The following is a 72,089-nucleotide window of genomic DNA, read 5'->3' on the forward strand; positions in this document are numbered from 1 at the left end:
GTATATAAATCATATGCTTGGGGTTCTTTCTGATGAGGTTCTTCCTTTTTTTGCTGTTATATATATATATTTTTTTCTCTTGTCATAGACTTTTATCAGTCTTTTTCTTTGTCTGTTTTTGTTTGTATATTTTATAAATCTTATCTTGGGGACCATTTGGCCAGCGCCTTCTCTTTTATCTTCCCTTTTTTTCCTGTCTGTCTGTCTCTCTTTTTTCTTTTTTCTTTTCTTTTTTTTTTCTTCTCTATTTCTTTTTCTTTTCTTTTTTTCTCTCATTTGGGTGGGGAATCCTGATTGCACAGAAGCATTCCAGAGTGCACCTTGACTGCACCACAATCGATAAATCCAGCTGCATCTGTTCAGTCATCTCTTACCAAAATGACTAGAAGGAGGAATGCCCAACAGAAGAAAAATACAGAGGATGGACCTTCAGCAACAGAGCTAATGGCTATCAACATAGACAATATGTCAGAAAAGGAATTTAGGATAACAATTATCCAGGCAATAGCTAGGTTGGAGAAAGCCATGGATGGCCAAATGGAATTGATTAGGGCAGAATTGAAAGCCACCAAGGATGATGTTCACAATGTTAGGACAGAACTGAAAGCCACCAGGGATGATGTTCACAATGCTCTCAAATATTTCCAATCTAATCTAAATTCTCTAAAAGCTAGGGTAACTGAGACAGGAGATAGAATTAGTGATCTGGAGGACAAACAGACAGAGAGAAAGGATCAGGAGGAAGCCTGGAACAAACAGCTCAGAAGCCACAAAAACAGAATCAGGGAAATAAATGATGCCATAAAATGTTCCAATGTCAGAATTACTGGAATCCCTGAAGGGGAGGAAAAAGAAAGGAGTCTAGAAGATATAGTGGAACAAGTTGTCTATGAAAATTTTCCCAATCTCATGAATGGAAACAACGTTCATGTACTAGAGGCAGAGAGGATTCCCCCCAAGATTTTAGATTCTCAAAAGTCCTCGTGACACCTGATAGTTAAAATGAAGAATTATAATTCTAGACAGACCCTCTTAAAAGCAACTAGGACTAACAAGCTCCTTACATACAGAGGAAAGCCCATTAGAATAACGTAAGACCTGTCCACAGAGACCTGGCAAGCCAGGAAGGGCTGGCAAAATATATTCAGAGTACTAAATGAGAAGAACATGCAGCCAAGAATACTTTATCCAGCAAGACTGACATTCAAAATGGATGGAGAGATAAAGAGTTTCCAAGACCGGCAATGCTTAAAAGACTATGCAACCACCAAGCCAACACTGCAGGAAATATTAAGGGGGGTCCTATAAAAGAGAAAAAAATCCTAAGACTATCATTGAACAGAAATATAGAGACAATCTACAGACAGAAAGACTTCAAAAGTAACAAGATGTCAATCAAAACATATCTATCATTAATCACTCTCAATGTGAATGACATAAATGCGCCCATAAAATGACACAGGGTTGCAGATTGGATAAAACAACAGGACCCATCCATATGTTGTCTACAAGAGACCCATTCTGAACCTAAGGATACACCCAGACTGAAAATGAAGGGATGGAGAAGCATCGTTCATGCCAATGGGCCTCAAAAGAAGGCCGGGGTAGCGATTCTCATATCAGATAAATTAGATTTTAAACTAAAGACTGTAGTCAGAGATACAGAAGGACACTACATAATTCTTAAAGGGACTATCCACCAAGATGATCTAACAATTGTAAATATCTACACCCCCAATATGGGAGCAGCCAATTACATAAGAAAACTATTAATCAAGAAAAAGATTCATATTGATAGAATACATTAATAGTAGGAGATCTTAATACATCTCTCTCAGTAATAGACAGATCACAAAGCAGAAAATTAATAAAGAAATAAGAGCATTGAATGAAACATTGGACCAGATGGACCTCATACACATATACAGAACATTCCACCCTAAAACAACAGAATACTCATTCTTCTCAAGTCCACATGGAACCTTCTCCAGAATAGACCACATACTGGGTCACAAAGCAGGACTCAACCGATACCAAAAGACTGACATTATTCCCTGCATATTCTTAGATCACAATGCTTTGAAACTGGAGCTCAATCACAAGGAAAAGTTCGGAAGGAACTCAAATACCTGGAAGCTAAAGACCACCTTGCTTAAGAATGCTTGGATCAACCAGGAGATCAAAGATGAACTTAAACAATTCATGGAAACCAATGAGAATGAAGACACTTCAGTCCAAAACCTATGGGATACAGCAAAGGCGGTTCTAAGGAGGAAATACATAGCCATCCAAGCCTCCCTCAAAAAAACTGAAAAAATCCAGAATACACCAGCTGTCTCTACACCTTAAAGAACTGGAGAATCAACAACAAATCAAACCAACTCCACACGCAAGAAGGAAAATAATCAAGATTAGAGCAGAGATCAATGAGGTAGAAACCAGAGATACAATAGAACGTATCAATGAAACTAGAAGCTGGTTTTTTGAAAGAATCAAAAAGATCGATAAACCATTGGCCACACTAATCCAAAAGAAAGAGAGATAGCCCAAATTAATAAAATGATGAATGAAAAGGAGAGATCACAACTAACACCAAGGAAATAGAAACAATCATCAGAAATTATTACCAACAGTTATATGCCAATAAGCTAAGCAACCTAGATGAAATGGATGCATTCCTGGAAAACTATAAACTCCCAATGTTGAACCAGGAAGAAATTGACAACCTGAATAGACTGATATCTAGTAACAAGATTGAAGCAGTGATCAAAAACCTCCCAAAAAACAAGAGCCCAAGTCCTGATGTATTCCCTGGGGAATTCTACTAAACTTTCAAAGAAGAAATAATACCAATTCTCCTGAAGCTGTTCCAAAAAATTGAAGCAGAAGGAAAACTTCCAGACTCTTTTTATGAAGCCAGCATTACCCTGATCCCCAAACCAGGCAAAGACCCTACCAAAAAGGAGAATTTCAGACCAATATCACTGATGACTATGAATGCAAAGATTCTCAACAAGATCCTAGCAAACAGGATCCAGCAGCACATTAAAAAGATTATCCACCATGACCAGGTGGGATTCACCCCTGGGTTACAAGGATGGTTCAACATTCACAAATCAATCAATGTGATAGAACAAATCAATAAGAGAAGAGAGAAGAACCAGATGGTCCTCTCAATTAATGCAGAAAAAGCATTTGACAAAATCCAGCATCCGTTCCTGATTAAAACGCTTCAAAGTATAGGGATAGAGGGAATATTCCTGAACTTCAAAAAATCTATCTATGAAAGACCCACAGCAAATATTATCCTCAATGGGAAAAAGCTTGCAGCCTTCCTGTTGAGATCAGGAACACGACAAGGATGCCCACTCTCACCACTCTTGTTCAACATAGTATTAGAAGTCCTAGCAACGGCAATCAGACAACAAAGAGAAATAAAAGGTATTCAAATTGGCAAGGAAGAAGTCAAACTCTCTCTCTTCGCAGATGACATGATTCTTTATATGGAAAACCCCAAAGACTCCACCCCCAAACTACTAGAACTCATACAGCAATTCAGTAACATGGCAGGATACAAAGTCAATATACAGAAACCAGTGGCTTTCTTATACACTAACAATGAAAATACAGAAAGGGAAATTAGAGAATCGATTCCATTTACTATAGCACCAAGAACCATAAGATACCTGGGCATAAACCTAACCAAAGAGGTAAAGGACCTGTACTCGAGGAACTACAGAACACTCATGAAAAAAATTGAAGAAGACACAAAAAGATGGAAGACCTTTCCATGCTCTTAGATTGGAAGAATAAACATTGTTAACATATCTATACTGCCTAGAGCAATCTATACTTTTAATGCCATTCTGATCAAAATTCCACCAGTATTTTTCAAAGAACTGGAGCAAATAATCCTAAAATTTGTATGAAATCAGAAGAGAACCCAAATTGCTAAGGAAATGTTGAAAAACAAAAACAAAACTGGCGGCATCACGTTACCTGATTTCAAGCTTTACTACAAAGCTCTGATCACCAAGACAGCATGGTACTGGCATAAAAACAGACACATAGACCAGTGGAACAGAGTGGAGAGCCCAGATATGGACCCTCAACTCTATGGTCAAATAATCTTCAACAAAACAAGAAAAAATATACAATGGAAAAAAGACAGTGTCTTCAATAAATGGTGCTGGGAAAACTGGACAGCAATATGTAGAAGAATGAAACTCGACCATTCTCTTACACCGTACACAAAGATAAACTCAAAATGGATGAAAGACCTCAACATGAGACGCTGAAAATAAATAAAAGAAAAAAATATATATTAAAAAAACCTAGTAGAATGATTAAATAATTTTGGAATCAAGTCAGACTGAGCTATGTGGTTTGTTTCGTGCCTTATATTACATTCAAATGAGAATCATCAAACAATAAAAAGAAATACCTGGCAAAATTTGGGAGAAAATATGCCTCTTATAGATACAACCCAAAGCATTCCTACATTCTTTACCTGTTCCTAGTTTACAATTATTTAATCATTTGATCTTTATTATATTCCATTTTCTTTTGTTTCTGTTAAAAGTGTGGTCAGAATAAGATCAAATACTCAAAAATTCCACCCATTTGTTCTGCATTCAAAAATAAATGAGATCCATTACAAGTCCAATTGTAATCCCAAAGTCTTCTTTGTAGAAGACCCTAAATCATACAGAAATGCAAAGGACCTAGAATATGCAAAACAATCTTAAGAAGACTAAAGTTGGAGAACTTACACCACCTGACTTCAAGACATAACAAAAATCTGCAGTTTTCAAAACAGTATGATACACTCACAGGGATCATACAGAGAAGAAAAATAGACCCAACCTTATAGGTTTACTTGATTTTCAGCAATGAAGACAAAGAAATGAAATTGGGGAAAGACAATCCTTTCATCAAATGGTGCCAGAACAATTGGATATCCATGTGGGGGAAAGAAAAAAAAGGCTTGGATCCTACCTCATGCCAGAGACAAAAATTAACTTGAAATAGATCACATACTTAAATGTAAAAATTCAAGCCATATAACTTTCAGAAGGAAACGTAAAAGACTATTTTTGTGACTTTGAGGTAGGGTAAGGTTTCTTAGAAAAAACATATACAAAACAATAACATAATAGAAAAAATCATTAAAAACAAAAGAAAAAATAAAAGTGATAATTGAGAAATTGGACTTAATCATAATTTAAATTTTTTTATTAAAAGATACCCTTAAGAAAATGAATAAGCAAGCCACAAGCTTGGAGAAACAAAAACTGTCAGAAGACTAGCATTTAGGATAAGTAAAGACCGCCTATAATTTAATAATTAAAAACAACCAATCTGATGAAAAAATGAACAAAGGAGTGAAACAGATATTTTTTCAAGAAGATGTATCAACTGTCAATAATTTTATTAAAAACTACCTAGCATCCTTAGTTATTAGCAGTATGCAAATTACAGTCACAGTAAGATATCATTATATACCACAGTACCAAGCACTAGCAAGGAGTAGAGTAACTGGAGCTCATACATTATTGATGAAAGTATGAAATGGACAAACCATTTTGTAAAACAACTTTACAGTTTCTTTGAAAAGTAAACGTACAGCCACCCTAGCAATTCTATCTATTACACAAGAAAAATTAAAATGCATATTGACAAAATATGAGAATGTTCATAGCAGCTTCATTTATGATAACCAAAAACTGGAAGCAGCCAAGTATTCATTAATACAATAATAGATAACCAAGCTGTGGTATATTGAAAAATGGAACACTAATCGACAATAAACAAGGATCAAATTATTAACATATGCATCAAGTTGAAGCAATCTCAAAAGCATTATGTTGAGTAAAAGGCTAACACAAAAGTGTACATATTGTGTGATTCCATTTGTATGAAGTTCTGAAACAGGAAAAACTAAGCTGGCAGTAGAAATGAGCATAGTGATGGCCTCTGGATAAGTAGGGACAAAGACTGATGGAGCACAAGAGTGAAGGACCTTTCTTAGGAGAAAGAGATGTTCCTTATCTTTTTTTTTTTTTAAGATTTTGTTTATTTATTTGTCAAAGAGAGAGCACAAGCAGGAAGAGCAGCAAGCAGAGACAGAAGCAGCTCCCCGCTGAGGAAGGAGCCGGATGCAAGACTCAGTCCTAGGACTCTGGGATCATGACCTGAGCCGAAGGCAGATGCTCATTGCTCAACGGATTGAGACCCCTAGACATCCTGGAGATGTTCTATATCTTGATAGAAGTTTGGGATATATAGATATATGCATTTGTCAAAATTCATAGAAAAGTAAACTGAAAGATTGCCCATTTCATTGTGTATCAATTTTACCTTAAAAAATAACTATAAACAATATTGAGTTCAGGGGAATTATACTACTATCCGCACTTATTTTGAAATGCATTGAATAATAAAATGGGTTGGTGGATGACAGAGGGGTGAACAGACAGGCAATAAAGCAGTATAATTAGATGTTAAGGGGAAAGTCTAGGTTATGGGTATATAGGTTTATAACTTAAAGTTAAAATTTTCTGTATATTTCCATAACAAAATGATAAAAAATATGAACCTAAAAGATTTTTTATACTCATAAGTTTAGAATTAATGTAGCATTATATTATTGTTATTATTAACATTCATCTGGGATTGCCTACACCTTGCAAATCCTAGGCCATATTTGGAATTGTCAATCATGTTCTCAGCCAGGTACCCTCTCTATGTTTCCAGTTCATTTTTCCCCATGTGCTTTACACTCTATTCAAATATGTTAGGAAGCAGCATGATGATTATTGATCATCTCTCCATCTTTATGGTCACTTTGAAAGCATACACTTATCAATCCTCCACCAACCCACAACCAGAGCAGTGGTTTTTCCAGGGCTATTTATCATGTCTAAACTCTCTACAGGAAAAATAGCAGTCTCCTGAGTTGGTCAATAACCAGCTTGTTTGCCCAGATGCCTAATTTCAAAACAGCCATCATATTGAGATTATTTTTAGCTCCATAACTTTTTCAACCAGCAGGTACTTTACACACCAGATGGTTCCCTATTCCTGCTTTTCTCAACAGGGCCTTCTAATGAGACTATTATATGGCTTGCTTATGGTATCACAATTAGTCAGAGGAAAAAGGAAGAGAGAAATTCAGGCTTGATCTCACAAATGCCCTTCGAGTTAATCCCCATTGATCTCAGTTACTTTAATCTCATTTTTTTAAAAAAAGGGGGTTCAAATAAGGGGAAATTTTGCTCTGTAATTAATTCAGACAATATAGATGTTATTTAAATAGTTATTTGTGGAAATAATGTTTTATAAGAACACATTTGTTTCATCATCTTATAAAGGATAATAGAATTTCTGTGTAGTTAGAAGGCTGGGTGTCAGCCCATCCATGAAGGCAATCATTAGAAGGAACAAAATAGTCTGAATGCCAACAGCCAAGTGCTATCAGGATTCTTAAGTGAATAGATATGGATGGGGAAAGAGAGATAAGAAAGAGAAAGGGGATAGAATAATAAAAATGAAGATTAAACCTCTATTGTAATCTCTTCAATTCTTTAATGTCATTTTCTATAATTCTATAATGTTAAAATCTCATCTTATTAATGACCATGAACATGTCTCAAAAGATTCCAGAAATTCTCCCCAATCTGGTCTTTCAAATTTACTTTTTAATGTAAATTCAGAAACTGTGAGACTGTGGAGGAAGCCATCTCTGCAGGCAGGCCCACCATCATTACCAACACTCAGGGAGATTCCAATCAGGCTACAGCAACTAGAATAACAACACCTAGTATTCTGACCCACTTTGTATCTTCCCTTTAGAGCCCATGAACCACCTGCCAATCTTTTCTTTTCTTTTTTTTTTTTTTCCTATCATATCTACTTTCTAGAGTGAATGAACTTACCTCTCTATCTTTGGTCATTTTCTTCTTGACTTATCACCTAGTTAAACATGATTTTCCACAATCCTGTGCTGCTGGGCCATCCCTTATTTTGGGTAATTCTTTATATTACAGTTTACTGCCTTATATATCCCTGTCCATTTTTTACCTTAGGCAATTGTTTCTCTGTCATAGTCCCATGACTTTACCTATTGATATGCACATATCCATTTATATGTTCCTATCTCCATCCTCCTTTCTGTGATCCACCAAACTTGCAGACAGGAACAGATCTTGAGTATAGGGATTTAGTATAGAGATTAAAGACATAAGGAAAGAACACAGAGCCTGAAATCACAAGACTAGTTCATCCAAAGACGAGTTTAGCTTCTTACTACATGGGTGGTTTTGAAAATTGCATAACCTCTCTCTCCTTTTTTAAAAGGAAATGATATTCTTTTATCATCCTTTTAGGGCTATTTTAATGGACAAATGACAAAATGTTAGAGAACTTGGGTTGTCCCCCACCCCATGCAGACAAAGACTGAAACCTTTATTTGGAAAGTTCTGGAAGTCTACGGTCATACCACCTTGAACGCACCTAATCTCGTCTGATTCCAGAAGCTAATCAGGGTGGGGCCTGGTTAGTACTTGGATGGAAGGTTCTGGAAACACTATTAAGGAAAGGGAAAAGTAATATCAGGAAGGGAAGTAGTGACACTAGAAAGGGAAGGCAGCAAATAACCTTTGTGTATTTCCCTGGAGTTTGATCCTTCATTGTGAGGGAAAGTACAAAACCTATGTCTCAAAGTTATCGTACTGAAGATGCAAGGAAGCTAAGCTGGTTGAGGAATGTTTCCTGGTGCTTATTTCCCAGCAATTCTGGTATGCCCTACACCTGGGTAGAGCCCCTGTGTGTAGCTTCTCAATAGTGAAGTGGAAAGTGCTAAAGAATATAAGCAGGCCATTAAGAACATGCTCAGACACTTTTCAAAATAAATCATGATTGTTATTCCTTAATAACCTCAACATTTGAATTATGGGCACCTTCTCACCCAATATTCTGTCAGCCCCCCTTTCTGTTGATTCTTCAACATTCTCCTAGCACATTTCACAGCTGCCTCACTTCCAATCATTTTTATCTCAACTCCACTTCAGCAACAGCAAAACTTGTCACTTAGACTTCTTCCCCCTCCAAGATCTTTAACTCTGAAGTTTTCTTCTTTGTTTAAAGTCGTGCATTCTTTGGCCTTTTCTCCCTCATACCTCACACCTTATGTTTACCTTTTTTACCTTCTTCTTGACCACCAGTGTTTCAAACCTTCTTTCATATGCCCATTAGGATACACAATTCCATCTGTTTCCTCCTTACCAGATGATCAGTTGTTTAGTCTACAGTCCAGATGGCAACACAGAATTCCATAGTCTAGTGATCTAACAATTCACATCCACAGCTTCTTTTTGTGTGTTCTAAACATCTTGCAATATTGTGTTCAATATCTTGCACCAAGAACATTGCTCAAGGCCTCTCTCATGTCAGCATTAAGAGATCTGACATAAAAAAAAAAAGAGATCTGACATATACAGAGAGAGAGAGAGAGAGAAGCACTTCTATGTGTCATATGGAGCAGAACTAACAAAACTCTTCACAGGCGTCATGTGAAAGTAGCATGTCAAGATCAAATCATATTAGGAAATTATTGGTTAAATAAGATTGAGAGGCATATCATTCAATTTCTCAGATCCATTAAATATTTTCATATGCATTATGAATATTTAAGAAGACATAGCTGGCAAAGCTTTCCAAATTTACTTGATTCTGAGGGTTTTACAAAGCAAACTTTGGGACAGACTGATTTATTATGATAATAAATCATTACATATCACAACCTTCTAGGAACAGGTGCATGATGACAGGGCATTGCATGTGGCTTTGCAAGAGGAGCTTTGGAACACTGCCATACCCTCAAAAATATACTTTATTTTGACTGATCTTTTTTTCAGCTTTGTTTGTAGAGAATAGAAAATTTTCTCCTCTACTTAAAGTGTAAATCTTTTTCTTAAAAGTAATTTTCAAGTGAGGATGATTCAATGGCATTGGTACTTTTAGCTTCCAGGAAATTTTATGTCTGTTCCTTAAGGACATTACATCCTTAAGGCAGGTGTATTGTGATTATTGCTCAGGTCATGGTCTTTAACCAAAATGTCCCATGTAACCAAAATGTCCCAGCCTCACCTGTCTATGATTAGAGCTAAGATCACATGTCCTCCAATACTCAAAGGGCTTTTCTTTTCCTAAGAATCCTCCTTAGGATTCCTCCTACTACAAATATTACCAGTATTGGTCCATAAGTTGGTCCTCCAGGTAGCTTGCCTACTGTCCACAAGGAGAAGAGAACTCAGATGCTCTCCTAAAGGTAGAGTCTGCCATTACAATCATGATTGCACCCTGCTGAGGATCCTGCTTGTCCACAGTGCCACCACTTGGCTATCTGCTTTGTACATGCTAAAGCCCTGGGAGTCCTCCAAGATATGACAATCAGACTAACCATTCCTATTGACCTGCAGAGGCCTACTTACCACTGCTGCCTTGAAGCCACAGGCTACCTGTGGTTACCTTCCAAAAACCTGGCAGTTTACAGAACTGAGGTTCCATCTGAACTACCAGCTTTGCAAATGCAGTTTCTTGCCATTTCATCCATGTTGAGCTGTTCTGAAAAATACAGTGGAAGATACTAGATACTTCTAAACCCATATATCTACAGGAAGGGCTATACATTCACTTTACTCTGAAGAGTAGTTTGAGGCCCAAAAACAGTTTTCTGCTATGGAGAACCCCCTGACCTTCAAAGCAGATCTTATAACCTGTCCCATTTGAATCCCTGGATCCCAAAGTCAAAGGAGGAAGACAGGGCAATTCTATATTCAAGACTGTAATTGAGAAGAAAACAAAACAAAACAAAAATAATTCAGTAATACAATGAATCCAGGAATTAACTAATTTATGTGAATCACAGCACAGTGATGGCACATAACAAGTTCCCATTCATCTTCCTTATAATATTGATTATATTAACATATCATTGGAAATTAAAATCATTTCCTCAAAAGGGAGCAGAAAGATTTCCCTGAACAATGCTCAGGAAGAATTGCAGGATTCCCTCCCTACACAGGTTTGTGGAACTTTGAGGTTGGTACACAAAGCATATAGATTAAAGCTGTGGTTTCTGCTACAAACTACGTTCATGATAAAGGAGAGATAAAGACCACCATTTGACCAATAGAGCAAGCACTGATTTTTTTTTTTAAATGCACTTGCCTGGTAGAGGGAGATACATCAAGGAAGAAATCACTGAGTAGTTCCTTCAGGGGAAGAAGTCAGTGTGGAAGTGGAGGTGAGAACTGAGGGGAGTTAAATACCATACCACAATGGATAGGTCATTATATCTACACAAATTAAGGACCAAAGTCACTCCCTGGATCAATGAGTCCATGAGTCCGTGCACTGTTGGTTAAACCAAGTCCAGCTGTTCACTGATCAGGAGAGTCTTCATTTGGTGTGTGTTCAACGGAGGGGTGGCACAAGGTTCCCCCTTATTCCTCACCTGAAGCTGGTGCCGAGACCTGCTCTGTACCATGTGCCACTCTAGGCATTGGGTCCTACCAGTGGAGAGGGCATTAGCAAAATAGTGACCAACTCTTACAACTACATCTTTACAATAGCAAACATTGTGGGGCTTTTTCTTTTTTTCTTTTCTTTTAATGTCCCTGAAAGTATGTCAAGAGCATAAATCCAAATTCAGAAAAAGCAATTCCATGAGGGGCCCAAGCCTTGTAGTCCAGGCATGCAGCTTGTAGTGGTCTGTCTTTGCAAGAATTAGAGTAGAAGGAGAAAGAAATTCTACCAAGGCAAGCACAGATAATGGCAAGAAAAGAAAAATCTCCTTTAGGGATGAGGAACAGCATGGCCGCATGAACATGCATGATGCATCCATGGGACACCATGACACACCTGAAGACCTTGTCAAGTCCTCCACATCCTTAACACCATTAAAGACTAAAATTCCCTCAATATGAAACAGTGAAGTATTACTTAAAATGAGTGCTTCAGTCTCTACATGAATTTTTAAATATATTCCAGAGGAATATATAAGACTATTAAAATATATACCCCCCTTTATTAACATTTTCTCTCTCTTTAACTGAAACAGTTCTTGTACTGTCTGTAAACAGCTACAACTTTTGTGAAATATGTTTCCTTATTGCATAATGAAGAGCCTCTGGTAGGCTTATTGACTATTCTCTCAAACCCCCTTAATTGAATACTAGCCACTCAAGGAGCTTGTCAAAGTGCAGATTCTGAACCAGTTGCCTGTGGAGAAATGTGAGATACAGTATTTTTATAACAAGCTCTCAGATAATGCTCATGCATTTGATCCAAGGACCACACTTTGATTAACAAATCAGACTTAGACTTGGGCCACCTCTGAATCAGACATGACACTCTGATTTATTTAAAACCTTAATTATGAGGCAAGAATCATTACTTTCTTAGACTCGCCTTTCTCACTCTCTCAATTTGAAGTGACAATAATAACAGTAATAATAATAAAAGTAGCTATTTCTACCAGACCTATAGTTGACATTTTGTTCTAAAAAAAAAAAATTCACAACAGCCGTGTTTTTTATTTCAAAGGAGAAAAATACCTTATTGATAATATAAAAATCTAATAGAAATGGAAAGAAGAAAAGGGAAATCTATACTTAAATGAAGGGCAATAGTAAGCAGTAAATAAGACAGAGTTACATCAAATCAGGTACTTAAAACATCCAAGCTCATTAGCTGGGGAAGCCCAGGGAGACAGCTGGTCTAGTGTCCCAATTGAGAGGCCTAGCAGAAGTGTCCTCCCCTCAGGCGAAACTTCCAACTGACCATCCCCATGAGGGCCATATTTATAGTTAAATGATGGGGTATGAAGTCAAAAATTTGATTGCCTGCTTGCAGTTTGGAGCGAGCTGCATTTCTATGTCATCACATCTTTATATCTTCAAGGAGCCTTGGCCATATGTACTTGCTTCCCCTTCCAGATTTCATTCAGGGGGCAGCCCAGCCCAGAGCTAGATAGGATGCAAGACAAATTTTATAGCCCTTGGCATCTAGACTGGAAGAGCAAGTTCTGACCTGGAGGCCAGTTAATGTCAACTAACCAAGCTCCCAAGGTCACTTATACAGCATAAGTCTCACAAGCAACATTCTTTAATCTGCCTGCATCCGTGCAGGTCAAGATGGTTGGTTATATAAGACAATCACAGAAACTTCTATCCATACAATACACCTGTGTAGATAATCCTTTGTAGATGACCAATAAATAGAAACTAAAGCCAACTGAGAAGCAGATCTGGAGTTTTAGACCAACTGATGCTTATTCAATCTTAATGTGTATTAGAATCAACTGAAGAGCTTATTCAAATACAGATTCCTGGCCCTTGCCCCCAAAGATTTGGATTCAGCAGGTCTGGAGTAAAACCTGAGAATGTACATTTCTACTAAGCTTCCAGGTGATGCTAATGCCAACATCCAGGGTCTGTTCTCTGGGTATTAATGGGATAGACTCACTCATCAAAGGACAGCCTCAGAGTGAATTTCATTGCTTGACTCAACATTGAAAATGAGGTAACAGTGAATTGCCTCTAGTCAGAGGAAATGAGTAAAGGAAGTGATTTTTTTCACTTTGTTAGGAAAATTAACAAATAAAATTTTAAATCAAATAATTACCAGAAAAATAAATTCTTATATGACTTTGGAGTTTCAAAGATGCTGATAAAGACAAAATTCTGAAGATTGAAGCTTTCTGTGCTGGGCAACTACTCCAGGTGAGTTGCCTGGTGTAGAAAGAACTGGGAGTGGAGAAGGAGAGGAGGCTGAGGAAGGACAGGACAGACAGAACCTGAAGATGACTGTGTCATGCCAGGGAGTTTGGGTTTATTCTGTATTTCCTGGAGACCTGCTAAAGATGTCATAATCTGATGGATTTTAGGGAGATATTTTGAAGTTGAAGTAGGGAATGTTCAGAACAAATATGAAACTAAAAAATCAGACATATTTTGAATAAGATCAAAATCAGTTATTTTCTTTTTTCTTTTTTAAGTAGGCTCCACACCCAGCTTGGAGCCCAACACAGGCCTTGAACTCATAACCCTAAGATCAATACATGAGCTGAGATCAAGAGTGGGACACTTAGCTGACTGAGCCACCCATACATTCCTAAAATCAATTATTTTCAGTACCCATGAGGTGTGGGGGAAACAATGTTTTATGAAAAGTCTTCTGTACATATCTGAATATAAAAGCCTTTTCGTGGTTGCTTTGGAAAAGGAGAGTTCCCATAGGAGTCTATAGGCTCACAGATATCTCAAAGGTATCTTCCAGATTATGAAATCTTATTGCAGCTCAAAGGCACTGAAGTCAATCTACAACTAAATTAAGAAAACAGGTTTCATGGCAGTAATAATGTTCAGTGACCATGGGTGATATATAAACTTACACTGGGTGGTTCAGTCAGTTAAGTGTCTGCCTTTAGTTCAGTCAAATGTCTGCAGGTCTGGATCCCAGGGTCCTGGGATGGAGTCCTGCATTAGGCTCCTTGATCAGTAGGGAGTCTGCTTATCCCTCTATCACTCCCCTGCTTATGATCTTTCTCTCTCTCAAATAAGTAAATAAAATCTTTAAAAAGTAAATAAATAAACTTACAATATTAATACAAACTAAAAACATAACATTCCAGAATTTCTAACTAATTAAAAACCTCTTTACCTTAAGCGGAGATTTAGAGAACCTTTAGGGTAAATACTTTATAACATTTTCACAACATATATCACTGATCATGTGCTAAAAAGTTATGCTCAAGGATAAGAGAGGTGAGATAGGTAAATGTGCAACATGTAGATTTTTGTGCAAACTGACACACTTTTGAGATTGAGGGGGGCATATTAATAATATGCTTAGATATATGGTCACCTGAGTCTAGGTATAATGTGACTGGTGAATTTCAAAACATTTATAAATTTTGTGTGAACAAACATGGCCTTAGGATGGTGTTAATCCAATTTAAAAGTCTCATGCAAAAGCATTCTGTAATAATCTCATAGCAGACACCCTCTGAAATTTCCAGCTGGGAACTAAATCCCAGTAACCTCTTATCCTGTAGTTAGGGGGTTTCACAAATTCATATCAAAGATATGATTACTATCGGTTTGAGGTTCTTTGATGAAAAAACTTTCTAAAATAAAACACAAATACAAATTCTAGGTTTGACCTTTACCAACAACATTTAGTTTCTTTTATCTTTTGACAGTATCTTGGAAAGCATTAAAGGTCTGTGTAATTATGCTTTAATAATCTTTGCTATTGTGTTATTCAAAAATACTAATTTTACAGATCAAATTTATTTGTATTTCTGCTCCTTTTCCTTCTTTGACAATGTAGCTAAATTCTTCCTAATTTTAAAATAAAATATGGGTAAGCTCAGCTTTATAGTTTATACAAACACACACACAAACACACACACACATTTATGTGTGTATTTATTTTTTTATGCAAAATAAGGTCTATATGCTAGCATACCACAGCTTTCTCACATTCCTAGCTCAATTATACCCATGTGATTTTAAATTATGGAAATGACTGTCAATATGAAGAGGTCAATACCATTGAAAGAAGAATTTATTATCAACATTTCCTGAAAGAAGGGAGTCTGCCATGTCACACAGGGCCACAGGCACAGTACCAGATTCCGGTCAGGAGTTCTGGGCAGGAGCAAGAGGGAGGGGAAAGCCGAGGCCCGACATTTTACTGGGGTTTGTTCAGGAAAGGCAAGATAGAGCAGAGTGAACAGATTAGGATTGGCTCATTTGAATAATTCTGGCAGGCTTTGGGCTATGCGGTATTCTCCAATAGTCTGGTACTTTGGCCTGGGAGGATTTAGAGAAAATATTGGCTTTGGGAAATGGTTAGGAGCATAGACTGGGGATAGATTGGTTTGCGTATGAAAGGCTCTCTAGGGCGCCTTTTTGTTGTCTCAAAGAAATGGTTAGCCCCAGGAGGGGCAGTCTCTGCAATTCCTGAAAGATTTTTATGATGACATCATAACATATAAAAAATTTTTAAAACGTAATTATTACAATTTCATGTTAAACCTAATGGGCTTATAGGTTTAGTAAAATAAGAAAAAGAATTGTTGATATACAAATATTTGCCAAATATTGAAAAAGGTTATAAGAAGGACAAAGATTATAAAGATATTCTTTCTTTCTATCCCCACCATTTCTGAGATGAGTTCACGTGATTTAACTGTGATCGTCTTTCCCAACGGTGTTTATACAATCAATATGATCTGTGTTTTCAAGGTAATTCTATAACTGAACTCAAGGGGTTCACTTTTTGGAATGTATTGAATTGAACACACCCCAAGGATGTGTTGAAAGCAAAGAATTTTTCTTGCTTGTTAAGGAGACAGGGAGACAGCTCTCAAAGTGCTGTTTCCTGTAGTGTCCATACAAAAAGCTTTTACTTTTTGTAAAAACATGGGGACAGGGATGGGGACAGGGAACATGAATATACATTAAGGAACTTACACATATTCTATCACTTGAGCACTTGGATTCAACTGTGTATGCCTAGCTTATCAACATGCTAGTTCATACATCCTGTGTTCCAAAAATGGCAGAAAACTCCACCTACTAGGAGGAGATCCTAATATTATAATGAGTGAAAGGTAACTTTAGGACAATTTGGGCAGTTTTTGAGCAAGTCCTCAGCTGCAATCTGGGTAAACCTGGCTCATGTGATAGGATATCAGGTGAGACATACCTTGCAAGGGGCTCTCATGTGAAATGCTTAACAGGGCATATCCTTGGCTAGGACTGCTGGTTCTGCAAAACAAAACACATTCCTTCCCAGTTGTGTCCTTACCCCCCTCCCCCCCTTCTGATAGCTCTCAGCCCTCTGATTTAAGTAACTTCCCTTTGCATCCTAGTTAAAAATTCTGTCATGAAAGTCACTAAGTACTACTGTTGAGGCACAAACTTATAACTAGTTCTTCCTCATCATCAAAACACATGGTCTCAAAAGCTCAAGACTACAGAACAGAAAACTGCATTAATAATTTCCAACTCTGTAGATTACTAGAAATAAATTTCCAGAGAAAGCCCAAATCTGGAAAAGAAAACTCTAAAATAATGGCCAAATAGCCTTTAAAGCTGATTCACCAGAAGCATCTGACCACACCCATTTACATTTCTTTTTGTACCAGGAACTAAAAAATTAATAAGCCTGTGATGACTGATCTTTCATTAGATTTTATTCAGATTTCTTTTATTTTTAATTTTTTATTACATTATGTTAATCACTATACAGTGCACTGTTAGTTTTTGGTGTAGTATTTTATGATTTATTGTTTGGGAATAATACCCAGTGCTCCATGCAAGTATGTGCTCTTCTTAATACCCATCACTGGCTAATCCGTCTGCCACTCCCTTTCCCTCTTAATTATCCTTTCTCTAAAGCTTCCTGGGAATGTGAAATAAAGAGATTTTTTTCACCTTTTCTCTCCTATGTCCTCTAATGTTCTCAGCCTTTCAGAGCCAAGAGGATTTTCCTTTTCAATTAGATTGCCTTGCACTCATTCATTCATTCATTAATTCAGTCATTCACTTACTCAACATATAATTGGTAGCCACTAGGCCTTCGGTGCCATACTATAATTTAGGCCATTTTCAGTTTTCACACTGTGAATATTTCTAGAACATTTTGATAAAAGTTTAAAATTAGGCTGCAAGAATATAATAGTAGTTAAAGATACGTGCCTTAAATCCAAAGGAATCCCATGATCTAGTGGCTTTTTGACCTTGGGCAGATAAGTCATCTTCTACAAGTTTCAGTTTTACCATCTATAAAATGGAGAGAATAATAGTATATACATAAGATAAAGGTGGTTGTGAGAAATAGATGATTGGAAGAATGAAATATGCTCCCAGAACTGTCCCTGCCACTTTTTGTTCTGGATTTGCAGCATTGCCCACCCACATCCAACTCTAGAGCTTCTGTTCCCCAAGAGTGTTTGCAACACACCTTAAAGGGTAATATGCACATGCTATCCTCACACCCATGAGTAACAAAGTGATTTTTTACTCTTATAAAGTCTGGGTAATAAACAACTCCTAGAAAACGATGTATGAACCTCTGGTCTGACTAGGCATTACAGGCTGAGCTTCCAACTTGGACTCCATTCCCTCCATTACAGGAGTTTTTGTTAAAGCCAGACTATTTCATGTAGAAGTCTTCCTCTTGTGTTCAGTCTGTTTCCTTTTCAAGGATACCATTCTCCATCTTCTCTGTTTTTTAAAATTCTATCGAATTTTTCAGGGCCTGGTTTTAACATGACTTTTACATGAAGCCAGCTCTGTTTTCCTCACTTCTATCATGGCGCAGATCGACAAATTCTTATTAAGATTCCATATAACTTTGACCCTACAAGAATTCAGCATTTTTTATATCATGAATATCAAAATGTTAAATGGGGTTGTAAAAATTAACAAAAACATTTTTAAGATGGAGATGTTTGTACCTTTGTCAGATTATTTCTCTTAAAAGAGGGATGGAGAGGTGCCTGGGTGGCTCAGTCAGTTAACCATTTGATCTAAGGGTGCTGGGATCAAGCCTTGTGTCGGGCTCTACACTCAATGGGGAGTCGGCTTCTCCCTCTGCCCCTCCCCCCACTAATGCTTGCTTTCTCTCTCTCTCTCTCAAATAAATAAATAATAAAATAAAATAAAAAGAAAGATGGCAAAATATCTCAGATTCCTTAACAACAGGAAGCCAGCAACCCCCCCGAAAGTACTCAGCACTACCCATCTATAGGACTCCTGGAAGCAAAGACTTCTGCAAATTTTTTTGAAAGAAAAATAGGAGATTATCTTGGAAAAACTTAGCTCTTCAGAGTAAATTGGCCCCCATACGGCCTTTAAATCAAATACCATATCCTCCTTTGGAAGCACATCTGATATTTTCAATATTTTCCTTTCTTTTTTTTTTAAGATTGTATTTATTTATTTGACAGAGAGAAAGAGAGAAAAATACAAGCAAGGGGAGTGGCAGGCAGAGAGAGAGGGAGAAGCAGACTCCCTGCTGAGCAGGGAGCCTGAATGGGGCTCCCAGGACCCTGAGATCATGTCATGAGCCAAAGGCAGATGTTTAACCAACTAAGCAACCCAGACATCCCCAATAGTTTCAATATTTCCAACCTCATGATAAATCTATCTATTCAATATCACTTGAGCTCCCATTTCCTGAAAGGGGGCCTTGGTTACAATTGTGTTTTCTTTGAAGATTTATTTATTTGTTTGACAGACAGAGATCACAAGTAGGCAGAGAGGCAGGCAGAGAGAGGGGGGGAAGCAGGCTCCCCGCCAAGCAGAGATCCCGATGCGGGGCTCGATCCCAGGACCCTGGGACCATGACCTGAGCCGAAGGCAGAGGCTTTAACCCACTGAGCCACCCAGGTGCCCCGCAACTGTGTTTTCTAATCTACCTGCATTTTCTTTGTCTACATAATGTATAAAATGTTTATGTAATGTTGTATTTTGGAAAATATTTATTTCTACTATGAAAGATACAAAAATTGGATAGATAAATGAAACTCATGAGATGAGTTAAGCATAGATAGTAAATACATCAGTAATCCAAGGCATATGTCAAACAGGTAAGTTAAGTAGAGCATTTGTGTGTGAACATAGATAGGAAAGGATAGAAATACTCAATATTTAGGAGCTCTTAAGTCAGTCACCTAGTTGTAACACCTTTCAACCCATGTGTCCTCTACCAAAGAAACACAGGGAGGCCCTGTGACTATCCATCGGGCTAACAGGAGAGCCACAGCTGTACCGAGAAGTACTTGTCACTCTGTCTTTCTGCTAAAGTAAGTGTGTGTCATTGGCCTGAGTACCTTTTGTCCATAAGCTTCTTGCTTGAACCCCACCTGTGGTCCTCATGACTATACACCCAGTGGGGGAGGCTGATGAAGTACTGGGACAGACAAGACACATGAACACATGTGCGCTAGATTCAGGTGGTATGTCTTTCCACCCCACAGGCACACTCTCTTAAATGTGTTAAAGTTCTTCTTCCTCTTCTTCTCCTTGTTTCTCACTGTGTTTCAAATTCTTCAAATAAGCTTGTCCCTCTAGCATTTAAATTTTGCCTACAGGTTTTGTGCTCATGATCTTTAAGTAAGCTTGCCTGGTAGAGTTGATACAAGAGTCACCTTGAAAAAGCTCTTAGTGGCCAAAGCTAGAACAATTTGTACAAAAAATACGCAAAGTTGTGTTGTATCATAATCTAAGGTAAAAAAAAAATATCCATGTGTTCATATTGATATAAATAAATGACTGAATTTTTGAAAGGGAGAGAATAAATAAATCTCTTGTGCAGAATTCTAAATAATTTCTGTAGATATCAAGGTGTAAAGCATAACTCTCCATTCTTTAAGTGTGGATGTGGCTAGTGACTTAATCGGAGGGGGAGACAAACCATGAGAGACTGTGAACTCTGAGAAACAGAGTTTTTGAGGGGAGAGGGTGGGGGGTTGTGTGAGCCTGGTGGCAGGTATTATATAGGACAAGTATTACATGGAGCACGGGTGTGTTGCATAAACAATGTATTTTGGAACACTGAAAAAAATAAAATAAAATTTAAAAAAATTAAAAATAAAATAAAATAAAAACTATATTTATGAATCTTTCACAGATTCATAGGGGGTAGGGAGGAATAGAGTAACTTTATAGTGGAGAGACCTGCTAAGTACTATCTCAACCAATTGAGATATCATGATACCAGGGTAAAGTGCTATTTGTATCATATACAAATTGATGGTATATACCTTCGATGTATATCATACAAATGACACTTTACCCTGGTAGTCTTCTCCCCCAAACACAACTCCATTCTAACCAAGAGAAAAACATCAGACAAATCCAACTGAGGGATGCTCTACAAAATAACTGACCAGTACTCCTTAACATTGCCAATATCGGGGTGCCCTGGTGGCTCAGTAGGTTAAGTCTCTGCCTTCAGCTCAGGTCATGGTCTCAGAGTCCTGGGATCCAGCCCCGCATTGAGCTCTCTGCTCAGCAGGGAGCCTGCTTCCCCCTCTCTCTCTGCCTGCCTCTCTTCCTACTTGTGATCTCTCTCTCTCTCTCTCTCTCTCTGTCAAATAAATAAATAAAATCTTTTTTAAAATTTTAAAAATTGCCAATATCGTGAAAAACAAAGAAAGCCTGAGAAACTGTCACAACAAAGAACAGCCTGAGGAAACATGATGACTAAATGTAATGTGACATCCTGGAAAAGAAAAAGGCTATTAGGCAAAAACTAAGGAAATCTGATTAATATATGGAGTTTAGTTAAAATTCAGGTCTCAGTATTAGTTAATTTACCATAACAAGTGTACCATACCACACAACATAAAGTGTTAATAATAGGTGAAACTGGTTTGGGGGTATATCTCAGAGTTCTCCTTCACATTTTTTTAGAAATTTTCTATAAATATATTCTAAAATTAAAAGTTTACTAAAAAGCAAAACAAGACAAAGCCTGAGATTTTGAGAGACCAAGCTTTCTAGTAAGCAAAAGTTACTTTCAAATAATTTGTTTTTTACACTTCTTAATAAAAGTGGATTTAAAAAGGTTAATCATTTATATGCAAAGTGATATTTTCTGACTGGGTCAATTCACACATATCACTGACATAGAGAATGAATTAAGAAGTTAGGATAGAAGAAAGCATTTTCTCACTTGACAAATTATTTTCTGATGTCTGACGCCTTGTCGGCTCTCTCTACACAGCTGAGGAAGTGCAGAACTCTTGAATTCCAACAACCTTAATGCCAAGTCTATTCAGGGTAAGACATGGATGCAGAGAACAGACCCGAGGCTATGAAAGCTTTTCCCAGTTGCCAGCAGTAGAATGACACACTGGTCCTTTGGAGAACCGAATTTCAGCTCTGCAGACACAAAAGAAAATGATATTTTTAGAAGGATTATATATATGGTGTAAACAAGGTTAAAAGGTCAGAAAAATGACTGTACCTCTCTGCAGGAGTATATGTGTTTATTTGCACCTTGGTTTCTATGTAATCACTTACTGCTAATGGGGAGAATAGTGTTATTATTAGTCATATAGTTTTTGTCATTTTTCCATCAAGGTAAGAGTATGTAGTGGAAATAAAGTGTTGCTAAATCATGAATCATTTATGTACTACCTTGTGCTAAACAAGATTTGATGCAGTACACCAGATGCACTGGGTCACCTAAGCACATTCCTTATATTGCGCACATGTGGGCTTGAGCAACCCAGATCCATAACAAGTAGCCCCAGTAAAGCTAGCTAATGTAACAGGAATTTGTGTTGGCATTGCTATGAAATTGCTGCTAAGGTCCCACATTCTAAGTTCAGACCATTGTCTCGGCTAGTCTTTGTCTCACGGTGATTACCGAGACGGTCAAAGAACAGGTTGCACTGCCAGTCACCCTCTCAAATAATCTCTTCCTACCATCCTCGGTCTACAGGGAGATCCAAATTAGGGACCACATTGTTGCTGAAAAGGTGCTGTTCTTGTTCTTTTCCAAGGGTGCTTCCCTCCCTTTAGATAAGGGAAGAGGGCTTCAGGGAGTCAGTTGTAAAAACTGAAGGCTTGTACAAAAAGAGGACACCAGCATTTTGTTCTCTGGTTGGATGTCTACTTACCATAGACTTGGAAAATTTCCCCTAGGCTACTGTAGCAATGTAAAAGAAAATTGAGAGACAAGGTGGTGGAGAAATGCCAACCACCCACTTCTTAGTTCTGAAGAGACATGGAATGGATCCCCAAGTGTCTGGAGTTCTAAAAGGTAGACACAGAGAAGTAGATATTTTGCAACTATAGGCTTGTCAAGACCACCTGGTACATCAAAGAACTCAGCATGATGTCCCTAGGAGATCAGAACAAAGCTGTTCAAGGTCTGCAAAGCCCAGAAGAATTGCAGGGACTGGCCTATCATGATGGGGACACGTTGGTACATCACACAACCTAACTACATCCACAGATAATGAATTTCAACAGCAGTTCCCACCAACCAAATTGAGGACCATATCCTGCTCTCTTTAAACTTTTTCTCTCCCTTTTCCACTTCCCTAAGGGAACAAAAGGAAGTAAATCACCTATGGTTCTGGTCTGCCTGAAGGAGCGATGGAGGGCTTTGAAGTTAGGAGAAAGACAGAGACAGAGGGAGAGAGAGAAACCAGAGGATTTAATCTTAGTAGAATGAGTATTCCAATATCTGACACTGAATGTTAATATAACCAAGGTGGCATTAAAGAAGTCACTTTCCAAGTGGGAGTGGTGGGTTTATAGGTTTAATTTTACCCATTTGGGGTACAGGTTTTAGATAAAAAGCACTTTATGTTTATATCCCACCACATTGAGACTCCTTGATATGTAAGTAGCACCAACAAGAATATAATGCCCATCTACATGCATTGACAATTTTCAAAAGACCTTTTTGACAAAGATAAGAAATGGTAGCTATACCGATTTCCCTCTTCTCACACCACAGATAGAAAATATTACTATCTTTAAAATTGGTTAATCTTATCTAAGGTACTGCAAAGCTAATATCATTTCACTTACTAATGTGACCATAATACTTATGGGGAAAGATGCATTTATCTATTTTGATTTTCTTTACAAAGTATGACGGAGAATATTCTTTAAGCCTTTTTTTCTTTAAAAATACACAGCTCCTTGACATGACAGAACTATAAATTGAATTGTGTTAGTTATCATTGGCCTTGTGAGATATCTGGAAATCTTATATTACATCAGATCATTGTCACTTCCAGTTCACTGTAATTCCAGAATAGGGAAGAGACTGATATGTCTTATTAACTGCTGTTATAAGGTGACAAATATGTAGAATATAAAATTCTCAAAGGAGGTGTGACTTTTAGAGAAACTGAAGACTTGAGAATACATGACACCAAATATTCAGATAAAAACAGAGTAATCCCCTGAGATACCTGTTTGTTTACAGGCATCTGGATGTTTGATAGTATGTAGACAAAACATGTGAATGACTGCCTAAATTCAGTACCCTTTATCTAAACATTGTGTGTTGTTTGGAAACAGCAAAAAACCTACAGTATTAAGATACAAAATGAGAATATGACATCTGGCTTCTTGAACAGTCACTCAACAGTCAGCCACTTTTAACAGACATTTTTTTTTTTTTGGTTTCCTATACATTTATTTATTTATTTTTTCGGTGTAACAGTATTCATTGTTTTTGCACAACACCCAGTGCTCCATGCAATACGTGCCCTCCCTATTACCCACCACCTGGTTCCCCCAACCTCCCACTCCCACCCCTTCATAAGTTGGTTTTCAGAGTCCATAGTCTCTTATGGTTCACCTCCCCTTCCAATTTCCCTCAACTTCCTTCTCCTCTTCATCTCCCAATGTCCTCCATGTCATTTGTTATGCTCCACAAATAAGTGAAACCATATGATACTTGACTTTCTCTGCTTGACTTATTTCACTCAGCATAATCACTTCCAGTCCCGTCCATGTTGCTACAAAAGTTGGGTATTCATCCTTTCTTTTTGTTTTTTTAATAAACATATAATGTATTTTTATCCCCAGGGGTAGAGGTCTGTGAATCACCAGGTTTACACAATTCACAGAACTCACGATAGCACATACCCACCCCAATGTCCATAACCCCCTCCCCCACTCCCAATCCCATCTCCCCCCAGCAACCCCCAGTTTGTTTTGTGAGATTAAGAGTCATTTATGGTTTGTCTCCCTCCCAATCCCATCTTGTTTCATTTATTCTTCTCCTATCCCCCTAATCCCCCATGTTGCATCTCCACGTCCTCATATCAGGGAGATCATATGATAGTTGTCTTTCTCTATCTTTGACTTATTTCACTAAACATGATACCCTCTAGTTCCATCCACGTCGTCGCAAATGGCAAGATTTCATTTCTTTTGATTGCTGCATAGTATTCCATTGTGTATATATACCACTTTTTCTTTATCCATTCATCTGTTGATGGACATCTAGGTTCTTTCCATAGTTTGGCTATTGTGGACATTGCTGCTATAAACATTCAGGTACACGTGCCCCTTTGGATAACTATGTTTGTATTGTTAGTGTAAATACCAAGTAGTGCAATTGCTGGGTCATAGGGTAGTTCTATTTTCAACATTTTAAGGAACCTCCATGCTGTTTTCCAGAGTGGTTGCACCAGCTTGCGTTCCCAACAACAGTGTAGGAGGGTTCCCCTTTCTCCACATCTTCGCCAGCAACTCTCATTTCCTGACTTGTTAATTTTAGCCTTTCTGACTGGTATGAGGTGATATCCCATTGTGGTTTTGATTTGTATTTCCCTGATGCCGAGTGACGTGGAGCACTTTTTCATGTGTCTGTTGGCCATCTGGATGTCTTCTTTGCAGAAATGTCTGTTCATGTCCTCTGCCCATTTCTTGATTGGATTGTTTGTTCTTTGGGTGTTGAGTTTGCGAAGTTCCTTATAGATTTTAGACACTAGCCCTTTATCTGATATGTCGTTTGCAAATATCTTCTCCCATTCTGTCAGTTGTCTTTTGGTTTTGTTAACTGTTTGCTTTGCTGTGCAAAAGCTTTTGATCTTGATGAAATCCCAATAGTTCATTTTTGCCCTTGCTTCCCTTGCCTTTGCCGATGTTCCTAGGAAGATGTTGCTGTGGCTGAGGTCGAAGAGGGTGCTGCCTGTGTTCTCTTCAAGGATTTTGATGGATTCCTTTCTCACATTGAGGTCTTTCATCCATTTGGAGTCTATTTTCATGTGTGGTGTAAGGAAATGGTCCAATTTCATTTTTCTGCATGTGGCTGTCCAATTTTCCCAACACCATTTATTGAAGAGGCTGTCTTTTTTCCATTGGACATTCTTTCCTGCTTTGTCAAAGATTAGTTGACCATAAAGTTGAGGGTCTATTTCTGCGCTCTCTATTCTGTTCCATTGATCTATGTGTCTGTTTTTGTGCCAGTACCATGCGTCTTGATGATGACAGCTTTGTAATAGAGCTTGAATTCCGGAATTGTGATGCCACCAACTTTGGCTTTCTTTTTCAATATTCCTTTGGCTATTCAAGGTCTTTTCTGATTCCATATAAATTTTAGGATTATTTATGCCATTTCTTTGAAAAAAATGGATGGTATTTTGATAGGGATTGCAGTAAATGTGTAGATTGCTTTAGGTAGCATAGACATTTTCACAATATTTACTCTTCCAATCCAGGAGCATGGAACATTTTTCCATTTCTTTGTGTCTTCCTCAATTTCTTTCATGAGTACTTTATAGTTTTCTGCATACAGTTTCTTAGCCTCTTTGGTTAGGTTTATTCAGGATTGACTCCTTAATTTCTATTTCTTCTGTCTTGTTGTTGGTGTACAGAAATGCAATTGATTTCTGTGCATTGATTTTATATCCTGACACTTTTCTGAATTCCTGTACAAGTTCTAGCAGTTTTGGAGTGGAGTCTTTTGGGTTTTCCACATATAGTATCATATCATCTGCGAAGAGTGATAGTTTGACTTCTTCTTTGCTGATTTGGATGCCTTTAATTTCTTTTTGTTGTCTGATTGCTGAGGCTAGGACTTCTAGTACTATGTTGAATAGCAGTGGTGATAATGGACATCCCTGCAGTGTTCCTGACCTTAACGGAAAAGATTTCAGTTTTTCTCCATTGAGAATGATATTTGTGGAGGGTTTTTCATAGATGGCTTTGATAGTATTGAGGTATGTGCCCACTATCCCTACACTTTGAAGAGTTTTGATCAGGAAGGGATGCTGTACTTTGTCAAATGCTTTTTTACCATCTATTGAGAGTATCATATGGTTCTTGTTCTTTCTTTTATTAATGTGTTCTATCACATTGATTGATTTGCGGATGTTGAACCAACCCTGCAGCCCTGGAATAAATCCCACTCGATCATGGTGAATAATCCTTTTAAGGCACTGTTGAATCCCATTGCCTAGTATTTTGGTGAGAATTTTTGCATCTGTGTTCATCAAGGATATTGGTCTGTAGTTCTCTTTTTTGGTGGGATCCTTGTCTGGTTTGGGGATCAAGGTGATCCTGGCCTCCTAAAATGAGTCTGGACGTTCTCCTTCCCTTTGTATTTTTTGGAACAGTTTCAGGAGAATAGGAATTAGTTCTTCTTGAAATGTTTGGTAGAATTCCCCTGGGAAGCCGTCTGGCCCTAGGCTTTTGTTTGTTTGGAGATTTTTGATGACTGTTTCAATCTCCTTACTGGTTATGGGCCTGTTCAGGTTTTCTATTTCTTTCTGGTTCAGTTGTGGTAGTTTATATGTCTTTAGGAATGCATCCATTTCTTCCAGATTGTCAAATTTGTTGGCTTAGAGCTGCTCATAATATGTTCTTATAATTGTTTGTATTTCTTTGGTGTTAGTTGTGATCTCTCCTCTTTCATTCATGATTTTATTTATTTGGGTCCTTTCTCTTTTCTTTTTGATAAGTTTGGCCAGGGGTTTATCAATCTTATTGATTCTTTCAAAGAACCAGCTCCTAGTTTCATTGATTTTTTTTCTATTTTTTTTTGGTTTCTATTTCATTGATTTCTGCTCTGATCTTTATGATTTCTCTTCTCCTGCTAGGTTTAGGGTTTCTTTCTTGTTCTTTCTCCAGCTCTTTTACGTGTAGGGTAGGGTTGTGTACTTGAGACCTTTCTTCTTTCTTTTTTTTTTAAAGATTTTATTTTATTTATTTGACAGAGAGAGAGAGATCACAAGTAGGCAGAGAGGCAGGCAGAGAGAGAGGAGGAAGCAGGCTCCCTGCGGAGCAGAGAGCCCAATGTGGGGCTCGATCCCAGGACCCTGAGATCATGACCTGAGCTGAAGGCAGCAGCTTAATCCACTGAGCCACCCAGGCGCCCCATAGACCTTTCTTGTTTCTTGAGAAAGGCTTGTACCACTATATATTTTCCTCTCAGGACTGCCTTTGCTGTGTCCCACAGATTTTGAACCGTTGTGTTTCCATTATCATTTGTTTCCATGAATTTTTTCAATTCTTCTTTAATTTCCTGGCTGACCCATTCATTCTTTAGAAGGATGCTGTTTAGTCTCCATGTATTTGGGTTCTTTCCAGCTTTCCTCTTGTGATTGAGTTCTAGCTTCAGAGCATTGTGGTCTGAAAATATGCAGGGAATGATCCTAATCTTTTGATACTGTTTGAGACCTGATTTGTGACCCAGGATGTGATCTATTCTGGAGAAGGTTCCATGTGCACTAGAGAAGAATGTGTATTCTGTTGCTTTGGGATGAAATGTTCTGAATATATCTGTGATGTCCATCTGGTCCAGTGTGTCATTTAAGGCCTTTATTTCCTTGTTGATCTTTTGCTTGGATGATCTGTCCATTTCAGTGAGGGGAGTGTTCAAGTCCCCTACTATTATTGTATTATTATTGATGTGTTTCTTTGATTTTGTTATCAATTGGTTGATATAGTTGGCTGCTCCCACATTAGGGGCATAGATATTTAAAATTGTTAGATCTTCTTGTTGGACAGACCCTTTGAGTAGGATATAGTGTCCTTCCTCATCTCTTATTATAGTCTTTGGCTTAAAATCTAATTGATCTGATACAAGGATTGCCACTCCAGCTTTCTTCTGTTGCCCATTAGCATTGTAAATTGTTTTTCACCCCCTCACTTTAAATCTGGAGGTGTCTTCGTGTCTAAAATGAGTTTCTTGTGGACAACATATTGATGGGCTTTGTTTTTTTATCCATTCCGATACCCTGTGTCTTTTGATTGGGGCATTTAACCCATTAACATTAAGGGGAACTATTGAGAGATATGAATTTAGTGCCATTATTAGCCTGTAAGGTGACTGTTACTGTATATTGTCTCTGTACCTTTCTGATCTACTACTTTTAGGCTTTCTCTTTGCTTTGAGGACCCCTTTCAATATTTCCTGTAGAGCTGGTTTGGTGTTTGCAAATTCTTTCAGTTTTTGTTTGTCCTGGAAGCTTTTTATTTCTCCTTCTATTTTCAATGATAGCCTAGCTGGATAGAGTATTCTTGGTTGCATGTTTTTCTCATTTAGTGCTCTGAATATATCATGCCAGCTCTTTCTGGCCTGCCAGGTCTCTGTGGATAAGTCTGCTGCCAATCTAATATCTTTACCATTCTATGTTACAGACTTCTTTTCCCGGGCTGCTTTCAGGATTTTCTCTTTGTCACTAAGACTTGTAAATTTTACTATTAGGTGACGGGGTGTAGACCTATTCTTGTTGACTTTGAGGGGGGTTCTCTGCACCTCCTGGATTTTGATGCTTGTTCCCTTTGCCATATTAGGAAAATTCTCTCCAATAATTCTCTCCAATAGACCTTCTGCTCCCCTCTCTCTTTCTTCTTCTTCTGGAATCCCAATTATTCTAATGTTGTTTCGTCTTATGGTGTCACTTATCTCTCAAATTCTCCCGTCGTGGTCCAGTAGCTGTTTGTCCCTCTTTTGCTTGGCTTCTTTATTCTCTGTCATTTGGTCTTCTAGATCACTAATTCTTTCTTCTGCCTCATTGATCCTAGCAGTGAGAGCCTCCATTTTTGATTGCACCTCATTAATAGCTTTTTTTATTTCAACTTGGTTAGATTTTAGTTCTTTAATTTCTCCAGAAAGGGCTTTTATAGCTCCAGAGAGGGTTTCTCTAATATCTTCCATGCCTTTTTCGAGCCCGGCTAGAATGTTCAGAATCGTCATTCTGAACTCTTGATCTGACATATTACCAATGTCTGTGTTGATTAGGTCCCTAGCCTTCAGTACTGCCTCTTGTTCTTTTGTTTGTGGTGATTTTTTCTGCCTTGTCATTTTGTCCATATAAGAGGATATGAAGAATCAAATAAAATACTAAAAGGGTGGTAAAGACCCCAGAATAATGCGCTGTAACCAAATCAGAAGAGACCCCAAATTGGGGGTGGGGGGAGAATGGGGATAAAAAGAGGTTCAGAAAAAAAAAGAAAAAAATTTAAAGAATAAAACAAAAAAAGCAAAAATATAAAAAAGAAAGAAAAATATATATTTTAGATAAACTAGTCAAAAAACGTTAAAAAAGGGTAAAAGTTTTTAAAAATTTAGCAGAAGAAGAAAAAGGAAAGAAAGAAAAAAAATTGAAAAAAAAATTTAATTAACCACAAGACTAAAGAATCATGGGGAGAAAGCCATGAGTTCTGTGCTTTGCTTTCTCCTCCTCTGGAATTCCGATGCTGTCTTAAGTATTGAACCTGCTTTCCTTGATAGATGAACTTCGTCCTGACTGGATATTTTGTTGATCTTCTGGGGGAGGGGCCCGTTGTAGTGACTCTCAAGTGTCTTTGCCCGAGGCGGGATTGCACCGCCGTTACCGGGGGCCAGACTAAGTAATCCGCTCAGGTTCACTTTTGGGAGCTTCTGTTCCCTGAACGCTTTCCGTAGAATTCTGGAGGATGGGAATGAAAATGGCGGCCTCCTAGGCTCTGGCCCGGAGGAGCCGAGAGCCCGGGGCCCCATTCCTTAGTGCTCCCCCAGAGGACAGCACCCAATCACTCCCGTATCCCCAGCCTCCAGCCATGCTCCGAGCTCAAGGTAACCCCGAGTTTGCAACTGGTTCAAAGTAACCCCAAGCTGAGAGTTCAGTCCTCGGCTCTGCCTCTGTAGCCAGTTTCTCCATTCTAACACCTGCGAGCTCTGCGACACTCCGACACCCCCGATCCTTCTGTGTCCCTAACGGACCTGGGGCCACACTGACTCTGCTTGGGCTTCACCCTGGTTTAGCCTCTGGAGCAATGTCGCTTAGTGGAACAGACTTTTAAAAGTCCTGATTTTGTGCTCCGTTGCTCCACTGCTTGCCGGGAGCCGGCCCCTCCCCCTGCGGTCTATCTTTCCATTGTTTTAGATTCATTTCTCCCCCAGTCCTACCTTTCAGAAAGTGGTTGATTTTCTGTTTCTAGAATTGCTGTTCTTCTTCTCTTTTATCTCCCATTGGATTTGTAGGTGTTTGCAATATTTAGATAAGCTATCAAGCTGATCTCCTGCTACCTGATGTAGTCTCAGCCTGCTACTTCTCTGCCATCTTGACTCCTACTCCCAGACAAATTTTAAAATTGGTCTGAATAGCTTATGGCTTAGAATGGAGTTCCAGAAATGTGAAAAAAATACCTATTATATTTTCTATCTTGCAACTTTATAACATGACATTTATTTTGTATTGCTGCTTTTAAAACAACTTTCTGTATTAATCTAAGATCAATATATTTCCATAGAATTTCCACCAAAAATAACATTTTTGTGACTTCACTTAGCAAAACCTTATGAATAAATGAGATATGTTAGCATCAATAAAATGAAGTAATAACAGGAATGTATTTCATGAAGTTGGTGGAAAAAAATATATCAGTTGGTATATGAACTTTCAAAGTGGAGTAACACATTTAAAATTAATAAAATTGGTGACTGATTAAAGAATACTAATATTTCCAATCAGAGCAGTGATAAGGTGTCCAAAGATTTACCTAATGTGAGTTGTCAAAGAAAAAAAAGCAAAACTGAAAATGAAACTAATATTTTAAAATATAATTCAAGAAAGCTCCCTGAGAGAAAAAAAAAAACTTAAATATATATTCTGAAAGACAGGGGAAAATCATGTACCTGGGAAAATATGTCAATTAACTCTGAGATATTGCATAATACATCTATAAGACTTTTAAAATTTTAAAAAAGGTGGGTTCTCTGTTCTAGTCCAAAAGACTAACTAGCAAGAGGAAAAAAAATTACATTGACAACAGACTTCTAGACAGGAAAAACATAACAATAGTACAACAGTATTTTTAAGAAACTAAAATAGAAAATATGAACCAGAGATCTTATATCCAACCAAGCTCTCCATTAACTATCAAGGCAATAGAAAACCAGTATTTAGCATGTAAGAACTCAAGAATTCAGGGACTATTGTACACATGAACCCTTCCTGAGATATGTATAGAGTATCAAGTTTCTTCTATCCAAGATAATTAAAAACTTGAGGAAACATCAATCTAAGAGTTAACAAAGGCAGGGTAAAGAAACAAAAACTATGTAAATGTTAAATGCTGTAACAAAGCAGAAATAACAAAGCTTAAAAAAAAACATACAAGAAAAAAGGGGAAAGAGAATGTTTTTGATCGTTACCTAGGGAATAGGTGGAAGTCAAAGCATAGCTCTAAAACTCATCAAATTAAATAATTAAAAGAAAAGGGAGACAGAGAATGGAGTAAAAAAACTTATTAGCCAAAAGATAACCATTAGGATTAAAATATAAGTGTTCCTTAATAATAGGGAAAATAGTAAGTGAATTAATTTTCAAAAAAGAAAGGGATGCCTGGGTGTCTCAGTCATTAAGTGTCTGCTTTCAGCTTGGGTCATGATCCCAGGGTTCTGGGATCAAGCCCTGTATCAGGCTCCCTATTAGTGGGAGCCCTGCTTCTTCCTCTCCCACTCCACCTGCTTGTGTTCCCTCTCTCGCTGTGTCTCTCTCTGTCAAAATAAATAAAATCTTTAAAAGAAGATAAAAGAAAAAGAAAACAACTTCCAGGGCGGATAACCAAGTAAGAGGAGGATCCCAAATTCACCCTGTGCTATGGATATACCTAGATGACACTCACATCAGTGTAAGTAGCCCAGAAAATAACCAAAAGGCTCTCAGAACAGACTGTCCACAGTTAACCATAAGGAAGAAGCAACATCAAAAAGGGTAAGATGAAGATGCAGTTGGAACCAAACCAACCCAAAAGACTAACCATGGGAGGGAAGGACTCCACAAGCACAGAGAAAGAAGAGGATCAGACCCTACAAAAAGCACCGCAGGCATGGGGGATCTGCAGTGGGAAGAAAAATCCCTATAACGATCAGCTTTGAAACCAGAAGGGCTTAACTTTGAAAGTTTTTACAATCAGTGGGGCTTACCACCTGTAACTTCAAAATCAACAGCTCTACTCTGGGAGAGCTAGAGAGCAATAGAGTTCCTATGCTTAGAGAAACAGCATAACAACCAACCAAGCTGAGATACCTCATAGAGGCAGCAGTTTGAAAAATGTGTGGAGTATACATAAAGGAGATTCAATTACTAGTCTCAGAACAAGTGCAGGAAGACCCACCCTCAGAAATTCTCCAAAGTGGTTCCAGGTCACCTCCCACAGCAAATCCATGCACACTTTGCTAACATCTGCATACCTGTCCATTACATTCTGCTACAGGCCACATCCTCCAACCCATTCTTGTCAGGAGTCCATCCAAAGTGACACCACAAGCATGGTATTGTGCAAACTGCCTCAACAGGGGCCAGCACCACTCCAGAGTGACTCATGCCCTGTGAAGAAGGGAAGATAATCACACACACTAGGTCAACTGCAACCCCAGCAGTGGGTGGGGGATGGCGGAAAACATCTGGCTTGACCGATGTTCTAAGAGAACAACACAGTGAAAGTGTTCTGTAGTTTGATGCAACTGCAGCTCTAGTAAAGACCTGATCTGACCCAACTCAATTCCAACGTGGCCCTAGAATTGCCCATTAACAACACAGGGACAAAACCATGTTCACACAAACAGAGTTCTTGCAGATAACTGGATTGAAAAGAAATGTGGCTCAATCACAACTGTAGGGTACACACAAAACACAAAGGTAACACCTCTTTTCCATGTTCAGGTGAACAAGGGATATTACACTACAGGGCACCACAGGACCTCTTCATCATAAGGATCCTACTTTCAAGAGCAGGAGATGTAGCTGACTTTCTTAACACATAAAAACAGAGAGTTAGACAAAATGAAGAGACAGAAAAACATGACCCAAATAAAAGAACAGGACAAAATTATGTCAAAAGAGCTAAGCAAAACAGAGAAAAGTGATATTCCTGATAGAGAATTCAAGGTAATGGTCATAAAGATACTCCTTGGACTTGAGAAAAGAATGGCATGCTTCAGCAAGACCCTTAACAAAGAGCTAGAAAACATAAAAGAACCAACCAATAGTAATGACTAATAATGAAGAATAGATGAAGAACTTGATAATTGAAATAAAAAATACAATAGAAGGAATAAATAATAGACTAGAGGAAGCAGAACAGATCATTGAGCTAGAAGACAGAGTAATGGAAAGCCATCAAATTGAACAGGAGAGGGGCGCCTGGGTGGCTCAGTGGGTTAAAGCCTCTGTTTTCGGTTCAGGTCATTGTCCCAGGGTCCTGGGATCGAGCCCCGCATCAGGCTCTCTGCTCAGCAGGGAGCCTGCTTCCTCCTCCTCTCTGCCTGCCTCTCTGCCTACTTGTGATCTCTATCAAGTAAATAAATAAAATCTTTAAAAAAAATTGAACAGGAGAAATAAAAAAGAATTATAAAAAATGAGAATAAGTTGTTGCTGTTAAGGGAACTCAGCAACACCATCTAGCATAATATTCTCATTTAGGGATCCCGAGAAAAGAGAAGAAACAGACAGAAAATTTACTTGAAGAATAATAGCTGAAAACTTCCCTAATGTGGGGAAGGAAACAAATCCAGATCCAGGGATCACAGAGAGCTCGCAACAAAATCACCCAAAGGAGATCCATATCAAATACATAATCATTAAAATGACAAAAAGTAGTGATTAAGAGAAAACAATTACATGCAAGGGAAACCCCATAAGTTTAGCAGTTGATTTTTCAGAAAAATTGCAGTGCAGAAGAGAGTGGCATGACATAGTCCAAGTGCTGAAAAGAAAAAGCATGCAACCAAGAATACTCTATCCAGCAAAATCATCATTCAGAATAGAAAATGAGATAAAGATTTTCCCAGACAAACAAAAGTTAAAGGAATTCACCACCACTAAACTAGACTTATAAGCAATGTTAAAGGAGATTCTTGAAGTGAAAAGGAAAGATCATGAGTGGAGTAAGAAAAATAAAAGCACAAAAGCAGTAAAATTAAGTAAAAATCAGTCAAGGAATTCAAAAAACAAAAGTGTAATGTCATAAACATGAAACATGGTGGGTAGAAGAGTAAAAATTTGAGTGCTTCTATATGGCTTAAAAATAAGAGACCTTCACCTGATATATATAGACTGCTATATGCATAAGATATTACATACAAACCTAACAGTGACCAGAACTCAAAAACTGGTAACAGATATACAAAAAAATAGAGAGGTGGGACTCCAACTATATCACCAAAAAAGCCCTCAAACCATAAATGACTCTTAATCTCACAAAATAAACTGGGGGTTGCTGGGGGGAGGTGGGATTGGGAAAGGGGGAGGGGGCTATGGACATTGGGGAGGGGAGGCAAACCATAAGAGACTATGGACTCTGAAAAACAACCTGAGGGTTTTGAAGGGTCAGGGGTGGGAGGTTGGGGGAACAGGTGGTGGGTAATAGGGAGGGCACGTTTTGCATGGAGCACTGGGTGTTGTGCAAAAACAATGAATACTGTTACGCTGAAAAAAAAAATAAAATGGGGGGGAAAAAAAGCACATTAGGGACAAAAAAAAAAAAAAAAAAAGCCCTCAAACCACAACAGAAGAGAGCAAGAAAAGAAAGGAATAGAGAAGAGCTACAAAAGCAACCATGAAACAAGTAATAGAATGGCAGTAAGTACATACACTAATAATTACATTGAATGTAAATGGAATAAAAAATCCAATCAAAAGGCATAGGATGATGGAATGAATGAAAATGCAAGATCCATCTATATGCTGCCAACAGGAGTGATTTAAGACTGAAGACACATACATATTGAGAATGAAGGGATGCAGAAACATTTGTCATGCAAAGGACAGTGAAAAGAAAGACAGAGTAGCCATACTTACATTGGACAAAATGGACTTTTTTTTTCAATGTTCAAAGATTCATTGTATATGCACCATACCCAGTGCTCCATGTAATATGTGCCCTCCTTAACACCCACCACCAGACTCACCCAGCCCCACACTCCCCTTCCAAAACTCTGAGTTTATTCCTCAGAGTCCACAGTCTCTCATGATTCATCTCCCCCTCCAATTTCCCTGAACTCCCTTCTCTCCAGCTCCCCATGTCCTCCATGTTATTTGTTATGCTCCACAAATAAGCAACACCATATGATAACTAATTCTCTCTGCTTGACTTATTTCACTCAGCATAATCTCTACCAGTCCCATCCACGTTGATACAAAAGTTGAGTATTCATCCTTTCCAATGGAGGCATAGTACACCATAGTATATATGGACCACATCTTCCTTATCCATTCTCCCGTTGAAGGGCATCTTGGTTCTTTCCACAGTTTGGTGACTGGCCATTGCTGCTATGAATATTTGGGTACAGATGGCCCTTCTTTTCACTACATCAGTATCTTTGGGGTAAATACCCAGTAGTGCAATTGCAGGTCATAGGAAGCTCTATTTTTTAATTTCTTAAGGAATCCCCACACGGTTTTCCAAAGTGGCTGCACCAACTTGCATTCCCACCCACAGTGTAAGAGGGTTCCCCTTTCCCCACATCCTCTCCAACACACGTTGTTTCCTGTCTTATTAATGTTGGCCATTCTAACTGGTATCAGGTGGTATCCCAGTGTGGGTTTGATTTGAATCTCCCTGATGGCCAGTGATGATGAACATTTTTTCAGGTGTCTGTTGGCCATTTGTATGTCTTCATTGGAGAAGTGTCTGTTCATGTCTTCTGCCCATTTTTGGACATGATTATCTGTTTTGTGTGTGTTGAGTTTGAGGAGTTCTTTATAGATCCTGGATATTAGCCCTTTGTATTGTCATTTGCGAATATCTTCTCCCATTCTGTGGGTTTCCTCTTTGTTTTGTTGACTGTTTCCTTTGCTGTGCAGAAGCTTTTGATCTTGATGAAGTGCCAAAAATTCATTTTCCCTTTCATTTCCTTTGCCTTTGGAGACATGTCCTGAAAGAAGTTGCTGTGGCCGATGTCAAAGAGGTTACTGCGTATGTTCTCCTCTAGGATTCTGATGGATTCCTGCCTCACAATGAGGTCTTTTATCCAGTTTGAGTTGATCTTTGCATATTGTGTAAGAGAATGGTTGAGTTTTATTCTTCTACACATAGCTGTCCAATTTTCCCAGCACCATTTATGGAAGAGACTGTCTTTTTTCCACTGTATATTTTTTTCCTGCTTTGTTGAAGATTATTTGACCATAGAGTTGAGGGTCCACACCTGGGCTCTCTACTCCTATCAACTGGTCTATGTGTCTGTTTTTGTGCCAGTGCCATGCTGTCTTGGTGATCACTGCTTTGTACTAAAGCTTGAAGTCAGGCAACGTGATGCCCCAGTTTTGTTTTTCTTTTTCAACATTTCCTTAGCAATTCGGGGTCTCTTCTGATTCCATACAAATTTTAGGGTTGTTGGCTCCAGCTCTTTGAAAAATGCCGGTGGAATTTTGATCAGAATGGCATTGAAAGTATGGATTCCTCTAGGCAGTAGAGATGTTTTAGCAATGATTATTCTTCCGATCCATGAGCATGGAATGGTCTTCCATATTTTTGTGTCTTCTTCAATTTCTTTCATGAGTGTTCTGTAGTTCCTCGAGTACAGATCCTTTACCTTTTTGGTTAGGTTTATTTCCAGGTATCTTATGCTCCTTGGTGCTATCATAAATGGAATAGATTCTCTAATTTCCCTTCCTGTATTTTCACTGTTCATGTATAAGAAAGTAACCGATTTCTGTACATTGATTTTGTATCCTGCCACATTACTGAATTGCTGTATGAGTTCTAGTAGTTTGGGGGTGGAATCTTTTGGGTTTTCCATAAAAAGTATCACGTCATCTGCGAAGAGAGAGAGTGTGACTTCTTCTTTGCCAATTTGAATACATTTTATTTCTTTTGGTTTTCTGATTGCTATTGCTAGGACTTCTAGTACTACGTTGAAAGACTTGTGGAGAGAGTGGATATCCTTGTCGTGTTCCTGATCTCAGATGGAAGGCTGTCAGATTTTCCCCATTGAGGATGATATTCACTGTGTGTTTTTCATAGATAGATTTGATGAAGTTGAGGAATGTTCCCTCTATCCATATATTTTGAAGAGTTTTAATCAGGAACGGATGCTGTATCTTGTCAAATGCTTTTTCTGCATCAGTTGAGAGGACCGTGTAGTTCTTCTCTCTTCTCTTATTGATTTGTTCTATCACACTGATTGATTTGTGAATGTTGAACCACCCTTGGAACCCAGGGATGAATCCCACCTGGTCATGGTGGATACTCTTTTTAATGTACTGTTGGACCCTGTTAGCTAGGATCTTGTTGAGAATCTTGGCATCCATATTCGTCAGGTATATTGGTCTGAAATTCTCCTTGTTGGTGGGGTGTTTGCCTGGTTTAGGGGTCAGGGTAATGCTGGATTCATAAAAAGAGTCTGGAAGTTTTCCTTCTGCTTCAATTTTTTGAGACAGCTTTAGGAGAATAGGTGTTATTTCTTCTTTGAATGTTCGGTAGACTTCCCCAGGAAATCCATCCGGTCTTGGGCTCTTGTTTTTTGGGAGGTTTCTGATCATTGCTTCAATCTTATTACTAGTTATTGGTCTATTCAGGTTGTCAATTTCTTCCTGTTTCAGTCTTGGAAGTTTGTAGTTTTCCAGGAATGCATCCATTTCATCTACGTTGCTTAACTTATTGGCTTATAACTGTTGATAATAATTTCTGATGATTGCTTTTATTTCCTTGGTGTTAGTTGTGATCTCTCCCTTTTCATTCATAATTTTCTTAATTTGGGTCTTCTCTCTTTTCTATTGTATTAGTTGGCCAATGTTTTATCGATCTTATTAATTCTTTCAGAAAACCAGCTTCTAGTTTCATTAATGCATTCTACCTCTAGAATGTACCTCTAATTTCTAATTTCTAATGTACCTCTCATTTCTATCATTGATCTCTGCTCTAATCTTGATTATTGCCCTTCTTGTGTGAGGGGTTGGCTTAATTTGTTGTTGATTATCCATTTCTTTAAGGTCTAAAGAGAGCTGATGTTGTCAGGATTTTTTTTTTTTCCTTTTTTTGAGTGAGGCTTGGATGGCTATGTATTTCCCCCTTAAGACCGCCTTTGCTGTATCCCATATGTTTGGGGCCGAAGTGTCTTCACTCTCATTGGTTTCCATGACTTGTTTAGTTCTTCTTTGATTCCTGGTTGAAACAAGCATTCTTAAGCAAAGTGGTCTTTAGCTTCCAGGTGTCTGAATTCCTTTTGAACTTTTTTTTTTTAAATTTATTTTCAGTGTAACAGTATTCATTGTTTTTGCACCACACCCAGTGCTGCATGCAGTTTGTGCCCTCCTTATTACCCACCACCTGGTTCCCCAACCTCCCTCCCCCCACCCCTTCAAATCCCTCAGGTTGTTTTTCAGAGGCCATAGTCTCTCATTGTTCATCTCCCCTTCCAATTTCCCTCAACTCCCTCTCCTCTCCATCTCCCCATGTCCTCCATGTTCTTTGTTATGCTCCACAAATAAGTGAGACCATATGATACTTGACTCTCTCTGCTTGACTTATTTCCCTCAGCATAATCTCTTCCAGTCCCATCCATGTTACTACAAAAGTTGGGTATTCATCCTTTCTGATGGAGGCATAATACTCCCTTGTGTATATGTATCACATCTTCCTTATCCATTCGTCCATTGAAGGGCATCTTGGTTCTTTCCACAGTTTGGTGACCGTGGCCATTGCTGCAATAAACATTGGCTACAGATGGCTCTTCTTTTCACTACATCTGTATCCTTGGGGTAAATACCCAGCAGTGCAATTGCAGGGTCATAGGGAAGCTCTATTTTGAATTTCTTGAGGAATCTCCACACTGTTCTCCAAAGTGGCTGCACCAACTTGCATTCCCACCAGCAGTGTAAGAGGGTTCCCCTTTCTCCACAACTCTCCAACACACGTTGTTTCCTGTCTTGCTAATTTTGGCCATTCTAACTGGTGTCAGGTGATATCTCAATGTGGTTTTAATTTGAATCTCCCTGATGGCTAGTGATGATGAGCATTTTTTCATGTGTCTGATAGCCATTTGTATGTCTTCATTGGAGAAGTTTCTGTTGATATCTTCTGCCCATTTTTTGATATGATTATCTGTTTTGTGTGTGTTGAGTTTGAGGAGTTCTTTATAGATCCTGGATATTAACCTTTCATCTGTACTGTCATTTGCAAATATCTTCTCCCATTCCGTGGGTTGCCTTTTTGTTTTGTTGACTGTTTCCTTTGCTGTGCAGAAGCTTTTGATCTTGATGAAGTCCCAAAAGTTCATTTTTGCTTTTGTTTCCTTGGCTTTTGGAGACATATTTTGAAAGAAGTTGCTGTGGCTAATGTAGAAGAGGTTACTGCCTATGTTCTCTTCTAGGATTCTGATGGATTCCTGTCTCACGTTGAGGTCTTTTATCCATTTCGAGTTTATCTTTGTGTACAGTGTAACAGAATGGTCAAGTTTCATTCTTCTACATATCTCTGTCCAGTTTTCCCAGCACCATTTATTGAAGACACTGTCTTTTTTCCATTGTATATTTTTTCTTGTTTTGTCAAAGATTATTTGACCATAGAGTTGAGGGTCCATATTTGGGCTCTCTACTCTGTTCCACTGGTCTATGTGTCTGTTTTTATGCCAGTACCATGCTGTCTTGGTGATCAGAGCTTTGTAGTAAAGCTTGAAATCAGGTAATGTGATGCCACCAGTTTTGTTTTTGTTTTTCAACATTTCCTTAGCAATTCGGGGTCTCTTCTGATTCCATACAAATTTTAGGGTTGTTTGCTCCAGCTCTTTGAAAAATACTGGTGGAATTTTGATCAGAGTGGCATTAAAAGTATAGATTGCTCTAGGCAGTATAGACATGTTAACAATGTTTATTCTTCCAATCCAAGAGCATGGAATGGTCTTCCATCTTTTTGTGTCTTCTTCAATTTCTTTCATGAGTGTTCTGTAGTTCCTCAAGTACAGGTCCCTTACCTCTTTGGTTAGGTTTATTCTCAGGTATCTTATGGTTCTTGGTGCTATAGTAAATGGAATCGATTCTCTAATTTCCCTTTCTGTATTTTCATTCTTAGTGTATAAGAAAGCCACTGATTTCTGTACATTGACTTTGTATCCTGCCACGTTACTGAATTGCTGTATGAGTTCTAGTAGTTTGGGGGTGGAGTCTTTGGGTTTTCCATATAAAGAATCATGTCATCTGCGAAGAGAGAGAGTTTGACTTCTTCACTGCCAATTTGGATACCTTTTATTTCTCTTTGTTGTCTGATTGCCATTGCTAGGACTTCTAATACTATGTTGAACAAGAGTGGTGAGAGTGGGCATCCTTGTCGTGTTCCTGATCTCAACGGGAAGGCTGCAAGCTTTTTCCCATTGAGGATGATATTTGCTGTGGGTCTTTCATAGATAGATTTTATGAAGTTCCCTTCTGAACTTTTTCTTGTGGTTGATCTCCAGTTTCAAAGCATTGTGATCTGAGAATATGCAGGGGAAAATCTAGATCTTTCTGTATCAGATGAGCCCTGATTTGTGACCCAGTATGTGGTCTATTCTGGAAAAAGTTCCGTGTGCACTCGAGAAGAATGAGTATTCTGTTGTTTTAGGGTGGAATGTTCTGTATATGTCTATGAGGTCCATCTGGTCCAACGTGTCATTCAATGCTCTTGTGTCTTTATTGATTTTCTGCTTGGATGATCTGTCTATTACTGAGAGTTGCTTGTTAATATCCCCTACTATTAATGTATTCATATCAATATGACTCTTTATCTTGATTAATAGTTGTCTTATGTAGTTGGCTGCTCCTGTATTGGTGGCATAAATATTTACAATTGTTAGATCTTCTTGTTGGATAGACTGTTTAAGAATGATGTAGTGTCTTTCTGTGTCTGTGACTACAGTCTTTGGTTTAAAATCTAATTTATCTGATATAAGAATCACTACCCTAGCCTTCTTTTGAGGCCCATTGGCATGAAAGATGCTTCTCTATCCCTTCACTTTCAGTCTGGATGTATCCTTAGGTTCTAAATGGGTCTCTTGTAGGCCATATTGGTGGGTCCTGTTGTTTTATCCAATGTTCAACCCTGTGCTGTTTTATGGGAGCATTTAGGCCATTCACATTGAGATTGATTATTGAGAGATACGTTTTTATTGACATCGTATTACCTGTGAAGTCCTTGTTTCTATAAATTGTCTCCATAAATTTCTGTTCAATGATTGATTTTCTTGTTTTTTTTTTTCCTCTTGTATATAGCCCCCCTTAATATTTCTTGTAGTGCCGGCTTGGTGGTCCCATACTCTTTTAAACCTTGCTGGTCTTGGAAGCTATATCTCTCCATCCATTCTGAATATCAGTCTTGCTGGATAAAGTATTCTTGGCTGCATGTTCTTTTCATTTAGTGCCCCGAACACATCTTTCCAGCCCTTTCTGACTTGCCAGATTTCATGGACAGGTTGACATTATTCTGATGGGCCTTCCTCTGTATGTAAGGAATCTCTTCCCCCAGCTGCTCTCAAGATCTTCTGTCTAAAATTATGATTCATCATTTTCACAATCAGGAGTCTCAAGGTCTTTTTAGATTCTATGATCTTGGGGAGATACCTTTCTTTTTTTTTTTTTTTTTTTTTTTTTTTTTTTTTTTTTTTTAAAGATTTTATTTATTTATTTGACAGAGAGAGATACAAGCAGGCAGAGAGGCTGAGAGGGAAGCAGGCTCCCTGCCGAGCAGAGAGCCCGATGCGGGACTCGATCCCAGGACCCTGAGATCATGACCTGAGCCGAAGGCAGCGGCCTAAACCACTGAGCCACCCAGGCGCCCGGGAGATACCTTTCTGCCTCTAAAACATGAATGCTGGTTCCATTCCCCAGATTGGGAACATTTTCATTAAGAATTTGTTTGACTATATCCTCTTGTCTTCTTTCTTTCTCCTCCCCTTCAGGAGGATTCCAATAATTCTGACATTGGAATGTTTCATGGCATCATTTATTTTCCTAATTCTGTTTTTGTGGCTTCTAAGCTATTTTTTCCAGGCCTCCTCCTGATTGTTTTTCTCTATCAGTTTGTCCTCTAGATCACTAGTTCTATCTTCTGCCTTAGTTACCCTAGCTGTTAGAGAATTTAGATTAGATTGGAATTCATTGATAGCATTGTTAACATCTTCCCTGGTGGCTTTCCCTTCTGCCCTCATCAATCATTTTGTCATTAATGGCTTTCTCCAACCTAACCATTGCCTGGGTAACTGTTAGCCTGAATTCCTTTTCCAACATACTGTTTATGTCCATATCCAATAGCTCTGATGGAGAGGGCACAGTCTGAATTTTTCCTCTGTTGGTTATTCCTCCTCCTTGTCATTTTGGTGAAAGATGGCTGAGGGGATTTGTAGCTGAATGTATTAACTGTGGTCCAGGCAAGGTGCACCCTGGAATGCTTCTGACAATCAGGAGTCCCCACCAAAACGAATCAAAAAAAAAAAAGAAAAAAGAGGGAGGAAGGGAGGGAGAGAGAGAGAGAGAGAGAGACAGGGAAAAAAGAAAAAAAAAGAAAAAAGAAAAGAGAAGACCTAGCCTGAGTGGGCCCCAAAGATAAGATTTATAAAGTATTCAAACAAAAACAGACAAACAGAAAGACTGACAAAAGTAAATGACAAGAAAAAAAAAAAAGAACCCAGCCATGATGAACTCCAAATATAAGATGTATATACTACCAGAACAAAAACAAATACACCGAACACTGTAGAAAAAAAAGATGGGAGGGTGGTTATAAATTCTCAGTGTGAGTGAGGAAGGTTATTTTGATTCTTCTTGGGTGTATCTTGATATCTTTGTTAAAGGACTCAACTTTCCCGAGATAAAGGGGGATTAAAACTGGTTTATATATAGGGGTAGTGTTGACTGGGAAAAGATGATTACCTTGAAGCTTATTTTCATATTAATATAAAAAATAGGAAAGCAAAAGAAAAACATAGGTATATGTATCAAAAAAGTTCAAGTTAAAAGGTTATTATGGAATTTGTTGTACTGAACCTCTCATTGTGATGGTAAATAGGTTAAAAGTTATAAAAAATTTTTAAAAGAATGAGAATAGTGGGAATGAATTAAAAATAAAAGTTGTATCTTTGAAGTTTACAGGCTTTAGGGCAATATCAGGAGCTTAATATCTTCTTTTCACCTGATATTGGGGTTTTACAGTTTTATGCGGACCCTGTGTCCTCTTGTTTTTTGTTTTGCTTTCTGGGGGAGGGGACTGCTGCGTGATTTTTCAGGCAGTGTTTCTAGATTTGAGTCCTCCTGCCCCATATGAAGGGTCTGGGCCCTGAGCAAACTGGTTTTTCAGGCTTTTGTTCTCTGGAGGATATTTTTTTTTTTTTCTTTTTCCTCCCCTTGGTGGCTGTTGTTGGTTCTTCAGAGGTTTAGAGGAAAGCAAACTGCACCCAGATCTCCATCTCAGAGAGAAGCCTCAGTCTGTTCCCTTATGTGTGCTCCAGAGCACATAAACTCCCCCTCTGCCACCTCCCACTGGCAGAGCACAACCCCAGCCACAGTCTCAGGGGTCGCAGGAGCTCCCGCTTGTACCCCGGTGCTACCAAAACCATGAGAAGTACTAGTCCAGAGAGCTGGCTTCCAGTGGCTGCTCTGCCGAGGCTGTCTGGGAAGGTGCGGACTGCCAGAGAGGTCCCAACCTGAGACTGCACGCTGAGATTTTCATGCTGGCCTGGGTTCGAGCAGTGTGCTTGCAGAGTGCAAAAGGCTGTGGCTCTAGAGAGCACCGGCTGGCATCCACACCAGACTCTCTCATGCCCACCGCCACCCAGACATTCTAATGCATGCCTGCCAGAGGCTCAGGGACTAAGGCCTGGCTTCTTCCCCGTACTCTCTCTGACACAGTGCCAGCGGTGGCTGTCCTGGGTCCCTGGGCTTAAACCCTAACCGCCTGATTCCACTAATTTCCCCTTATAATCTTTTGCTCTTTTTGAGTGCCTTTAACCAGACTCCAAGTTAATGCTGGTCCCCAATCACAGGGCACTCTCGTATTGGAGTAGTACTTTCCAATGGGTCACTTCTGGTGGCTCCCTCCCCCTTTTGTTTATCTTCTGATATTGTCTGATGTTCCCACTCTGCTTTACCTGTCCACTGGAGTCTTGTGCCCCAGTCAAGATCCAGAAGTGTATAATTCTAACCTCAGGCTGATTTCATGGGTGATCGGACTGCTTTGGTAGATAATCAGCTCATTTTATGGGATCAGTTGAAAGAGCACCTCCTACTTCTCTGCCATCTTGCCCCTCTCCCAGAAAGGAAAAAGTTTTAAAGGCAGAACAAGAAAGTCATAAATGGAAAAAAAAGATTATTTCTGATGAGGTCCTCTTTCCTTGGTGGGGAAAAAAGTGTCTTATTAAGTAGATTACCTTATCTTGGTGGATGGATACGTGACTGATTACCTTATTATTGACGGTGACCAGAAAATTCTGGATTGACCACTTAAGACTACATTTCTGGGGAAGTTTGAAACTGCAATAAGGTAAAGTATTAAGCCCTGCTTTGGTGACTTGGTCAAGCATAAGTGGCTCCATCTGGGGCCTGTGGTCTTCTTTTTAAAAGCAGACAACCAGGGGCCCCTGGGTGGCTCAGTGGGTTAGAGCCTCTGCCTTCGGCTCAGGTCATGATCCCAGGGTCCTGGGATCGAGCCCCGAATCAGGCTCTCTGCTCAGCAGGGAGCCTGCTTCCCTTCCTCTTTCTCTGCCTGCCTCTCTGCCTACTTGTGATCTCTGTCTGTCAAATAAATAAATAAAATCTTTAAAAAAAAAAAAGGTAGACAACCACAAAGGACCTGAAGATGTACCAGGGAAACATACCTAGCATCCAACATCCCTGCCCAGTATTGAGGAAAACTGAATTATCTATCCAGACAACTGTATGTTTAAAAGCCAATTTATAAAATCTACAAATGTCTCATTGTAGTTTTTTTGTTGTGTTGTTTTTGTTACTGCTGCCCACTTCTTGTTTCTCCCACTAAGCTCTGACATAGGATTGTCACATGGATAATTCCATATTCAGAGTAGCTATTGATGAATGTGTGTGTTACAGAAGGCAGTGAGTTATGGCAGAAAAAGTGTGGGGCTAGAATCCAAATCCTATATACCCCCCATGTGATAACTTTGTGCAAGTAATTATCCCTCCCAAATCATTTCCCATCTATTAAAAAAAGGGATGAAAATATCTACCTTATATGGTGGATGAAGTGAAATAATATTTATAAGGTTAATCTCTGGACAGGATATGTATTCAATAAATAGCAGCTACTATTAATCATTTCTCTATTATTTCAAGAAATTTCTTGAAAGAAGGAGCTGTACTTTCATTCATTTTTAAACTCATTCAACTAATTTTTGACATATGCATGCTATTAAAATTTTTTTCAAATTCATTTATTTGTCTTCATCTACTTTTTCACCATTATTGTCTTTGATTTGGGCTTCAAAATATTTTTTAAATTTTTTTTAAGATTTTGTTTATTTATTTGACAGATAAAGATCACAAGTAGGCAGAGAGGCAGGCAGAGAGAGAGGAAGAAACAGGCTCCCTGCTGAGCAGAGAGCTGGATGTGGGCTCCATCCCAGGACTCTGGGACCATGACCCTAGCCGAAGGCAGAGGCTTTAACCCACTGGGCCACACAGGCGCCCCTCATCTGGGCATTTAAAGTGTAAATTATCTGGTAGGACTTGCCTGTTTCTTCTTGGTGTGATTTAACTATTCCTTATGACCCAGAAGTCAGATAGCATATGATTAGAATAAGCTTTTTTTTTTTGACAAAAATACATCATAGGAGATGCTGTATACTTCCTTTTGCATGATAACAGGAGGCATGTATCAAATAGTCCAATTAGTAATGATGCTCAGTTTGATTAGTTTGTTGAAATGATGATAACTAGATCTTCCTTTGTAAAGGTAACTTTCTCTTTTTGCTATTAGTAAGTAATTGGAGGTGTGATATTTTGCTACCTTTTGACTATCCTGGTTCCCAGTAAACAAATTCATGATTATAGAATCCCGTTGATGATCCTTATCTCAATTAAGAATTTTATTGGATGTTGTGAAAGTGTCAATTCCCCAATTACACCATGTCTTCTGTATTTATTAGCTAGTATTTTTGGGTTTTTTTTAAAGGAGATTTTCTGTATTAACATAGGAAGAATTACATTTCCATCTAAAAAGACAAGAATATGTTTTCTTTTTTAAAGTTTTATTTATTTGAGATAGAGAGAGAGCATATGCAGGCAGGAGGAAAGATAGGGGAGAGGAAGAGAATCTCAAGCAAACTCCTTATTGAGCACGGAGCTCAATGTAGGGCTCCACATGGAGTTCAATTTCATGACCCTGAGATCAAGACTGAACTGAAACCAGGACTCAGATGCTCAACCAACTGAACCACTCAGGCGTCCCAGACAAGTGTATGTTTAATTTTTTCCCCTTTAATTACCAATTTTCAGAGTAAGGAGTAAATAGTATCTAGTAACTTCTAATGGTAATGCACATTATTTTCCCTTTCTCTCTCTCTTTTATATTTTATAAAATCAAGGCTTTTTATTCAACATTACACAATTGAAGTTATTCTCTTTGATGAACAAGATGTCACCAAATTGAGGGGTGCCTCGGTGGCTCAGTGGGTTAAACCTCTGCCTTTGGCTTGGGTCATTGTTTTGGGGCCCTGGGATCGAGCCCTGCATCAGGCTCTCTGCTCAGCAGGGACCCTGCTTATCCCCCCTCTCTGCCTGCCTCTCTGCCTACTTGTGATTTCTCTCTCTATGTCAAATACATAAATAGAATCTGAAAAAAAAAAATCGCTAATTTGAACCATGACTATCCCTTCAAGCTACTTTCTGTGGCCCCTTGATATGCTTGACCAGAGGTAGAATCAGCCATTTCTCTAACAACCTCTTGTTCATTTCAATGAACAATGGTATTTAGGAATTAAGGATTGAAAATTAAATATACTTGTTGCTATTGGGATAGAATTGTTCCAATGCCCTTTCAGAGGAAAGTGAAAAAGTACATATAACATTGATATATATTTATTCATTTAACTATAATATACATAACTATATTTTTAATCATGTGATTATATACTTTATTATATATGTTAAAAATAATTTCAAACTTGTAGGAAAGTGGCAAAAATACAAAGACCTTCTATATCTTTTTTTTCCAAATTCCCCTATAGTTAACATGTCACACACTTTTCTTACTTTTTCCTTCCTTCCTTCCCTCCTTTCTTCGTTCCTTCCTTCTTTTCCTCCTTCCTTCCTTCCTTCTTTCCTCCTTTCCTTCCTTCCTCCCCCCTTCTTTCCTTCCTTTTAGTTTTTCATAACCCATTTGAAAGTACATTGTATATAATGCTCATTATATTTAATACTTCTAAAAACAAGGACATTTTATTGAAAAATCAATATGCAACCATCGAAATTAGAAAATCATTATTGATAAAGTGCCATCATCCTACTATGTATGTTGATATACCAGATTCTGATTTAATATTTCTTTTTGTTTTCATTTTGATAATTGAGGCTTGCTTTTTGAATCAATCAAAAAAATTTTTATTTTTAATAATTGAATTAACCTCATTGGTTCTTTTTTTCCTATGACATATCTTTGGTCTCCAATCTCTCATATTATTTCTGGTTAATTTTATTTAGATATTATGTTCTATTTATTATGTGATTTTCACTATGTGGTGTATTTTTTATTTCTTTTATTTTTTAAATTAATTAATTAATTTGACAGAGAGATAGAGCTAGAAAGCATAAGTGGCGGGGTGGGGGAAGGTGGAAGAATGGTAGAGGGAGAAGGAGAAGCAGGCTCCTCGCTGAGCAGGGAGCTCAATGGAGTTCTCAATGCCAGGACCAGAAACAAAGGCAGATGTTTAACTGACTGAGCTACCCAGGTGCCCATCTTTTTTTTTTTTTTTAATTATTTTTAAATTCCAGGATAATTAACATGTAATGTTACATTAGTTCAAGTGTACAATATAGTGATTCAACAATTATATACATTCCTTAGCGCTCACTATACTAAATATACTCTTCTTAATCCCCTTCACCTATTTTACCCATCCCCCTACCCACCTCCATCCCCCTATCCACCTGGTAACCACCAGTTTGTTCCTTATATTTTAGTTTGGTTTTTTTTTTGGTTCATCTCCTATTTACTTTGTTCATTTGTTTCTTCAATTCCATATATGAGTGAAGTCATATGGCATTTCTTTCTCTGACTGACTGATTTCATCTGGCATTATACTTCTAGATCTATATCTTTATATGTTAGTGCAAATAGATAGATTTCATTCTTCTTTATGGCTGAGTAATATGCCACTGAATGAATATGTGTGTGTGTGTGTGTGTGTGTCTATACCTTATCTTCTTTATGTCTTCTTTTATCTTCTTATATATATGAGATATATCCCATATATATATCTATATGGATATATATATATGTGTGTGTGTATATATATTCCTTATCTTTATCCACTCATCTATTGATGGACATGTGGATTGCTTCTATATCTTCTATATCTTGGCTATTATAAAGAATGCTGCAATAAACATAGAGATGCATATACCTTTTTGAATTAGTATGTTTGTATTCTTTGGATAAATCCCAGTAGTGGGATTACTAGATTACACAGTATTTCTATGTTTAATTTTTTGATAAACCTCCATAGTGTTTAATACAGTGACTGCACCAGTTTGCATTCCCACTAACTGTGGATGGGGGTTCCTTTTTCTCCATGTTTGCCAATACTTGTTGGTTCTTGTGAGCCATTCTGAGAAGTGTATAGTGATATTTCATTTTGAGTTTGCTTTACATTTGCCTGATGATAAGTGATGTTGAGCATCTTTTAATGTGTCTTTTAGTCATCTCTACATCTTTGGAGAAATATCTGTTCTTGTCTTCACTCATTTTTAACTGGATTATTTGGTTTTTTTTGTTTGTTTTGTTTTGTTTCTTTTTTTCATTTTGTTTTGTTTTTGTTTTTTGGTGTTGAGTTGTATAAGTTCTCAACATACTTTGGGTATTAACCACTTACCAGATATATCATTTGCAAATATCTCTCCCATTCAGTAGGTTGTCTTTTAGTTATCTTGTTTCCTTTTCTGTGCAGAGGTTTTTATTTTGATGTAGTTCCATTAGTTTATTTTTGCTTTTGTTTCCCTTACCTCAGGACACACATCTAGAAAACAGTTGCTATAGTTGATGTCAGAGAAGTTACTGCCTGTGCGTTTTTCTAGGATTTTTATGATTTCAGGTCTCATATTTAGGTCTTAATCCATTTTAAGTTTATTCTTTTGTGTATGGTGTAAGAAAGTGGTCCAGTTTCATTCTTTTTCATGTAACCAGTTTTCCTAACACCATTTGCTGAAGAGACTGTTTTTTTTTTTTTTTTTCCTGTTGCATAATTCTTGTCTCCTTTCTTACACATTACTTGACCATAAAATTGAGGGTTTGTTTCTGGGCTTTCTGTCCTAGTCTGTTGATCTATGTGTCTATTTTTGTACCAGCACCATACTATTTTTATTATTACAGTTTTGTAGTATAACTTGAAATCTGGAATTGTGCTACTTAGTTTTGCTTTTCTTTTTCAAGCGTGCTTTGACTAGGAGTGCCTAGTCACTAGGAGTGACTAGGGTGGCTCAGTTTTTAAGCATCTGACTTTGGTTCAGGTCATGATCCCAGGGTCCTGGGATCAAGCTCCACATCAGGCTCATGCTCAGCGGGAAGACTTTTCCCTCTCCCACTCCCCCCTGTTTGTGTTTCCTCTCTCACTATGTCTCTCTCTGACAAATAAATACAATTTGGGGAAAAAAAAAGATTTCTTTGGCTGTTCAGGGTTTTTTATGGTTCCATACAAATTTTATAATTGCTTGTTCTCATCCTGTGAAAAATGTCATTCATGTTTGATAGGGATTACATTAAATGTGTAGATTGCTTTGGGTAGTATAGATTTTTAACAATATTTGTTCTTCTAATCCATGACATGAAATATCCTTCCATTGGTTTGTGTCATCTTCAATTTCTTTCAGCTGTGTTTTATAGTTTTCAAAGTATAGGTCTTTAATTCCTTTGGTTAAGTTTATTCCTAGGTATTTTATTATTTTTGGTGTAATTGTAAATGGGATTATTTTCTTAATTTCTCTTTATGCTACCTTGTTATTATAGAAATATAAAATATTTCTATATATTTATTTGTGTCTTGCTACTTTATTGAATCATTTATGAATTTGAGTAGCTTTTTTGGTGGAGTCTTTAGGGTTTTCTTTATATAGTATCATGTCATCTGCAAATAGTGACAGTTTTACTTCATCCTTACCAATTTGGATGCCTTTTACGTCTTTGTGTTGTCTTACTGCCATGGCAAGGAATTCTAGTATTACGTTGAATAGGGGTGATGAGGGTTGAACATGCTTATTTTGTTCCTGATGTTAGGGGAAAAGCTATTTTCACCACTAAGTGTGAAGTTCCCTGTAGGTTTTTCATATATGGTATTCATTATATTGAGATATGTTCCCTATAAACCTACTATGTTGAGGGTTTTTATTATGAATGAATGTTGTACATTATCATTTTTTTGCATCTATTGAAGTGATCATACAGTTTTTATCCTTTCTCTTGTTGATGACCTGTATCACGTTGATTGATTTGCAAATATTGAAACAGTCTTGCATTCCAGGAATAAATCCCAGTTGATTGTGGTAAATGATTTTTTTTCATGTATTGCTGGATTCAGTTTGCTAATATTTTGGTGAATATTTTTGCATCTACAATAATCAGAGATATTGGCCTGAAGTTCTCTCTCTCTTTTTCTTTGTAATGTGTTGACCTGGTTTTGGTATCAAGGTAATGCTGGTCTCATGGAATGAATTTGGAAGCTTTCCTTCCTCTTCTATGTTTTGGAATTGTTTGAGAAGGATCGGTAGTAACTTTTCTTTAAATCTTTGCTGAAATTCACCTGTGAAGCCATCTGGTCCTAGACTGCCATCGTTCACTGAACTAAAGTTCTCAGGCATCAATTGCAGTGGCCATGCAGGGCTGCCTCTGCAAGGGAGGGCAGCAGCAGCTGAACCCTACACATAGCTTTTGTTTGTTTGTTTTTAAATCAGAAAAGCAAGGGCAGATGACTTCAAGCATGGTAAATGAATACAAAGGGATGGCAAATATCTTGAAGCAGGCTTACGTTTTCCCTTTTGAGTAGGCCTATAGGGAGTCAGTTATGGGATAAGGGAGGAGCAGGATGTTTGGGCTTGCAATCACTTGGTGCAGAAAGGGGGACTAAGGGTTACATTTTTCACAGGTTCTAACTTATTCCTTGCTTCTGGGGATTGTGGAATCCTGCTCCTACCTGGCCACTTTGTTCAACACCCCTGAGAACAGGAATGCAGCTGACATTTCGGCTGCTTCCACACTCACTCCTTGGGGTTTAGAATATATTTTCTAAGAATAATTCCACACTAGACTTGTTTGTTGGGAGTTTTTTGATTACTGATTTTATTTTATTGCTGGTAAGCATTGTGTTCAAATTTTCTATTTCTTCTTGATTCAACTTTGGGAGGTTATATTTTCTAGGAATATATCTATTTCTTCTAGGTTGTCCAATTTGTTGACAAATAATTTTTATAATTTTCTTTTATAATCCTTTCTATTTCCATGATGTCAGCTGTTATTTTTCATCTTTCATTTGTGATTTTGTTTATTTGAGTCCTCTCTCTTTTTAAAATTGTTTTTTGATGAGACTGGCTAAAGGTCTATCAGTTTTGTTCATGTTTTCAAAGAACAAGCTCCTGGTTTCATTGATCTGTTCTACTGGATTTTTTTGCTTTTATTTGGATTGTTTTGCTTTTATTTCTATTTCATTTATTTCTGCTCTAATCTTTATTATTTCCTTCTTTCTAGTTTTGTGTTTTATTCTTCTTTTTCTGTCTCCTTTAGGTATAAGCTTAGGATATTTACTTGAGATTTTTCTTGCTTCTTGAGGTAGGCCTGTATTGTTATAATCTTTTCCCTTAGACTAGCTTTTCCTGCATCCCAAAAATTTGCAACCATTGTGTTTTAATTTTAATTTTTCTATCTATCTATCCATCTATCTATACATATTTCATTTCTTCTTTGATCTCTTTGTTGACTTGTTCATAGTTTAGTAGCATGTTATTTAATATACAGCTATTTGTTCTATGTTCTATCCATGTTTTTCCTTCCGGTTGATTTCTAGTGTTATAGCTTTGTAGTTAAAAAAGGTGCATGCTATGACCTTAATCTTTTTGAATTTGTTGAGATTTGTTATGTGGCCTAATATGTGATATATTTTGGAGAATGTTCCATGTGCACTTGAAAAGAATGTGTATTCTCCTGCGTTAGGGTGGAATGTTCTGGATCTATCTGGTCCAATGTATTATGCAAAGTCACTATTTTCTTATCAATTTTCTGTTAGGATGGTCTGTTCATTGATGGGAGTGGGTGTTAAAGTCCCCTACTATTATTGTATTACTATTGATTACTTTCTTTATGTTAGTTAATAGCTGTTTTGTGCATTTTGGTGCCCTCATTTTGGGTGTATAAATATTGAAAATTGTTATATCTTCTTGATTGATTGTTCACTTTACTACTGTAAGTGTCCTTCTTTATTTTTTGCTACAGTATTTGTTTTAAAGTCCATTTAGGGAAGGAGAAACAAGATGGGGGAGAAGTAGGAGGCCCTGTTTCAACTGGTCCCCTGAATTGAGCTAAATATCTATCAGAACACTCTGAACACTCATAAAATCAGCATGAGATATAAGATTATACACTTCTGAAATTCTATGGGGGCAGAAGACAACAGTGGATAGGTAAAGTGGAGTGGGAATGCTTGGACTGACATTGGAGGATAAACAGAAAGTAGGGGGAGCCACCAGAAGTGACCCATTGGAAAGTGATACCCCAATATGAAAGTGCCCTGTGCTTGGGGATGAGCATTAACTTGGAGTCTGGTTAAAAGCACTTAAAAAGAACAAAGTATCGTAAGGAGTGAGTGGCAGAACTGGGCAGTCACAGTGACAGACCTAAGCTCACAGTCCCAGAGTGGTCACAGCAGGTGCCCACCTATTCCTGAGAGAGCCCAGCAGGGTCTTCTGTTAGTCGTCCCTGAGCCTGTGGCTTTCTGCTGCTTGCACCACAGCTGGGGCTGTGTGCACGCCTGCATGCACCTGAAAGAGCCTGGTGTAGGCTCCTGCCCAAGGTCCCTGGGTCTGCAACCTTCTGCAACCTGTGTTATCACCTTCCTTGACCTGTGCCAGGGCCAGGTCTGAACACATCCGACATGGGTGTGGTCTCCCAGCAACTCGTCTGGACTAATATAACTTGTGGGTTTTTTGGCATGGGGGTTGGGGGGATGCACAGAGATAAGTGGGGGCCTTGGGCTACCACCGAGACAGTGACTGGGAGTGTGTACTGCCTTAGGAGGTTGCAGAAGGGGAGTCTGTATGTTCTGGACCATCCAGATGGGAGCAGATTGAGGCTTCTCTCTAAGATGGAAGTCTGGATGCAGACAGTTTACTTTGCACTAATGCTCAGAAAAGCTGCAAAACCCACCAAAGAAAAAACCTCCAGAGAACAAAAGCCTGAGAAACCAGTTTCCAAAGAACTCAGCCCCTTAATAGAGGGAAGGGTGACTCAGTCCAGGCAAGACTGACTGAAAAACAGGGTGGCAGGCCCATTTCCCAGAAGACAAACCAAAAGAACAAGAGGACAATAACCACAAGGTCCCTGTAAAACTATAAAACCCTAACATCAGGGGAAAACAATATATTAAGCTCCTGGTATTGCCACAAAACCTGTATATTTCATAGATACAACTTTCAAAAAATTCATTCTCTTGATTCTTCTTTTTTTAACCTACTTTCCATTACAAATAGATGTCTAATACAAAATATTACATAATAACATTTTAGAAAAGATTTTATTTATTTGACAGAGAGAGAGATCACAAGTAGGCAGAGAGACAGGCAAAGAGAGAGGGGGAAGCAGGATCCCTACTGAGCAGAGAGCTCAATGCAGTGCTCAATCCTAGGACCCTGAGATCATGATCTGAGCTCAAGACAGAGGCTTAACTCACTGAGCCACCCAGGTGCCCCTACATAATAAATTCTCAACTAGAACTTTTTTCATACATATACCTGTGTTTCTTTTTCTTTTTAAAAAATATATTTAGATATAAGCATCTAGGTTATCCTTTTTCCCTATTCAATACTACCCCTATATATAAACCAATTTTCATTTCCCTGTATCTCTGGAATGTTGAGTCCTTTAGCGAAGATAATAAGATAAACCCAGGAAGACCTGAAATAATCTTCCTTGCCCACATAGAGGGTTTATAAACACCTCCCCATCTTTTTCTTCTGTCAGTGTTCTTGTGTATTTTTTTTCTTGTACTATGTAAATCTTATTCTTGGGGTTCATTTTGGCTGGGCTTTTCTTTCTTTTTTTTCTTTTCTTTTACTTTTGTTGGTATTTTTGTTCATTTTAATCTATGTACCTTATAAATCTTACTTTTGGGGCTCATTTTGGCTTGGTTTTTTCTTTTCCCCCCTCTTTTTCTTTCTCTTTTTTCTTTTTTCTTTCTTTTTGGTGGTGACTTCCAATTGCTCTGAAACATTCTAACGTGCAATTTGACTGGATTTTGGTTGATATATTCAGCTAAACATACCCTCAACCACCTCTCACCAGGAGGAGGAACACCTGACAGAGGAAAAATTAAGAGATTGTGACCTTTGCCACAGAACTATTGGATATGGACATAAACAATATGTCAGAAATGGAATTCAGGGTAACAATTATCCAGGAAATGGCTAGGTTGGAGAAGACACTTGGTGGCAACATAGAGTCTCTAAGGGTGGAAGTGAGAGCTGATCTGGCAGAAGTTAAAAATAAGATCAATGAGATCCAATCTAATCTAAATACTCTAACAGCTAGGGTAAATGAGTCAGAAGATCAAATTAGTGATCTAGAAGACAAACTGATAGAAAAGAAGGATAAGGAAGAGGCCTGGAAAAGATAGCTTAGAAACCATGAAAACAGAATTAGGGAAATAAATGATGCCATGAAACATTCCAATGTCAGAATTATTGGGATCCCTGAGGGGGGTGGAGAAAGAGAGAATCCTAGAAGATATAGTTGAACAAATACTGGATGAAAATTTCCCTAATCTGGGGAAAGAACAAATGTTCATGTCCTAGAGGCAGAGAGGACACCCCAAAGATCAATGAGTCTAGAAAGACCTCCAGAAACTTAATTGTGAAATTCACAAATCATAAATTCAGACAGGAGATCTTAAGGGCGGCTAAGGGGAAGAGATTCCTTACTTACAGAGGAAGGACCATCAGAAAAACATCAGACCTGTCCACAGAAACTTGGCAAGCCAGAAATGGCTGGCAAGACATATATTCAGGGCACTGAATGAGAAGAACATGAAGTCAAGAATATTTTATCCAGCAGGGATGACATTGAGAATGGATGAAAAGATAAAGATCTTCCAAGACTGGCAAAGTTTAAAAGATTATGTGGCCACAAAGCCGACACTACAAGAAATATTAAAGGGGGTTCTATAAAAGAAGAATATAAGAGTGACATAGAACAGAAATTTACAGAGACAATCTATAGAAACAAAGACTTCACAGGTAACACGATGTCAATAAAAACGTATCTCTCAATAGTCACTCTCAATGTGAATGACCTAAATGCTCTCATAAAATGGAACAGGGTTGCATATTGGATAAAACAACAGAACCCATCCATATTCTATCTACAAGACACACATTATGAACCTAAGGATACATCCAGACTGAAAGTGAAAAGATAGAGAAAAATCTTTCATATCAATGGGCCTCAAAAGTAGATGGGGTGGTGATTCTCATATCAGATAAATTAGATTTTAAGCCAAAGACTGTAGTCAGAGATACAGAAGGGCACTACATCATTCTAAAAGGGTCTATCCACCAAGAAGATCTAACAATTGTAAATATTTATGCCCCCAACATAGAAACAGCCAACTGCACAAGCCAACTGTTAAACAAAATAAAGGGACATATTGATAAGAATTCACTAATTGTAGAGGATCATAACACTTTGCTCTCAGCAATAAGCAGATAATCTAATCAGAAAATCAACAAAGAAACAAGAGCTTTGAATAACACATTGTACCAGTTGGACCTCATAGATATATACAGAACATTCCACCCTAAAACAACAGAATATTCATTCTTTTTGAGCACACATGGAAATTTCTCCAGAACAGACCACATACTGGGTCACAAATCAGGGCTCAGCTGATACAGAAAGATTGAGATTTTCCCCTGCATATTCTCAGATCACAATGCTTTGAAACTGGAGCTCAACCACAAGAAAAAGTTCAGAAGGAATTCAGACACCTGGAAGCTAAAGACCACCTTGCTTAAGAATGCTTGGATCAACCAGGAAATCAAAGAAGAACTAAAACAAGTCATGGAAACCAATGAGAATGAAGACGCTTCGGCCCCAAACACATGGGATATAGCAAAGGTGGTCTTAAGGGGGGAAAACGTAGCCCTCCAAGCCTCACTCAAAAAAAGGAAAAAAAATCCTGACAACATCAGCTCTCTTTAGACCTTAAAGAACTGAAGAATCAACAACAAATTAAGCCATCCCCAGCACAAGAAGGGAAATAATTTAGATTAGAGCAGAGAGCTTTAGTTTATAAACTAAAAATACAGTAGAACACATCAATAAACTGTTATAAGCCAATAAGTTAAGCAACGTAGATGAAATGGATGCATTCCTGGAAAACTACAAACTTCCAAGACTGAAACAGGAAGAAATTGACAACCTGAATAGACCAATAACTAGTAATAAGATTGAAGCAATGATCAGAAACCTCCCAAAAAACAAGAGCCCAAGACCGGATGGATTTCCTGGGGAAGTCTACCGAACATTCAAAGAAGAAATAACACCTATTCTCCTAAAGCTGTCTCAAAAAATTGAAGCAGAAGGAAAACTTCCAGACTCTTTTTATGAATCCAGCATTACCCTGACCCCTAAACCAGGCAAACACCCCACCAACAAGGAGAATTTCAGACCAATATACCTGACGAATATGGATGCCAAGATTCTCAACAAGATCCTAGCTAACAGGGTCCAACAGTACATTAAAAAGAGTATCCACCATGACCAGGTGGGATTCATCCCTGGGTTCCAAGGGTGGTTCAACATTCACAAATCAATCAGTGTGATAGAACAAATCAATAAGAGAAGAGAGAAGAACTACACGGTCCTCTCAACTGATGCAGAAAAAGCATTTGACAAGATACAGCATCCGTTCCTGATTAAAACTCTTCAAAATATATGGATAGAGGGAACATTCCTCAACTTCATCAAATCTATCTATGAAAAACACACAGTGAATATCATCCTCAATGGGGAAAATCTGACAGCCTTCCATCTGAGATCAGGAACACGACAAGGATATCCACTCTCTCCACAAGTCTTTCAACGTAGTACTAGAAGTCCTAGCAATAGCAATCAGAAAACCAAAAGAAATAAAATGTATTCAAATTGGCAAAGAAGAAGTCACACTCTCTCTCTTCGCAGATGACGTGATACTTTTTATGGAAAACCCAAAAGATTCCACCCCCAAACTACTAGAACTCATACAGCAATTCAGTAATGTGGCAGGATACAAAATCAATGTACAGAAATCGGTTACTTTCTTATACATGAACAGTGAAAATACAGGAAGGGAAATTAGAGAATCTATTCCATTTATGATAGCACCAAGGAGCATAAGATACCTGGAAATAAACCTAACCAAAAAGGTAAAGGATCTGTACTCGAGGAACTACAGAACACTCATGAAAGAAATTGAAGAAGACACAAAAATATGGAAGACCATTCCATGCTCATGGATCGGAAGAATAATCATTGCTAAAACATCTCTACTGCCTAGAGGAATCCATACTTTCAATGCCATTCTGATCAAAATTCCACCGGCATTTTTCAAAGAGCTGGAGCCAACAACCCTAAAATTTGTATGGAATCAGAAGAGACCCCGAATTGCTAAGGAAATGTTGAAAAAGAAAAACAAAACTGGGGCATCACGTTGCCTGACTTCAAGCTTTAGTACAAAGCAGTGATCACCAAGACAGCATGGCACTGGCACAAAAACAGACACATAGACCAGTTGATAGGAGTAGAGAGCCCAGGTGTGGACCCTCAACTCTATGGTCAAATAATCTTCAACAAAGCAGGAAAAAAATATACAGTGGAAAAAAGACAGTCTCTTCCATAAATGGTGCTGGGAAAATTGGACAGCTATGTGTAGAAGAATAAAACTCAACCATTCTCTTACACAATATGCAAAGATCAACTCAAACTGGATAAAAGACCTCATTGTGAGGCAGGAATCCATCAGAATCCTAGAGGAGAACATACGCAGTAACCTCTTTGACATCGGCCACAGCAACTTCTTTCAGGACATGTCTCCAAAGGCAAAGGAAATGAAAGGGAAAATGAATTTTTGGCACTTCATCAAGATCAAAAGCTTCTGCACAGCAAAGGAAACAGTCAACAAAACAAAGAGGAAACCCACAGAATGGGAGAAGATATTCGCAAATGACAATACAAAGGGCTAATATCCAGGATCTATAAAGAACTCCTCAAACTCAACACACACAAAACAGATAATCATGTCCAAAAATGGGCAGAAGACATGAACAGACACTTCTCCAATGAAGACATACAAATGGCCAACAGACACCTGAAAAAATGTTCATCATCACTGGCCATCAGGGAGATTCAAATCAAACCCACACTGGGATACCACCTGATACCAGTTAGAATGGCCAACATTAATAAGACAGGAAACAACGTGTGTTGGAGAGGATGTGGGGAAAGGGGAACCCTCTTACACTGTGGGTGGGAATGCAAGTTGGTGCAGCCACTTTGGAAAACCGTGTGGGGATTCCTTAAGAAATTAAAAAATAGAGCTTCCTATGACCTGCAATTGCACTACTGGGTATTTACCCCAAAGATACTGATGTAGTGAAAAGAAGGGCCATCTGTACCCAAATATTCATAGCAGCAATGGCCAGTCACCAAACTGTGGAAAGAACCAAGATGCCCTTCAACGGGAGAATGGATAAGGAAGATGTGGTCCATATATACTATGGTGTACTATGCCTCCATTGGAAAGGATGAATACTCAACTTTTGTATCAACGTGGATGGGACTGGTAGAGATTATGCTGAGTGAAATAAGTCAAGCAGAGAGAATTAGTTATCATATGGTGTTGCTTATTTGTGGAGCATAACAAATAACATGGAGGACATGGGGAGCTGGAGAGAAGGGAGTTCAGGGAAATTGGAGGGGGAGATGAACCATGAGAGACTGTGGACTCTGAGTAACAATCTGAGGGTTTTGGAGGGGAGGGAGGTGGGAAATGAGCTTGGGTGAGGCTGGTTGGAGATATTATGAAAGGCACGTATTGCATGGAGCACTGGGTTGGTGCATAAACAATGAATTCTGGAATACTAAAAAGAAATTTTTTTAAAAGTCAAAACAAACAAATGAACAAACAAACGAACAAACAATCCTTTCCCTTTCTGTAGCCCTTGAAAGCTGCTCTCTACTTGCTAGATAGGATACTGCCCAATTTATGCACCAATCAATGCCAATTTCTTTAAAATATACTCAGTTGAATTTTTGTTACTTAACATCACTAATCTTTAGACCAACTCCTTATAAGTCCATGCTTCCTTTTCCCAAATCCAAATCTCTTCTGTTTCTCACCTTCCCAAGCTTTTCCACTCTGTCTGAACCTACCCCTCTGGCAACTTAACATTATGGTATACCAGCTCTTAACCACAACTGGGTTTTCAAAGTCCCTTCTACATCTTTGCCTCTCTTCTGAGGACACAACTTCCTCCATGGTCCTCTCATCATTCCTTATCCGTGAGATCCCAACCTTAAAATGCTTCCAGATCATTAACTGCTCCCATGTTTAACAAACACTCTTAAATTTCTAGCCACCCCATATCCCAGTTATGCATAGGTCTCCTGATCACTCCTCACTGTACATGGCATGTTCCAGGATTAGATGACATAATCTATATGAAATTCTTAGCATTGTGACAGGCACATATTAATGGCTCAGTCCTTACTATCTATTGTCATTGTTATTAATTTTAGACTTTGTCTCATAGTCTTCTTTCCCTTCCTAAGTCCTGCCATCATTCCAAGGGCTTTATTGTGAAATGGACAATTTACTCATTCACACATTAGCCTTTGAGACTCTGGGGTTGAACCATTCAATGGCCTTTCTGTCCTTTCTATTAGCCATTCACCTTGGAATTCCTGCACTTTTTAAACACTCAGTATTCTAGTATCCCTCTAGTCCAAGCTGATGGGAAGATGAAGAATGGGGCATGAATGGGGCATGATCTTCCCACAATACCAATTTCATTATGTCATCAACCAATTAAAAGACTTTCAACATTTATCAAATTCAGTGCCTTTAGCTTATCATAAGTTAACTTCACAACCTTGACTCAATTTACATCTTCTCCCTCCTGCCATATATACTACATCCTTTAATCTCAAAACTCTCAATTCTAATGATACTTTATCGTTTTTTCCTCTCTAGCCTTGGGCTTTTGCAAATATTGGCCCTTCAGACTGGGCAAAGGAAAGAGGGCCTTCCTTTCCTCTAGGCCAGATTTCCAGCTAATCTTTCAGTTTCCTAGCTTTCACCACAGCACGCCTTTCTAAACCCCTTCTCTGACACCCATCTCTCTACCCTTTGTTTTACCTCAAAGCCAGCATTCCTCGGTGGACCCAGTGTGTTGGCACATTGTATTACTTGCCCTACTGAAATGTAACTGTGCCCTGATGATTCATTTATCCCTCCTTTTTATAAGACTAAATTATTGGATGATAAGATCTGGTCTGATTGGATTTTGTTTTTACTATCTAGTGCCTACTAATTCCTGGAGCACAGGTGGGACCCAATAACTATTCATTGAGCCAATGTATAAATTTAATCTAATCTAGCACAGAATTTGATGACACCCTTTCACAAAGTTTCAAAGACAGCCTGCCTTTAGGGATAAATCTATATTCCATCTCCTCAGAGGAATAAGTAACACCTATGTGAAGACCAAGACTGCTCTTCTGTCTTTTAAATTTAAATTAGATGGTGAAATGTGGGCCATATGCATAAATACTCCAAAGAGAATTTAAGGATTATTAATTTACTAAATTTGCTTCTACAGCATTTGCTTTCTTCTGTTTCTTCACATCTATCAGGAAACGGTGAGTGAAATTAGATTTGTTCAAATATTACTCAGATGCTTTTTCCAATTGCTTTCTATTTCAAATATTAAACAAAAAGTACTTAATTTGTTTCTTGCCAAGCAAAAAAAAAAGCGTGGAGTGTGAGTTTGGTTTATTGAACATTTAGTTTGTTATTAATCAAATGAATTTCAAAAAATACATATAAAATTTTAAAAACCATTTTCCCTTGCAGTTTATTTAACTATGAATTAGATAATTTTCAAACAAAACTATTTAAAAAAATTTATTTTACTTTATTTATTTATTTATTTGACAGACAGAGATCACAAGTAGGCAGAGAGGCAGGCAGAGAGAGAGGAAGGGAAGCAGGCTCCCTGCCTATCAGAGAGCCCGATGCAGGGCTCGATCCCAGGACCCTGAGATCATGACCTGAACTGAAGGCAGAGGCTTTAACACACTGAGCCACCCAAGCACCCCAACAAAACTATTTTTTGAATATGAAAGCCAACTGAGCTTTCCATCAAAGCATATTCAAACCAAAAATGTTTTCAAAGTAATATTAATTTCCCTATAGTCTGTACAAACTTGAAGTAGAGCAAAGTTAAATTTTCCTTCTTAGAGAGGAACACCTATTGGTGGAAATGAGCTAACACAATTTTGCATGGGAAAAATTGTATATGAAGTTTGACAACTGAAATAAATTTCCTGTGATTGGAATACACACTTTTAAAATATTTGAAATTCTTCAGATTGCTTTGGTTATCTTGTGCTATGGGATTTCTTAGTCTTTTGATATGTGTGCATGTATAAGCATAAACAGGCATGTCTGATTTAGAAACTTCTTGTCAACACAACACTTAGAAGAGTTCTACCAAGAGGGATTATTCTAGAAGAATAAGCTGTTGTCAGGCACAATTGTCAAAAACAATCGTAGAATTATTCTTAGCTTACTAACTGTTCCCCAAAGGAGTCCTTTCTGGTTTTATCTAAGGAATGAAATACTAAATTAATCCTTAAATCACCCAATCACTGAATAGTGTGTTAAGAAGGGCAGTATGATTATCTTGAATATTATCATTTTTTTAAAGTTTAATACAAATGTTTTAGATCAAATGATTGTGAACATTCAGACGAGTGCTTTTTGATGGAAATCTGCCCCATGAGCAAGTGGTCAAAGTATTTATTGCTTTCTGTCACAGCATTTCAACTCTTTGCATTTGCATCTATTTCTTTCTAAGAATTTGCTTAATTGTCAAGATCTATTTGCAGTTCTCTTAATAACTCAAGGGCCCTCTTTCTCTTCTCTGTCTCTGCCCCAAGTCTTTCTGACCACATTTACTCCTCTCCTCTGCCCAGGTCAGATAAAAGTCAACAAACTCAGCTCCATCCTTGCAAACAACCAGTTGCTGTCACAGTCTCAGCCTAAATATCTCACTTGCCCTTCAGAGCAAGCAGAGCTTATCAAAGATTTCAGACTCCCACTTTGGCCTAGTTCCTCTACTTTACTGTTTTGATCATAACTTCTAGAATATCCTCTCACTCTCACTTTAATCACGTATCATTTACAAAAAATAAAACACACCAATCTTAAGTGTATAATTTGATGTTGACAAACGTATACATTTGTGTAATTACCACCCGAATTATGAGATAAAATATTTCCTTCACTTCAGAAAGTTCGATTGGGTCCTTTTGAAGTCAGTCTTCTGCTTCCATGCCTGGCCTACTGATCTGTTTTCTGTCACTGTAGTTTATCCATTTCTAAAGTTTCACTAAAATGGATCCCTATAGAATAATATAATCTTCCTCACAGAGCGAGGAGTAGTGTGAGGAGAGTTCTTTAATGTTTGACTTCTTTTGCTTAGAATAATGTTTTGGTGCTGGGTTTTAAGGAGGTCACATACTGCATGGAGCACTGGGTGTTATACGCAAACAACAAATCATGGAACACTACATCAAAAACTAATGATGTACTGTATGGTGACTAACATGACACAGTTAAAAAAATTGCTTAGGGGATTCTTCTGTATTATTGCCTGAATCTGTAGTTTGGTCCTTTGAGTCTAATAAATCCATTGAATGGCTATACTGTAATTTACTTATCCACCCACCTGTTGAAGGACATTGGGTTATTTCTAGGTTTCGATTATTGGGAGTAAAGCTGCTTTTAAGGACTTGCTGTAACGGTGTTATATAAATTTGTTTTTCATGATTAAATACAAGAGTAATGGTACTAAATCAAATAGAGCTACTAAGTTGTATGGTAAGCATTTAATTTTATAAAAGGCTATCATCTTTTTCCAAAGTGGCTATGACACTTTATATTCCCACCAGAATTGTAGGAGAGTTACAGTTGTTTTGCATCTTTACCAACGTTTTCTATTGGAAGTGTTTTTAATTTTAGCATTTAATTGGTATGATTTCTAATTAAATTTTTAATTTTCATTTCCTTTTTTTAAATATTTTATTTATTTGACAGAGAGAAATCACAACTAGGCAGAGAGGCAGGCAGAGAGAGAGGAGGAAGCAGGCTCCCCGCAGAGCAGAGAGCCCGATGTGGGGCTCGATCCCAAGACTCTGGGATCATGACCTGAGCCGAAGGCAGAGGCTTTAACCCACTGAGCCACCTAGGCGCCCCTTCATTTCCCTTTTTTTAAAAAAAATTCAACTGAGTAAATTTGAAGATCAAATTAGCTTTATTCAGCAATTGAATAATATCCTATCTAGAAAATAGAAAGACATCCAAAGAGATGTACAAAATGTAAGGCTTTTATAGGCAGAAAGGGGACAAGACAAAGAAAGTGTGTTTCAAGCAAAAACCATCCTTTGGGTAAGGCAGGTCTTATAGGGCAGGATTACTTCACTAATGCTGACCAGGTAATTCCAGACTGCCTGGTTAAATGATACTTTCTAGTGCACCTGAGTGGTTCAGTCATTGAGCATCTGCCTTTGACTCAGGTCATGATCTCAGGGTCCTGGGACTGAGCCCCTCATCAGGCTCCCTGGTGGGCTGGAAGTCTGCTTCTCCCTCTCACATTCCCCCTGCTTGTGTTCCTTCTCTTGCTGTGTCTTTCTCTGTCAAATAAATAAATAAAATCTTTTTTAAAAAAAATTTAAATAAATTAATAAATAAATAAAGGTTACTTTCCTGAAGAGGCTGAAACTGCAATTAGGTTAGGTATTAAGTCTTGGTTTGCTGGCATGCGGCTTAGCACAAGTAACACTATTTTGGATCTGTTATTTCTTTTTTTAACACCGTAATGAATAATCATTAGCATCTTTCCATGTGTCAATTTGCTACTTACTTTTCAGTGCCATGTGCTTGGTTAGGTTTATCTTCCTGTTTTTTACTTCGGGTTTGTTGAGCTTCAATCTGTTGGTTTATAGTTTTCAAGATAAATGGTAAATATTCAGCCATTATTTCTTCAATAATTTTTTTTTTTGTCTGAACCCCCACCTCCTACTTTGTGAGACTCTTAGTTATGAGTAATGTATTTTAGGCCACATTATGGTGTTCTATTCATTTTTAAAAAATCATTTCCTCTGAGTTCCATTTCAGATATTTCTCAAGTCTTTTTTATCTGGTATATTGTGGTGTTTTATCTACAGTTTTTCATCTCAGATGTTACATTTTTCACACCTAGAAATTTAATTTGGATCTTTTTATAATTTCTATTGCTCTTCATCAAATGCATGCTTTCCTCTAAACTTCTTGAGCATATGAAGTACATTTTTAGTGTTTTGTCTGCTGATTGTGTTAGCTATGTCATTTCTGCATCTGTGTCTGAAATTTTTCTTCATTTGGCACTGGGACATGATTTAGTGTTTACACACCTGGCCATCTATAATTAGATACCAACACTGTCAGTTTTGTTTTTGGATGTCAGTTTTTGGAGTTCTTTTGAGTATTTTTAGGTTTCAGTTCTAAGGTGCAGGTAAATTACAAGCTTTTATAGCAACATTATTGGTGATAGCCAAAAGTTAGTATCAACCCCGGTCCCCTTCAATGGGTGAATTGTTAAACAACTGTGGTATATGAAATGCTACCCAGCAATAAAAAAGAATATTACTTATCTATGCAACAACCTAGATGAATCGCCAAAGAATTACACTGATGAAAGAAACCAATCCAAAACATTACATATTGCATGATTCCATTTATATAACATTCTCCAAATAACAAAATATAGAAATGAAGAACAAATTAGTGGTTGTGAGGAGTTAATGAGAGGCTTTGAGTGAGAGGCGAGTGGTATGTCTATAAAAGGGCAAAAAGAAAGATCTTTGTGGTGATGAAATGTTTCGTATCTTGACTGTTTATCAACATTAATATCCCAGTTGTGATATTGTAAGAAAAAATGAACAAAAAAAAGTAAAAGTTAGAAAACATCGATGGGGAAATGAACAATCTTCAAATGGTGGTAAAAGTTCAAATTCCATTTTGGAGGGCATTTTGGTAATATCTACTAAAAATAAATGATTATACCTTTTGTGCAATAATTCTATCTCTATGGATATACAGATGAAATAACTACGCAAAGATTATTCACTGTGGCATTGTTACTGGAAACAATCCAAGCATCTATCAATGAAAGCCTAGTTAGATAAATTATACTATATCTGCTCAGGGAATACTATATAGTTGTAAAACAAAGAAATGGAAGGGCTCCATTTACTGATGCAAAGAGATTTGTTAGACATATTAAATGACAAAAAAAAAGCAACATGGTTAAGTGTTTTCAATATTCCACTTTTTGTATAAAAAGGGAAATTTAAGATTATCAGGATTTACCAGTATGCTAAAGAAACTGTGCACACATGCACCAAAATAATGACATTGGGTATGTGGTCATCAATGTCTGTGTTTTGGAGGGTTGCTGGGAACCAGATGGATAGAGAACAGGACTGGAAAAGAGACCTTCACTGAATACTTTTTATTTCTTGATTTTCAAAATGTACATATTACCTCTTCAGAAATTAAATTAAAATGAAACATCAACTTCATCTAAGCCTAGTAGATAGAGACAAAGGTAATTTTATTCAATCAATCTTGATGGCTGTGTCAAATTGCTAGTATGAATAGACTTTATATATTAAATATTCAACACAATTCTGTCAATAAATATAACACACAACTCCATTTAAAAACACTTTCATAAATAAAGTAATCTTTAAAAAAAAAATAGAACCACACAGAAAATATCAGTTATCTTGTCTGGCCAAAGAGTATTATTTAACAAATTTTCAGCAATGTAATTTTTTTTAATAGTGTCACAAGGTCCCTCATTCTTGGCCATTTTTATTCATCATTGATAGTCTTTCTTCTTTTTAAGATTTTATTTATCTTTTTGCCAGAGAGAGAATGAGCACAAGCAGGTGGGTAACGGGCAGAGGGAGAAGCAGGTTTCTCACTGAGCAAGGAGACTGATGCAGGACTTGATCCCAAGACCCTGGGGTCATGACCTGAGCTGAAGGCAGAGGCTTAACTGACAGAGCCACCCAGGCATACCTCCGCAATGTGATTTTTAACACTGAAGTGTGTATGATTTTTATTACTGAAGAGACACATACATGAAGCCATATCATCATGTAAGAACAATTTTACTTTCTCTTTCAAAGTCATGTGATCCTCTTCTGATCCTTTTGGAGGAAACTCCAGTGTACCCTGAATAGATCTACAGACAACCAAATCAATGAGCTGTAAGTGGGAAACCTCAAGAGTATTTAACCAAAACAAGGAGTTGTTTGAATTCAGCCTTTTTTTGGTGTTCTGACCAAAATCATGAAAATAAAATTATAAGACATATGCTCCATATCCTAAGAGAAACTACAAAACTTGAAGCTTTACACCCTTACATTAAAATGTAGCTAAAATTTAGTTCAAGGATGCCTAAACTATAAGAAATATATGTAACATATATGAGCTCCTCTAAAAGTGGCCCTAGGTCAGCCTGTTCAGTGGGAAGGTGACACTAACTACATATGCAATTATAAGTTGTCTTCAATCCACATTTAAAAGCTGAAGTTAAGGGGCACCTGGGTGGCTCAGTTGGTTAAGCAGCTGCCTTCGGCTCAGGTCATGATCAGCGTCCTGGGATCGAGTCCCACATCAGGCTCCTTGCTCCGCAGGTAGCCTGCTTCTCCCTCTGCCACTCTGTCTGTCTGTGCTCTCTCTCTGACAAATAAATAAATAAAATCTTTAAAAAAAAAAGCTGAAGTTAATTTTAATATATACATATTTTTTTTTTCTTAGAGAATGTGCGAATTAATGCAAATTGGGGTGGGGGGGACAAGGGAGAGGGAGAGAGAATCTTAAGCAGATCCTGAGCTGAGCATAGAGTTGCTTGGTTCAATCCCACGATCTGAGATCATGACCTGAGCTGGAAACGAAAGAGTCAGATGCCCAACTGAGTGCACCACCCAGGCACCCCAATTTTAATAGATTTTAACACAATATATTCAAAATATTATTTCAATGTAAAATTAATATTAAAAAATCTTATCCATTTTTTAAATTTTTTCAGTATTCCAAAATTCATTGTTTATGTACCACACCCACTGCTCCATGCCATACATGTCCTCCTTAATACCCAACACCAAGCTCACCCATCCCCCCACTCCCCTCCCCTCTAAAACCCTGTTTGTTTCTCACAGTTCACAGTCTCTCATGGTTCATCTCCCCCTCCATTTTGCCCAGACTCACTTTTCCTTTCCTTCTCCTAATGTCCTCCATGTTATTCCTTACATTCCACAAGTAAGTGAAACCATGTAAATTGACTTTCTCTGACTGACTTATTTCACTCAGCATAGTCTCCTCCAGTTCCACCTATGTCGATACAAAAGTTGGGTATTCATCCTTTCTGATGGCTGAGTAATTTTCTGTTGAAGAAAGATATGGACCATATCTTCTTTATCCAAATGTTACCAGGTATTTTATATCTTTCATGCTAAACTTTTAAAATCCACTGTGTTTTGTTTTTTTTTTTTAAAAGACTTTGTTTATTTAGTCGACAGAGAGAGACATAGCAGGAGAGAGAATACAAGCAGGGGGAGTGGGAGAGGGAAAAGCAGGCTTCCTGCAGAGCGGGGAGCCCCATATAGGGCTCAATCCCAGGACCCCAGGATCATGACCTGAGCCAAAGGCAGACAATAACTGAGCCACCCAGGTGCCCTAAAAATCTACTGTATTTTACACTTAAAATAGTACATCTCAATTCAGGCCCTAGATTTTATTGAAATATTCGTTCTGTATCTGGATTTTCAAAAATTTACATTTGAAATAGTAAACTTACTTATCCAAGTTGTTTTAAACAAAGTTAATGGTTTTTCCATAATCTCATCTTGGAACTAAAAGTGTGTACCCTTTTACCAACCTCTTCCTATTTCCCCCACCTCAGCCCCTGGCAACCTCTTTTTATTCTGTTTCTGTGAGTTTGGCTTTTTTTTTTTAAGACTACACAAATAAGTGGTATCATGAAGTATTTGTCTTTTTCTCTGCCTAGCATATTTCACTTAGCATAATACCTCAAGGTCTACCTATGTAGTCACAAATGGCTGGATTTCCTTCTTTTTTATGGCTGAATAATAATCCATTATATATATATTATATATAGATACATAGATATATATATATAGATATATCTGTTGAATATGTTGACAGATGAATGAATCTGGTCATTCATCTGTCTATGGATACTTGGGTTGTTTCTTTGTCTTGGCACCTGTAAATAACGCTATGAATATGGGGGTGCATATCTTCTCTTGATTTTGGAGTTACCAAAGTAGATAGGATCTCAAAATATCATACATTTCTTTGCCTTTAGTAAGATTCATTTGTATATCTGTGTTGCATAAGAAGAGGAATTGGGGGAATAGCAATCTTGTAGGACTGAATCTTTCATCTATGGTATCTAATGCCACCTTTAGGTAGATAGTGTATAATTGAGTTACATTGTTAAACACCCAGCTGCTATCACAGAATTGCTTGATGTGTAGATAACCCACACACCTGGTGTTAGAGTGAAGCAGTGTTGCAGTAGAGTGTCAAGTAGAGGAGACACAAGAGTGGTTTTCTCTTTACACTTATGGTCTACTACTTCTGTGGCTTTGGTGCTTACACTTGATCCTTTAATCTTGTTATACTCTGTATGAGGACAGTGGGAGATGAGCATCACTGTGAATGCCCTACGTTTTCAACACCAGATACAAAGGAATTTCTCCACATTTTTCCTATACTAAATTCTCAACTATAGGAATTTGTCTATGGAGTCACCAATAGGGTTTACAAAAGCATCACATCAGGAAAGTGGAAACTGCAGTGGAATTCCATACTGAAATGCAGCAGTTAAACAAGCATTCAAATAAGTTATGGCTCTGTTTCAAGAAAGTCAGTGGTGAGGTTTATAAAATGCTCAAGGCTAAGCACTATAAAATCACCAAGACACCAGTTATTGCTCAGTAAATACTTATTGAAAGGAGAAATGAAGAAAAGCAATTGTTTCTCCAGCTGAAATGAAATCAGCTTTAGGTGTTCCTCTGATTTGTGAATTCCCCATGATTAAATTCAGATGTTTTTAAGGATGATTTGTTAGATTTTCAATAACTCCTCCACCCCATTTTTTTCTTTTTTTTTTTTAAAGATGTTATTAATTTATTTGACACAGAGAGAGAGCACTAGTAGGCAGAGAAGCAGGCAGAGAGAGAAGGGGAAGCAGGCTCCCTGCTGAGGAGAGAGCCTGATGTGGGGCTTGATCCCAGGACCCCGAGATCATGACCTGAGCTGAAGGCAGAGGCTTAACCCACTGAGCCACCCAGGTGCCCCTCCACCCCATTTTTTTAAACTAGATAATAATAATAAGAAATCTACAATGTAAGATTGATAGTGATTCTCTTTATTTTAAAAGACATATATAGATTAATATCAGAAAAATTAGATCTTAAACCAAAGACCAGGAGCACCTGGTTGGCTCAGTTGGTTAATCATCTGCCTTCAGTCCGGGTCATGATCCTAAGGTCCTGGGATTGAGTTCCATATCAGGCTCCCTGCTCAGTGGAAAGTCTGTTTTTCCCTCTCCCTCTGCTGTCCCCCCCACTTGTGTGCTCTCTTTCTCTCTGTCAAACAAATAAATATTAAATCTTTAAACAAAAAAATAAACAAAACAAAACAAAGACTGTGGTAAAAGATGTAGAGGGACACTATATCATACTTGAAGGGCCTATCCAACAAGAAGATCTAACAGTTGTAAATATCTATGCCCCAAAATGGGAGCAGCCAATTATATAAACCAATTAATAACCAAAATAAACATTGATGATAATCCATTAATAATAGGAGAACTCAACATTCCATTCACAGTAATGGACAGATTATCTAAGCAGAAGATCAACAAGGAAATAAGAGCATTGAATGACACATTTGACCAGATGGACTTTATAGATACATAAAGAATATTCCATCCTAAAACAACAGAATACTTGATTCTTCTCAAGTGTGCATGCAACTTTCTCTAAAATAGACCACATACTGCCCACAAATCAGGTCTCAAGTGATACCAAAAAACTGAGATTATTCTCTGCATATTTTCAGACCACAATGCTTTGAAAGTGGAACTCAGCTGTAAGAGAAATATGGAAGGAACCCAAAAATTTGGAAAATAAAAAGCATCCTGCTAAAGAACGATTGGTCAACCAGGAAAGTAAAGAAGAACTTAAGTAATTAGTTGAAATGAATGAGAATGAAAACACATCAGTCCAAAACAT

The 72,089-nt window shown here is 37.9% G+C and overlaps 1 long non-coding RNA gene across 1 annotated transcript; it reads right to left on the minus strand.

Annotated features, from left to right (window-relative positions):
* Nucleotides 1-16,788: 16,788 nt before the first annotated feature.
* On the minus strand, nucleotides 16,789-33,384 carry LOC123949697. The gene is made up of 3 exons (XR_006820068.1): nucleotides 33,253-33,384; nucleotides 21,763-21,971; nucleotides 16,789-16,844 (listed from the first exon to the last, which is right to left on the minus strand). It is a non-coding gene; the product is annotated as an uncharacterized LOC123949697 (long non-coding RNA).
* Nucleotides 33,385-72,089: the final 38,705 nt, after the last annotated feature.

Source organism: Meles meles, chromosome 1 (genome assembly GCF_922984935.1).
Source record: "Meles meles chromosome 1, mMelMel3.1 paternal haplotype, whole genome shotgun sequence".
NCBI classification, from domain to species: Eukaryota; Metazoa; Chordata; class Mammalia; order Carnivora; family Mustelidae; genus Meles; species Meles meles.